We start from the raw sequence: 72,089 nt of genomic DNA on the forward strand, positions 1-72,089 counted from the left end.
ACAATTCAGTCTGAAAACTATTTACATAGCATTTCCATTGTGTTAGGTGTTGTAAATAATCCAGTGATGATTTCAAGTGTCGGGGGAGATGTGTGCCTGTTAAATGCATATACACTATGCCATTTTCTATAAGGGATTTAAGCAACCACTGACTTTGGTATCAGTGGGGTTTGGGAGGGCTGGATCCAATCTCCACAGATACTAAGGGACAGTTAATTTGTTTATCTATTCAATCTTTTTGGCGGGAAGGAGGGTTTACTGGTGATTGAACTCAGGGGCACTCAACCACTGAGCCATAACCTCAGCCCTATTTCATATTTTATTTTAGAGACAGGGTCTCACTGATTTGTTTAGCACCTTGCTATTGCTGAGGCTGGCTTTGAACCCATGATCCTCCTGCCTCAGCCTCCTGAGCTGCTGCCACACCAGGCTTATCCATTCAATCTTGTGGGATATTTGGGTTGTTTCTACCTTTTGGATATTGGAAATTATGCTTACATAAATATTTAAACTTCTGGGTAGACATGTATTTTCATTTCTTTTTGCTATCAACAGAGGAATATAATCACTATAACGCATAGTAGTTATATATCTAACTTTTTGATGAATTACAAAAACTCTTTTCCACAGTGGCTGCATCATTCTTCATCTCAACAAGAATATGTGAGGCCCCCAACCTCTCACATCTTAACTAACACTTGTCATTTCTTATTTTATTTTAAATTATATCTATATCTCACAGTGGATGTGAAGTGCTATATTATGCTTTTATTTGTAATTCCTTAGTGACAAAATGAATATTCTTTCATGTGTTTATTGGATATTTGTATATATATATTTTGGAGAAATATCTGTTTTGTCCTTTGCCTGATTTAAATTGGATTATTTAACTTTTTGTGGTTAAGTTTACCTATACATTCTAGGTTACTAACCTAAATAGATATATGATTTGCAAATAGTTTACCCTATTATATAGATTTTTGTACTTCCATGATAATGTTCTTTGACATGCAAAAGACACTTTTTAAAACAAGAATTACAGTGGATCTACAGATCACTTAAGAGAGTATCAACACCTTAACAACATTAAATTTTTGATCCTTGACAACAGAATATCTTTCCATTTCGAAAGGTCTAAATTTATTTCGGTATATTTTGTGGTTCTCACTGTAATAGTTGTTTATATTTTCATTAAATTTATCCCTAAGGTTTTTTCCTTTTGTATGCTATACTAAATAAGTGTGTTTCAATTTCTTTTGGGGGTTCTCATTGCTGGTGTACAGAAATGTAACTGTTTTTGTATGTTTATATTGTACCAGTTTTGTAAATTGATGTTGAGCAACTTTGCTGAATTCATTTATAACATTCATTACCTCTTGTAGTTTTTGTTGTGAATACATTAGGATTCTCTGTAGAATTTTGTCAACAGCAAACTTACCTCTACATTTTCTTTCTTTCTTTTTTTTTTTTTTTTGATTCTTTTGTTTCTAACATACTCAGTTTGTGTTATACTATCAGGAATGTTTCCTTTAGTTGAGAGAAAGATTTAGTTTTTTTAAATCTAGACAGTCTAAAATACCCAAATTTTTCTAGCAACTTGGATCTTATTTCACAGTGGCTTCATTGGATTTTTTTATGAGTTGAATCCTGCCCAACTCACTCTCAGTTTTAACAGCTGTTCTCAGATGGCTGTGCCTCATTTCTCAATGAATATCCCTTGTTCATCAGGTGGTGGTAGGGAGTAGTCTTCTCAGAGACATCGGAAGCTCAATTTCTTTCTTTTTTTTATTTTTTATTTTTTTATTGATTATTTAAAGCATTACATAGCTCATGATATATCATCTTTCATACATTTGACTCAAAGTGTGTTTTGAACTCCCATTTTCACCCCAAATACAGATTGCAGAATCACATCTGTTACATATTCACATTTTTACATAATGGCATATTAGTGACTGTTGTATTCTGCTACCTTTCCTATCCCCTACTATCCCCCCTCCCCTCCCCTCCCCTCCCATCTTCCCTCTCTACCTCCCCTGCTGTTGTTCAATTCTCTCCCTTTTTTTCCCTCCCCCTTGCCCCTCCCTCATAAGCATTACATAGCTCATGATATATCATCTTTCATACATTTGACTCAAATTGTGTTTTGAACTCCCATTTTTTAAAAATAATTTTTATTTTATTTTTTTACATTATTTCAGCAGGAAGGTCAGTTGGATTTTGTAGATTCAACTTATTGTGAGCTCAATTTCTTTCCCTCTGCTTCCCACAAAACAGATGCTAAACTCTTGTAGATCTTGTCATTATTAACAATTTGTCCTAATTTTCTCATAATTGAAGGCTCGTAGGGAAATGTCACCTAGTTCTGTTGTAAATAAAAGTGCAGAAGATTCCAGGTAGTTTAGTTAATCTACCTGGAATCTTCTGCACCTTCATTCTTAAAACGCCTTCTCCCACTTGACTTCTGGAACAACAATTTCCTGGTTTTACTGTTACCTTATTTGTCAGTATTGTAGTCAACTTTTCTGTTTACTTATCTTTGCCTTGATCTTCAGATGTTGGTAAATCCTCCTATCTTCACAGTCTAAATTTACATATATAATTAAGTGCAACAATTCCTGTGGGTTTAATGCAACGTGCATGTTGATTTATCCCTTTTTTTGGCCCCAGATCTTGCCTTTCCTGCAGGAGTAAGACTCTAACATCTGTCTACTTGAAATAGTCACTTGTGGGTATGATACTTATCTCAAAAGTTAGCACAATTAAGTAGAATTCTTAATTTTACTTTCAAACCTCTACTGTCCTTTTATTTCTCATCTCAGTAAATGACAGTATCATTCAACTGCTTGTTCTTGTTAAAAACATAAAAGTCCCCACCAGCAATGTATGAGTGTACCTTTTTCCCCATATCCCCCCCCAACACTTATTGTTGTTTGTCTTCATAATAGCTGCCATTCTGACTGGAGTGAGATGATATCTTAAAGTTGTTTTTAATTTGCATTTCTCTTATTGCTAGAGATGATGAATATTTTTTCATATACTTGTCAATTGATTGTATATCCTCTTCTGATAAGTGTCTATTCAGGTCCTTGGCCCATTTGTTCAATAGGTTGTTTTTTTGGTGCTTAGAGTTCTTTATATATCTTTGAGATTAGTGCTCTATCTCATGTGTGAGGAGTAAAAATTTGCTCCCAGGATGTAGGCTTTCTGTTCACCTCAGATTGTTTCTTTTGCTGAGAAGAAACTTTTTATTTTGATTCCATCCCATTTATTGATTCTTGGTTTTAGTTCTTATGCTATAGGAGTTTTATTAAGGAAGTTCGGGCCTAATCCAACATGATGAAGATTAGGGCCTACTTTTTCTTCTATTAGAAACAGAGTTTCTGGTTTAATTCCTAGATCCTTGATCCACTTTCAATTGAGTTTTGTGTGTGGTGAGAGATAGGAGTATAATTTCATTTTGTTGCATATGGATTTCCAGTTTTCCTAGCACCATTTGTTGAAGAGAATATCTTTTCTCCAATGCATGTTCTTGACACCTTTGTGTAATATAAGATAATTGTAATTTTGTGGGTTAGTATATGTGTCCTCTATTCTGTACCATTGGTCTACCAGTCTGTTTTGATGCCAATACCATGCTGTTTTTGTTACTATTGCTCTGCAGCCAATATGGAAAGCAGTATGGAGATTCCTTGAAAATCTGGGAATGAAACCACCATTGGACCCAGCTATCCCTCTTCTTGTTCTATATCCAAAGGACTTAAAAACATCATAGTACAGGGACACAGCCACATCTATGTTTATAGCAGCACAATTCACAATAGCTAAACTGTGGAGCCAACCTAAATGCCTTTCAGAGGATGAATGGATTAAAAAATGTGGCATATATACACAATGGAATTTTACTCAGCAATAAAAGAGAATAAAATCATGGCATTTGCAGGTAAATGGATGGCATTAGAGAAGATAATGCTAAGTGAAGTTAGCCAATTCCCCTCCCCCCAAAATACTGAATGTTTTCTCTGACAAAAAGAGGCTGACTCATAGTGAGGTAGAGAGGGGGATCATGGGAGGAATAGATGAATTCTAGATAGGGCAGAGGGGTGAGAAGGAATGGGGGAGGGCAGGAGGTTAGCAAGGATGGTGGAATGTGACAGCCATCATTATCCAAAGTACATATATGAAGACATGAATTGGTGTCAACATACTTTATATACAACCAAAGATATGAAAAATTGTGCTGTATATATGTAATAAGAATTTTAATGCATTCCACTGTCATTTATTTTTTTAAATCAATAAAAAAGAAAATAAATAAAATAAAATATACATATAAAACAAAACAAAACAAAACATAAAAGTCCTAGGTCTTCTCTTTACAGCATTTACTCAATTCCCAACTCCTGTCAGAAAAACCCTGCATATGAAAATTCTTTCAACTTTTAGACTTTTTACAGCGTTTCTCTGTACTTCAGTATAGGTTCTGATTATACATCTCCTAGCTATCTGCAATATGTCTGACTAAACTCCTTTACTCTTTTTTCACCACACTAATGTATTCTTAACACAGCAAAGGATTTTTATAAAAGAATCCATCAAACTGCCACTATCACTTTTTTAAATTGAATTTCTCATCACACTCAAAATCAACATCTCTAGCAATTAGAGAAATGCAAATCAAAACTAGGATTTCATCTCACTCTAGTGAGAATGGCAATTATCAACAATACAAGAAACAATAAATGTTGGCAAGGATGTGGGGGAAAAGGTACGCTCAGACATTGCTTTTAGGACTGAAAATTGTTGCAATCATTATGGAAAGCAGTATGGAGATTCTCCAGAAAACCTGGAATGGAACCACCATTTGACCCAGCTATCCCACTCCTTATTTTATATCCAAAGGACTTTAAATCAGCATATTACAATGATACAGCCACATCAATGTTCATAACAGCTAAATTCAAAATAGTTAAACTATGAAACCAACTTAGATACCCTTCAAAATATGAATTGATAAAGAAATTGGGGTGTACATATACAATGTAATATTACTCAGCTTTAAAGAAGAATGTAATTATGGTATTTGCAGGTAAATGGATGGAGCTAGAGAATATCTTGCTAAGCAAAATAAGCCAATTACAAAAAACCAAAGGCTGAATATTTTCTCTGATATGCAGATGCTAATTCACAATAAGGGAGGTAGGAAAAATAGAGGTACTTTGCATTAGGCAGAGGGAAGTGAAGGGAGGGGAGGGGTATGAGGGTAGGAAGGATAGAAGGATGAATCAGACAGTATTATCCTACATACATATGACTACACAACTGGTGTAATTCTACATCATGTACAACCAGAAAAATGAGAAGTTATACTCCATTTATTATGTGTCAAAATGCATTCTACTGTCATGGATAACTAATTTGAATAAAAAATAAAATAAAAAGACATATTACTTTGCATGCCTTGCAAAATCTTACCCCTATCTCTTGAATGTTCTCACCTCATTTTTTCATTCTAAATATGTTATCCCTTCTATTAAAAAAAAAAATTTTTTTCCTCTTAGAGCATGTCTGCACTTTCTGTTCCATCTGTTTGAAATAATATTTCTCTAGCTTTTTACATGTTGTGCTTATTCATTTCATTCAGTTCTTTTTTAAAAAATTCACCAGAAATCTTGCCAAATCCATCTTAAACAGGACTCACTCTTCCTACCATTCTCTAATCATATTCTCTACTTTCTTGATAGCATGATTCACTTCTTAGAATTAGCATTAGTATTCACTCTTAGTATTCACTGCTATATTTGTTTGATTATTGCTTGACATCCCCACAAGAATATTAGATCCATGAATGCAAATTGTTTTTGTTATTTATTGATATAGTACTGACAGGTAGATTAACATTTGATTCAAAGAAATATTGTGAAAATAACAGCTGAATACATAAACATAACCTCTAGGATTTCAATACCCAAATTATGTCTCAAAGACTAGGGATGTTCAACATATAGGAATTACATAATTCATAACACAGTCGGAACACAAATCGAAGGGCTGGGAATGAGCATCTGCCTAGCATGTGCAAGGCCCTGTGTTTGATGCTTAGAGCCATTAAAAAACACAAAAATTGAACACAATCATTTAGAAAAAAGATAGCTATTTGACTTTGATGTGACATTCTATCACATGACTAGTTCATTTTTCTTAATGCACAATCATAGCCATTTATTATATTATTGTTCTTATAATAACAAATTACTTGTGGAATGATATGCTAGTAGTAGAGTCATATTAAAAATTGATATTTTAAGGTTAATTTGCTAATTTTATCTTGAAATTTTTGAGAAAATATAAGCGTTTTTATATTTTACAAGCTTAATTTTAATAAAGCCTGTGATTTAAATTTAAAAAATTTTTAAACATTACCATTTACTCTATGAAAGATTTACATTGTTTATCATAATCATAAGAGGTGACTCAAATTTTAATGTATATTTTTTCAAGAAAAAAATCATATCTTTCCTGAATGTGAAAAGATTACAGAAAAACTAATAGACCATAAAACAGAAATGAGATTCTCTTTTATGATAAGCAAATGTGCAATCATATTTTATGTAATTTCTTTATATTTTACCTTACTTTGGAGTAAGCATTTGCTGTGCCATATTAAATATTTTCTTTTATTCCACATATACTAGTTATATAAATCTAGGTGGTAATATGGAAAATAAAGCAAACTTCTGAAAAATGTAAATTTATGACTCAAGAATTTTTTCATTAAGAAACAACTAGACAAATATTAAGATATATGAATAACAATAATTATTATAGCATTTTGTACAATTTTAAGAAAAACTGAAAATCTATTTAAATGTCAATCTATAAACAATAATTACAAGTAATATTGACTTTCTTCTTTTAGTTCAAAAATTTTCAGTAGCTCCCTGTTTTTACCCATAGGATATCAGAGTAAATGTTTCTTCTTAATTTTATAGTCCTTGATTAGATATTCCTACTATTCTAAATGATGTAACAAATCATGCAGTTGTAGAACTGAGGACTATTACAAAGATAATTTAGTTCACCTTTTATTTTTCAAATATCAGGCTTCTAACTAATTGTTAGACAACTAATCAATATGATTATAATGGAACTAATCAAATGATAACATACTATATTTAAAAATATATTTATAGATTACAAATTAAATAATGATGCCCTGCTGTCTCTCTCAAAGTTCCCCGTTCAAAGATCATCAATAAACACAGCTGTAGTTAAACAAGTTGCTCATTTATCTTTGCAGTGAGGAAAATTGAACACAATGGGGGACCTCATAGTGCTTTATAAGAAGATAGAAAAAATTATTTATTATAGGAATTAGGTATGTAATAGGCGAATTAAGGGGGGTTTAAAGAAATGGAGTTCTTTCCTGAATAAGATGCTGTGATGGTTAATTTATATTTCAGTTTTACTGAGTTAAGGGATGTCCAGATAGCTGGTAAATATTATTTAGGGGTATGCCTATGAGGGAATTTCTAGAAGAAATTAGCATTTAAATCCATGTACTGACTAAAGATCTGCTTTCACCAATGTGGGTGAACATCATCAAATCCATTGAGTTCACCAATAGAACAGAAAGACAAAGGAAGTGGAGTTTACTTTCTGGGATATCCACCTTCTCTTGCTTTTGTATATCAGATTGTCATTGATTCCTGGCTTTGCCAATCAGAAACTGTGTAACTTAAACAAGGTAAACAAACTGTTTTGACTCAGATCTCTTATTTGTAACATGGTTATCAAAAAAAATACATTTACAAGATCTGGATTAGAATAAATAACATAGGAATGTCTGTTAACTCACTTCAGATGTAAGAAACAGAATGCCTAATTCAAATGGGATTTAAAATAGAAATTAACATTTATTTCATATTATATCAGTTTTGATGGCATACAGGCCAACTGAGTGGCCTAATGATGTCAAAACAATCCAAGTGATTTGCATATTTTCATTCTAGCTTTCCTCTGAGTCTTCAGCACTGTTACTCATGGTTGCAAGTTGCTCTGATCACGCCAAGATTCATGCCCTTGATACTTCTGTTCTAAAAATCAGCAAGTAAGGAGGATGGCAACCTTCTTCTACACCTCTGTTTTGGGCAACAAGAAAACCATTTTCTGGAATTTCTATCAGCAGATCTTCTCACTTTGTCTCCTTTTTAACAGGTAATATTGTGTCAGCTAAGAGCTGGGATTCTAGAAGCACATGGGCTGAAATCAAATCTTGGCTCTGCCACTCATTAACTACATGAGTAAGGCAAATTCCTTAGCTTCTCTATGTCTTAGTTTTTCACCTGTAAAAGACACATAATATTATCTACATCAAGAGTTAATATAAGGATTATTTAGTCAGCTTTTTCACTGCTGTGACTAAAAGACCTGACCAGAAAAACTGTAGAGGAGGAAAAGTTTATTTAAGGGCTCAGGCTGTTCCAAAGTTCTCAGTCCATATACAGCCAGCTCCATTCTCCAGGGGCTCCAGGTGAGGCTGAACACTCATGGCAGAAGAGTATGGCAGAGGAAAGCAGCTCACATGATGACCCAGAAGCAGAGAGACTCCACTGTCCAGATACAAAATATATACGCCAAAGTCACACCCCCAATGCCCCACCTGTTCCAGCCACACCTTCACCTGACTGCAGCTACCACTAAATTAATTCCATCAGGTGATTAATTCACTGATTGAGTTCATGCTCTGGTAACCCAATCATTTCTTCTGAATCTTCTTACATTGTCTCACACATGAGCATTTGGGGGACAACTCACATCCAAGCCATAACAAATATTAAGTTACTTTATATATAAATATTAAATCATTGTATGTATGTGTGTGTGTATATATATATATTTGTTCACAAACCACTCACCCATACATATATATGTGTATAACTTAGAAGGATGTTTGGCACAGAATAAATGTATGTAAGTGTTAATTGTAGGCTATTCCATGTTACATGGTCATTGATACTTACCAGGTATGCTATGAATGAATGTATTTGGTCTGTGTAGTCTGCATTTTAGAAGGCAGACTGTACTAGCATAGAAGAAATGGAAATGAAAGACTTTTACATAGCTATCAAAAGTGGGTGCCACTACATAGAGAACATTTTAAAATTTTTTCATTTGTTTTAGTTATACATGATAGTAGAATGTATTTATGCACTTTGATATATCATATATAGATGGGATATAATTTCTCATTTTTCTGAGTGTACATGTTGCAGAATTATATTGGTCATGTAGTCTCACATATATTCATAGAGTAATAATGTCTGTTTCATTCTACTATCTTTCCTATCTCCACACCCCCCCTCATTTCCCATCACTTCCCTCTAATTAATCTAAGGTAACCCTATTTTTCCTTAGTGCCCCCTGCCTTATTGTTAATTAGCATGTGCATATTATAGAAACATTTGGCCTGTGGTTTTGTGGGATTGGCTTATTTCACTTAGCATGATATTCTCCAACTCCAACCATTTACTGGCAAATGCTGTAATTTTACTCTTCTTTAAAGCTGAGTAATATTCCATTAACTTTATATACTACATTTTCTTTATCCCTTTATCTATTGAGGGACATATAGATTGGTTCCATAGTCTAGCTATTGTGAATTGAGCTGCTGCAAACATTGCATATAGAATATTTTGAAGACTCAAAACAAAGTAAGTTCCAAAAAATAATTTCCATTACTTGAAATAATTTTTACTGTTCTTGAATGGCACAATAGTCTGAAATAAATGAGCATTTAATACTTTGATCTTCATATCCCACAATATAATGTGCTCCTTTTGTGTGACCAGCCACATTGCCAAACTGTCTGCAGACTTCATGGGAATAAAGTGACCACAACCATTATGATTTGGACATAAGTTGTTCCTCAAAAGCTCCTGTGTTAATGAAGGCAGGAGGTGAAATGATTAGATTATGATAGCCATAACCTAATTGGTCCATTTTAGTTTGCATGGATTAAATGGGTGCTATCTGTGGCCAGTGGGGCATGGTTGAAGGGGGTGGGTTACTAGGGACATGTCCTGGAAGGGTTCCTTTTCCCTATATTCCCTTCCCCATGCCTCTCTCTCTGTTTCCTGGTTACCATGAATGAACCAACCTCCTTCACCACACGCTTCTGCCATGATATTCTGCCTAAATTGGGTCCAGAGCAATGGAGTTAGCTGATAATTGCAGTCATTAATGACTGAACCTCTGAAACTATTTGCTAAAGTAAACTTTTCCTCCTTCAAATTGTTCTTGCAAAGTATTTTGATAAAAAACTGACCAACACAACAATTTAATGGTAGGAGAGTACATTTCTACACATAAAAGATAAGTGTTTCTGGAAAGAGACTTTATTCCCAGTCTGTGAAGACGTGTTCTAGATTTTATTCCTCTTGCCCTTTGGATGATGCACTGCCACACTTATTCTGGCCTTCTGAAGGCCTCAACATTATAGGAGCAAAAGGCTCCCAGCAACATCCACTGAGGGAAGAACTAGAACAGCTGTCTCTAGCAGTCTCCTTACATGTGTTTGTCTTTGTACTCAATTAAATTTCTGAATTTCAATTTTTCTCACTATTTAGACTATTTGCTCAGCAAATTTTTCATATCAGGCTCAAATGTGAGGGCCTCAGACAATTTTCTTTAGTTCCAGTCTCTGATTAGTTGACTTCAGGTTTAAAAACCAACCAACAAACAAAGTTGCAAACTGTGGTAGAATTATTGGGCATCTAAAGTTATGGATTTCAACTCTATCTGGACCAAAAATTAAATGTGTGATTAGATAAATCAGTTTTTCTCTGTTTATTTTTTTGGGGGGTAGATTGGGGATTACAAGGGATTGAACTCAGGGGCACTCAATCACTGAGCCACATCCTCAGCACTATTTTATATTTTAGAGACAGAGTCTCACTGAGTTACTTAATGCTTTTCTGTTGCTCAGGTTGGCTTTGAACTAGAGATCTTCCTGCCTTAGACTCCTGAGCCACTGGAATTACAGGTGTGTTCCACCAAGCCCGGCTCTCTCTCTTTGTTTGTTTGTAAAATAATGGGGTTGAATCGAATAAGTAGGTTCAAATTATGTAAAATTCTAGTTTCTTGATTATGTTGCATTCAGTTTTATGAGAGCCTGAAAATGACAAAAACTCTCAGCAGAACTGAGTGTATCCTAATTACTGACCAGATAATTTATCTTAAGACATTGGTTTTATATTTTTAAGCATTGAAAACATAATAATTAGAAATGTCTGGGCAGTATGAACAACTAAAAGTAAATGCTGGGATTTCTGAATCATTATAAATTATGTAGACTCTATTTAACTTCATATTAACCAGAAAAAATATATATTTTGGAAGATCCTTTCAGCAGATAGGTCACCCGGGTAACCTTTAGCAATCAATGGCAACCATTATAGACTTGGAACATGACAATTATCTTTAAAAAATCCAGGATCAAAAATTTCTGCCTCAACCCACCTGTCAGAGTGAATTTCATTCTACTATTAAAATCACTTCTCTTGAACTCAAGGATTTCTCTAAAGTATAATATATAAGGAAGTATTTGTTAATTTCTAAAAACTTCATGCCTCATACAAAGTCATGGAAGTAGAGTTTGGAGGTAGAAATAGTTATAAGACACTGAACTCTTAAGGTGAGCTAACTGTAGGAATTAGAAGAATTAGAGTATCTATTGAAAAAAATGGGCATTGTATGGTTGAGGGTCTCGGGTGAAGCATCAGATATAGAAAAGGAGAACAGTGACAGGGAGCAGGTGGTGCTACAGCAAACTTTAGCAACTTTATGATTGTGCTGAGCAAAGGTCTCCTGATACTCCATTGAGACTAGGTGCCAAAACTGGCATCTCCTACAGAAATTATCACTTTTATTGTTATGATGAAAAGTTTTGTTATATTCATTAACACCATTCTCACCTTTCTCCCTTTTCACTATCAGCCAGAAATTAATGTCCTTGATAAATTAATCCTCAGGCTCTGCACCTGTCTCCAATTAGTACAGAATCAATAGGTGAAAAATATGTTTGGAGTCATGCAAACCTTCAGAGACAAGTTGATGTTCTCATTAGCCTGAGTCTTTAGAAGAGTTCTGAGCCATGAGTTTATACTTCCTATAAATTGTCAACAAGACTAAATCCTCTGGCAGTTCAGCTTATTGCCTGGCCCAAGAGATTGTTAGGAAAGTTTAGAAAGAAGTAAAATGTAACCCTGACAAGTTACTATAAACAAGATAGCCTTGAAGGCTCTGATGTAACACAACAGAGCTCAATTAAGAGCAGTAAAAATAAAAGGCTATAGATTTCCAAAAATATTCTTAAATCTTCTCAATAGGCTCTTTAAAAAAGAAAATTTTAGAACTTTTTAAAAAGTGTTGTGAAAATGGCAGTGTTCCCGTATAACTTTGATCCAGTTGTTTCACATGTTACTGTCTTAGATAACTGGAATGCACTTACAAAACTAAGAAATTATCCTTAAGTAATTATAAATAAAAGTAAATATAGAACTTTTATTGGGGGATTTTTGGTGTAAATCTGTACTTCTGATGATATTAACCTTGGTCATATTACTGACATTATAATAGACTTATTTTTCAGTACTAGAGATCAAACCCAGGGCCTTGCATAGGATTTTTATCATAATTTGTATAGGTGAAAAAGGTGAGGCTTAATGAGAAAATCAAGGTTGATCACATAGTTTAGGTGCAGAATCTAAGTCCAAATTTCAAGGACTTTTCAAATTTTACCATATTTGCAGGTATGTTTAAAGATGCAACTCATTTTCTTTTCATTTTTACTTCCCTAATAAGATACCTACATGAATAAAAAGGACTAGAAATGTTGTTTGTCATTGACGTTTATGTTTTTTTTTTCTGAGACCTAGGGGAAAAATGTGGAAAAAAAGATTAGAAAGTTAATAATCAATATCCTGTGCTTTCTCTTGAGCCAGACATGATTTTATAAAGATCCTAGGGAAGTATAAATTTTGAATATTGGGCAACAAAAAAAAATGTTCCATTACTCAGGCACCTGCACATAAGCTGAAAAACAAAATTTAATACAGAAAATTTCTTTAAAACTATTCAAAATTTCTTAGAGAAAATCAGTCATAATCTTGAGGCAATGACTAATGTTAAGACCCCAAATTGAAAAAATTAGAGGTCAGGAGCAGTGGCAAACACATGTAATCCCAGTGGCTCAGGAGAGGACTGTGAGTTTTTTAAGCTAGCCTCAGTAACTTAGTGAGGCCTAAGCAACTCAGTGAGATCCTGTCTCTAAATAAAATACAAAAAAGAGCTGAGGATGTGGCTCAGTGGTTAAGTGCCCTGAGGTTCAATCCCAAGGCACCAAAAAAATGAGAATAAAAATTTTCCTTTCTCATTCCCATCTCTCCCTCATCACTTCTTAGTCTGAGACAATCATGTGCATTTCTTTAGAAATGCATCTCATATTACAGATGCCAAAACAGACAGAAGCATTAAGTTTTAGTGTTCAGCAATGCAGTAGGATACAACAGTTGACAATAAATTATTTATAAGAAAGTAGAAGAGAAAAGATCAGTTTCTAAACTCAAGGTAAGGAGGAGATACAATCATTAATTACCCAGATTTGATCAGTGTTTATTGTACATATGAATTGAAATATCACACAAAAATGTACAATTGTTAAATGTTAATCAAATTTTTTTTTAATGTTTAAGGAGAGGGAAATATTAACTGCCCTAATTTGATCTTTACCTCCTATAAGCATGTATCAAATTATGACATTGTACTCACAGGTATGTACAATCAACATTTTAAAACATGTATCACATATACCAGACTTCAGATTCCACTGGAAAACATTCTAGTCAGTGATATAAAAGTTCTATCCAAAATAAATAAACATTTTACATAGTAAACATAAAATTGCTTTCAATTAATTTTAATCTATTTTTATATTTACTTTATTTATATATTTACTATTAAAAATTATTTTTATCTATTTTTTATTTAGATGAAAATATTTCTGCTGGTAGCTAGAAAAGATGTCCTTAATTGAAATAAGCTATTATATGGGTCCACTATGAGTATACCATCTTACACTATGCCAATTGCTCCCTAGCTTTTCTTTCAACAGATTTATCAATGAGTCATTGAGCTGTGCCATTCTTTATGAGAAAAACTAAAAAGACAGAATAATTCTTCTTCAGATAACCTGATGAACAGAACTTGAAACTACAGAGAATATTATAGAGTCTGGTCAGTTCATTCTCTGAGTCATCAATATTTTTCAAGTTAATATGCCAGAGTGATTGTGATGACTAAGGCTAGAGGTCCCAAGTTCAAATCCTGGCTTCCTAATGTACCACTTGTATAGCCTAGTTAAGTTATTCAATTGTTTTTATTTGTTCTTGTCTGTGTGGTCAAAACAGGGGGTCATTTTCCTTTCTTCATTTGTAAAATGGAGTACAATGGGATAACAATAATAATAATCTTGAGTGCTACAATGAAGATTAAATGAGAAAATATATGTACAGCATATACTGTAAGTAATAATATAAGTAATCATACATCCTCATCTGCCTAGGATGGTCTTAATTATTCCCATTATTCTAGCATAATTATTAATTAATCCCCTTCCACTCTAAAAACCATCTCAGTTTGAATTCAAAGTGACATGGTGATCTTAGATACAAAGCACATAGTAAATGCTCTATAACCATTAAGTATTACCACAGTTTCATTCTACGCATTGAAGATACAGCATAAGCACAATGATAATCCATACCTTCATGGAGTTTCTTTTATGGTTGGGAGAGAAAAATAGTAACCAAAACCTCTTGATAAAATATATATTAGACAGTGATAAGTACTGTGAAGCACAATAGCAACTAAATTCCTGGAAACTGCCTAATAGCTATTATTGAGAATGTGTCAGTAGAATCTTTAAATTTGTCAGAATAGAGAAATATAATAAGCTTTGAATTAGAACACAAATGTTATTCTTAGGACATAACTGTTGAGTTGAAAGGGAAAAAATTAGAAAATGCTCCAAAATTTTGAGAGTATAATCAGTTTAAGGAGATCATAGAGAAAAAGTTTCTTCCACCCTGGCATGATGGTGCACAACTCTAATACCAGTGCATTGGGAAGCTGAGGGGCAGGAAGATTGAAAGTTCAAAGCCAGCCTCAGCAATTTAGTGAGGCCCTAAGTAACTTAGCAAGACCCTGTTTCCAAACAAACCGACAAATTAAAAAAGGGATGGGGGTGTGGCTCAATGGTTAAGTGCCTCTGGGTTCTATCCTTGGTACACACCCCAAATGGGACACATACTACAATGCATAGTCCAGCCATCTCATCCCAATTCTCCTATGGTAGTCTATTAGTTGTACTCCAAAATCTATTCCTTCTTTCTGACTCTTGGCCACCTAGGTAAAGATGCTACTTTCTGATTGCCTTGACCCTTTGAGTGTAGTCATATGATTAGGTACTTGACAATACCTCAGTATAAGTATAAATACAACTTCAACTTTGTGTGCTTACAAGGAGATTACTTGTCCAGTCTTTCCTTTTCTATGGGTTGGACCCTGGACTTGACAATGACTGTGCTTCAACCACACAGACAAGAACAATGCATTAGGTCAGGATTCCTGAATGTGGCTCCCAGAAACCTGAGAAACTGTTTTCTCAAATTTCCCAAGCTAAGCCCATTTTATATGCATAGTAAAAATACTAATTCATTACATAAAATGAATGTGTTGGGCATTGGGCCTTAATTGTCTCCCAGAATATATGAAGAAGGGAAAGCAAAGGGAGCCTGAATCCCCAAATTACCTCATGGAGCAAACCTATCCAGTCAGCCTAAGCCTAGGCATTCCAGACCTGAACTTAGTATTAAAACTTCTAGAGGGGTGCAGTGGCAAATGCCTGTAATCTCAGTAGCTCGGGAGGCAGAGGCAGAAGGATCTTGAGTTCAAAGCCAGTCTCAGCAAAAGCGAGTTGCTAAGCAACTCAGTGAAACCCTTTCTCTAAATAAAATACAAAATATGGTTGGGGGCACTGGGGTTGTGGCACAGCAGTAGAGATCTTGACTAGCGCACGTGAGGCACTCAGCACCACATAAAAATAAATAAATAAGGATTGTGTCCAACTACAATTAAAACAATATTAAAAAAATAGGGCTGGGGATGTGGCTCAGTGGTCAAGTGCCCCTGAGTTCAATCCCCAGTACCAAAAGAAAAAAACAAAACAAATCATAACAAAAAAAAAACCCTTCTACCTGAATAGCCTTCTGTTTATGAGTATTTTTGGTACAGCAATCTATCCTTTATTTTCACTACTTGAGATCCTATATTATTTCTCTTAAAAAATATGTCTTGCTCCATATTCTATGTTATACTTGGGCAGATTATTTAGAAATAAGTGATTTGCGTCTTTATGTAGTTTTAATCAACAATTTATGGATTAAGTGATGGCTGCATATAGACTCTGAACATAACTTGTCTCCTAGTAAATTACAGCAAAGCGGAGGAGAAAGTTGTTTAATCTTCCACAATTACTTCTTTGCCACCACTTCCACATTTACTCCCACTGATAGGCCTTGGTAGAAAAAATGGTTAGGATACCACAGGAAATGGCTGCATGCTTGTAGAAGAATGAAAACACATGGAGAAACTATAGAAAGCATATTAGAGTAACATGGTAGGTATAAGGAAGTGTGATTATCAGGACAGAGAGGAGCCAGAGTAAGAAGAAAAAGAGACAAAGCAGAATAACTCTCAGGAAACAATTAAAAAAATCTGAGAAGCTAGAAAATTGTACTCAACAAGTGAATCTGTTCATGGCAGCCCAAATACTCACTTACAGTGGTTTAAAATCATAAAGTATGCACTTCTTCCTCATACTTCATAACCAACATGGATCTGGAGGGGGTGATATGAAGCTCTGCTCCATAAAATTGTTCAAGGACTTGAGCTGATGGAGGTTCTCTTGATATCACTTTCAACGTGAGGTTACAAATTTCTCTATAGCCAGCTGGGTGGGAGTACTGGAGGTGATCACACTAGCAATTAATTTATCATTTCTTCGGTAAATACCTAGGAGTAGAATCCCTGAGTCATATATATATCTATAATGTTAAATGTGTTCTTTATTTTTAAAGGGACTTCCAAATGGTTCCCTAGAGTGTTTGTACCATTTTACATTCCCAGGAATAATATGTGAGAGTTCCAGTTATCCTATATCTTGCCAATATGTGGTATGGTCATTTTTTTAAAATAAGTGCCAACTTTATTGCTACTTGTATTGTTGATTTTTGCCATTCTGAGTAATGTTCTTTTTTATTATAGAATTTTTAAAATTTTTATTTTATTTTATTTTTTAATTTATTTTTGCATTACAATCATGCATTCTAATAGGAATGTCTCTCTACAATTTGGATTTGCATTTCCCTAATGACTAAGGAGATTCTTTTTATATGCTTCTTTGTACACTTTGGAGAAGTGTGTAGTTCAAGTCTTTAAGTTGCATTGTTAAATTTTCTTATTAAATTCTGAGAGTTCTTTATATAATCTAGATGCAAATTCTTTATCAGGTATGTAATATATAAATATCTTCCATCTGTGTTTGTTTTTGTTTTCTTAATCATATCATTTTAAGAGCAAATTATAACTAAGATACTTCTTTTGTGGCTGATGAAATAAAATCTAAAATTTTAAACAACATTTGGATGGTAGTACTAAGTTTTTTTCCTAACTCTATTGTGACCCTGAACTAGGTGTTGATTAATACCTTAGTAAATGTGTTCTTACTGCCTGGGAACTTTATATGACTTTATTGTTGGGAGATCCTATGATGTGAAGAAGTTGTCAGAAATCTCCTTGCTCAAATCCTAAAGATAGACTTAATAGAAAGACAAGAACTATTTAGAAGAAAAGGAACAATATGAGTAGAGAATGGGATAATCTGAAGAAAAGTTATATTGGGGGAAATGTTCAGATCGCTATTTAAAAGTGGCATGAAACAGTAGCACCCAGATCTTTGTTTCTCCCAGCACTCTCCAATAAAAGATATCATGTCCCCTTGGAGAAAAGGATGATTCTAGGAGTGGAGTGGACATATATAAGGTGAACATGGAGTAGCTTACGTACTAGAAACTAAGAAAATGCTCAGACTCAGTGATGGACATATGTCAAAAGGGCATAGGAGCTATCTGAAAGGACATCCACTATTCAAAGCCAGAACAACTTCAGAAACATTAACCAAAAAACCAAAAAGAATTCCATTGGATTATAACCTAGAGTTATAAAAAAATCTACAAGTATATACTTATGTAAATAAATTATTGAATAAATTATCTGATGTGAGGGAATACACAAATCTCCCATGCAGTAGAATTCCCAATTATTTGTATGGATACTTCACTTTTGAGGAGCTGGAGCATAACTCCTATATATGGAGTTATGCTCCATATATAGCAATTTCCTTCCAGAGAACACAGGATTAATATTTTTGTTGTTGTTGTTAATTAAGAGTGATTTTATAGTAAGGAAACCTGACCAAAAAATCTCACTCAAGTATTCAAAGTTAATATCAACAGTGATGTCATATTGATAGTACCCTAGATAGTTTGCAATGAGAACATCACTTTGTTTTTGTCGTCTTCCTCCCCAAAACCATAAACCAAGTCGAATCTAAAAAAAGCATCAGGCCAGCCCAATTGAGGGGCAGGCTACAAAATACCCAATGCAACAAGTATTCCTTGAAACTATCAAGATCATCAAAAATAAAGTTTGAGAAATTGTCATAACTAAGATTTCTAGAAGGGATGCTAGGATACAAAAGGGATATAAGGCAAAAACTAAGGAAATCTGAATAAAGTAAGGACTTCAGTTAGTAATAACGTCAAAATTTGGCTCAATAATGTTTTAAAATTTGCCATATTAATATATTAATAAGTGAAAAACTGTATATGGGTCATGTGGGAATTTTTTGTATCATATTCACAATTATGATGAACATTAAAAATTATTCCAAAATTTTAAATATTCTTTAGAAGTTATTTACAATGCCTTTTAAACCTCATGAAAAAAGAGGAGGTAGATGAAGTAGCTACTAAAATGCTACCATTCACTATATAATGTACCATCACTATAAACAGTAGACGATTTCAGCTGTCCTACTTATTCCTCGCACTATTAAGAGCACCACAACAAACCTGTTCAATTTATCTTAACCTTGACTTAAAGTCTGATGATTACACAACAAAAAGAAGTCAGTGTAAATTAAAATGGTTCCAAGTAAAGGGTGAAGGTTATGAGGAAAGGAAGCAACATCTGAGCCAGCCAGAGTCTCTTGGTGAAATCTCTGGCAAAAATCAAGAGGCCACATGCATTGGTATAAGTAAAATGCTGTGGGAATGGTGATGATATTTTATTGGATTTTTGGACATTGGTGCTCATTGGACAGTGCAAGGGCAATATAATTAAATTAAGAAAACTTGCAGGTAAAAGCATCACTGAAAGTAGGTATTTATGAATGAAAAATATATGTTTATCGTTGGTCCCACCAGAATTTATTACAGAATAGATGTGATATTTGAATAGAGGACTCTTTCCCCACTCAAACCATTGGGAAAGAGGTATTCAAATCTGCCTTTTAGCCTGTTTTTATTGGGCCTTCTAGGTAAGAACCCTTTGAATTGCTTAGTATATTAATACAGTTAATCTAAAACAATATAGGGTAGGAATGGGGATTTTTGGCTTTAACTATTTAAGAGTTCAGCACAACGTGTAAGAAAAGCTGATGGATCCTGGAGATAAATTGTAAATTATAAGAGACTGAATGAAATTATGCCTCCAATAGCATAATTGTGCCCAATATGCCAGTTCAGTGGCACAAAAATGATGAGTTGTAAGGTTTTAGAGAAATTACATACCCCCGTTTATAGGTTACCCAGAAAAAGCAGAATTTGAATGACGTTTTTAATAAAATAAATCTTTTTAGGAATTTTAAAAATCCATTATTATTATTTAAAAAAAACAATGCTGGCAAGGATATAGAAAAAAAGGAACTTTTGTTCAATGTTGATGGGAATGTAAATCTGTACAGTTAAGAAACTGAAGACACATCACCATATGCTCCAGCTGTCCCATATCTGGGTACATGTGCAAAGAAAAAGAAATCAGCACATCAAAGAAATATCTGCAATACCCATGTTTGTTATGGTACTTTTCACAATACCCAAGATATGAAATCAGCCTAGGTGCCTATCAACAGATGAATGGATAAAGAGAATATGGCAAATACACACAATAGATTATTATGTATACATAAAGAAGAACAAAATCCTGTCATTTACAGCAAAATGGGTAGAATGAAGGTTGTTAAATGAAATAAGACACACACACACACACACACACACACACACACGACCTAAAAATAGAATAGTGATTATGAGAGATTGGGAATGCTGTGGTGAAAAAGTGTGGGAAAAGGGTAGTTGGATCTGATAAGTGCAATACTATACTTATGTATAAAATATCATATGACCTCATTAATATGTACAATTAATACATGTTAATAAAATGTTTTTTAAAGGAAGAAAACATATTATATATTTTAAAAATACATTATAAGGCCCTTCTGGACTTTGGGACCCTCAACTTCAAACAATTTTGGAAGTTTCTGTACCATGCCTTCAAGCCTGAAGTGGCCAGCAAAAGTCCATTACTGCCACCTAATGGTCAACTGTGGGGTTTTGTTAACTCCCAGAAAGTTAAGTATCACAAGGAAATTGCTTCCTTGATAACTAGTTTTTTGTTGACACTGCTTCTTTTTCTGAGGCTGTAAATTATTTAAAAGCCCATAATTTCTTTCTCATGTCATAATTCCAACAAGAAATTAAGTGCACAGAATAATTCCCTCCTGGTGTAGAAAGGATACATCCAGGAATGCTTAAGCATGCACCCATTGCATAAATAATCAGGTGGCCATTATACCATGATCCATACATTACATCCCCTTGAAGAGTTATCTCAATCTAAAGATGAACAGCCCTCTCCTTATTACCAGTTATCATATAATTCCAAAGAACCAGCATGGCTTACAGATGGTAGTTTATAAACTCTGGGAAGCAACAGCCCCAGAGATCAGTTAGTTTGCACAGTGTATATAAAGTGAAAAGTTAAATCTCAGATTTGTAAGTCTACCCAAAATTAAGATGGTGGTCCTTATGACATCAAAAGAAAATATACTTCTAATAATGATGTACATATATTTTTGCTGATTCTTTTTAAGTTTCCTGAAATATCGGCATGCAATATAATCCAAAAATGGGGTCTTACCTGACTGGAATGGGGATAAAATAATTAGTGTAGAACATAACTAGGGAAAACTTTGAGAATTTAGAGGGATAAAATTAAAGTGGGGTATGTTGACTTCCCCTACAAATTCTCAAGAGGACTAGAACCAAAAAAACCCTGTTTTTTTATTATGCAAAATGAGTGGCAAAGAAAGCACTCAACTAATGAAAGTATGGGCAAAAAAAATATGTATACCATTATTGATAGCCAAAGCTCAAAAGTTTACTAAAATTTACTTGAACTAAAAAAATAACCATGCACCACAAACCAAAAGGATTTATGCATCCCATAGACAGCAGGTGAAGTATTTTGGCCCATTATTCACAGTTCTAGATGGATACTGGTCAGTCTTGACTAAATAGTAAAGATAAGTGATCACACTCGATTTGTAATTTCATATCCAGTAGCTAAATAAAATACTGTAAACATATTATTTGGATAGTTTCTATTGCTATGTCATTGAGTTCATTAATATTTTCTTCTGTTGTGTCTAATCTATTGTTAATCTTATGCAGTGCATTTCATCTTCCACATTGCATTTTCATCCTTAGAAATTCATTTTGTATTTTTTCAATCTTCCATGTATCTTCTTTATATGTTTGCACTCATCTTCTTGCATATATGGAATATAGATGCTGTTTTAATGCTGTTGTCTACGAATTTTATATTTAGGTAACATTCCTGAGTCTTCTATTAAATATTTTTTCTTTTCATCATGGTTATATATTTATGTTTCTCTATATGACTAATACAATTTTACTGGATGCCAGACATTTTAAATTATATATTCTTGGATGTTGAATTTTTTGTATTTCTTTAAATAATTGTAACTTTTGTTCTGGGATTCGTTAGGTACTTTGAAAAAGTTTGATCTTTTCCAGGCTCTATTTTAAGTTTCGTTAGAAGAGCGTATCTCTTATTCTAACAAAATAGTTCTATTCTGTAACTACTTTACCCAATGTCCTGTCAACTATTCTTGTCCTATGTGATCTGTGAAAACTAGTTTTTGTAGTATAATGAGAGAAAGGTATTAGGAAAAGGGAAGGAAATTAAACTTCAATTATGCTTGTATCAGAAGCAAGGTAACACAAGGTAACCTATAGCTCTCTTCTCTAATTTTAACCTTGATTGCATGTAAACTGTATTACTTACCTTCATTATTGGTTTTGTATTTCTTACATAGAAATCACTAGCATTCTAATGATCTCATAGGAATCCAGGAAAGAAAGAAAACTAACATTGTTTGTATACCCATTACCAGGCACTTTCTATTTGTATTGTTTATAAATAAAAAGCATAGTTTTGGCATTATTTCGATACCTGACTCTCTTTAATATCTAGACCTTGAAGGCAGGCAGTTCTGTATGTGAATACTCACTGAATCCTGCCTCAGTACAATTTTCCTGGCTTCTGGGTCTCTGTAACAGCCCTTCAGCTGCCAGTTGGGATAGATATTCAGCTTAGAAATAGTATTATTTAATTAATAGCAAATAGAATTATTTATCTATAAAGGAATAATTAATATAAACATAACATGTTAGAACTAGAAGCAATCTGGAGTGGCATATCTCAAACCTTATTTTCTATGTGAAAATTATAACTCCCAGAAAGATGAATTAACTTACCAGTGTTTCACCAGAGGCAATCTGAAATGGAGGAAAACAAAAGTTTACGTGAGTTGAATCTGGAAAATTCCAACTGCCTATGTGATATTAGTCAAATAATTTAAATTCTCTCAGCCTTAACATAAAACTAGTAATATATTCTTAAACTGTCTACTGAAATATGAGCTTTCTTACATCTGTCACCTTCATAGCTGCTATTGTCAAAGTTCAGAAAATTATTTATGTTTCACAGCTTTTCTATATTTACTGTTGCTTTCAACTTAGTTGTTGAAAAAAGAGAAGCATTTATTTTTTTTTCCTACTTTATTTGTTTCCTCTTGTATTTTTAAATTTACTTCCCTTTCTTTCTCTGGACATCTTTCTCCACTAAATTCACATTCTACATCATGGCCTCAAGATGCTGAAAAGGTATGTCATTTTTACATTTAGATTACATGCTCTATCTATGTTGTGTCTTTTAAATAAGCATAATGGTTTTTTTCCACAGACAAACCTATATAAGAGTATTGTCCTGTCTGTGTTTCAATCCCCCTGCCCACTTTTAAGGAATCATTTCCCAGCACCTGGAATGACAGTGCTTTGTGGGAAGCAAAACAATTAGAAGTCTCAAGAAAATGGTGTTTAACAGAAAATGACTACACATTACACATGATTGGTATTTACCTAAAAGTTTTTTATTCTTACAAAAACCACTTTTAAAGTAGAAATGTATTTAGGTTTATTGAAAATCAGTATATAACAGTCCTAACATATTCAGTTCATACTACATCAGAGGAAAAACAAAAAGTTTACCTCTTAACCAAAAAAAAAAAAAACCCAAAAACAAAAAACAAAAACAAAATGAGTTAATATGTACTGAAGCAGGTTTCACTGGAGAAACTATTATTTCCTTTCAAACTATTTGTGTGGCTGACTTTCCTACAACTGCTTGGATTACCTTTGGGGGTCTATTCTAATTGGTACATAAGTATTTTGTGTAAAAGTGAAAGATTGGCTAAATCAGTTGATGCAGGTTTGGAAGGGACAGGTCATGCAATCACCATTCTGATTTAAAGGCTCATGCAGTGAAATGGAGAATATAGGGTTTGGGTTAAAAGACAGGGCCTGCACATCCATGAGGCATTGCAAAGGTATCAAGCATAAACAGAAAGCCTTAGTCTGGGCCAGAAGATCAGTTTTAGACAAACAGAAACAGAACAGTGACAAAGTGGCAGTTATCCTCCTGAAACAAACTTTAGCAACTTTATAACTGTACTTTAGACTTGCCCTCCTCTGAGAATTTAATTTAGCACTTTGCTGAACACAGATGTGGTAGCATCCCACAGGAGTCCATGACTCCCTTTGTTATTGATGAAAACTTAATTATTTTGTTACCTTAGTGCTGTCTCTCCCTTCCAACTTCAGACAAGTATTATAGTCCTTAAGAAGTTTCTGTCCTGTGGTTCTACACCTGCTCCCAATTAAAACAGAGGCAGTGGATAGAAACTATGTTTGGAATACTCCAAATCTCTACAGGGAAACAGCTGCCTCTGGCCAGTAAAAAGTCAAGGAGAGCTGTGAGTAGGAATTCCAGTGTCTTTTCCCAAACTAAATTGTCTAGTCAAGGCCTAAAGTTTCAAATTGCTGCCTAGAGGACAAGCCCGAGTAAAGTTAAAAGGTCATGAAGTACAAGTTAAAGGCTGAAAACTTTCCTTCAATCATCAAGCAAAGCCCTGGACATCGGTGTAAATGGACCATTTAGTAAATTCAGTTCTATGGTGGTCAGTCAGTAGAAAACCAAAGCAAAATTCAGCACAGGGTTTTAGATTATTCACTTTAATCAACGAGTAAACTATGCTAAACAGAAAATTTTTTAGGCTTTCTTTCATTTGAAGCATTCTACAAACATAAATTAATGCAAGCACCAATTCTTTTCCTCTTTGAATAAAAAAAGATGATATGTGAGACAATACATTTTCTTCCAATTTTCCAATTTCTCAAAATATAACTCAAGGGAAAACCTACTCAATAATTAAGCTTGTCAACTAATTACCTAAAACTAGCAAAAAACTCTAGGCAAAATCAGATCCCAAAAGAAACCAGTTTGGCATTATTATTTGACATGCACTATCTGGAATTTCACTGGACTGACATATAATTGGAAAATCAAGGTTGAAATTCTAATGAGTAGCTTACATGTTTACCTTAGTGGCTTAAATGAGGTAGACATGTGTACATTCCAGTAGACATGTGTACATTTCCAATGACCAAATGACTAAAATTACACTCTTAAGAAAACTAAGTTATATGACGAAAAACATTTGAAAGCACTGAAAAATTAAAAACTTCATAAAACATTGATTGATCTCAACATCGTTAATAATAGCTAATATGTATTAAGCCCTTACACAAAAATCAGCAGTTAATCCTATTCCATTCTAATAAATATGCTATAAATACTATCTTAAAGGTGAGAGTACTAAGGCTTAGATCATCTGGATTATAACACATTAACAAATATATAATAGTATTATTTAAGTAAGAAAATAACATTGAAATGTATGTATTTTGAAAACTTCTATTTATAATAAAGATAACATTTTTTGTTCAAGGAATCAATCTATATGATTAAAATCATTTTTACTTTATTGTATTTTTTAATTTTTAAAGGAATACATTCTAATTGCCACAATTAAAAAATATAAAAGTTTATAAAGGCAGGATTAATAAGTATGATAAATAATAATATATACCAGATAATTAATATTATAATACAGTGGTCCACTTTATGCTTTGGATATAACCCTTGCTGCTCTGCCACTGCAATTTATTTTAAAAATGGTCATGTTTCTTTCTCCTCCACTCTCCCTGCCCCTCCCAAATATCTCCCTGTCCTGAATCTCAGGGGAAACAGACTTACCTTTCTTCCCCATCCTAGGCAGAATTATCTGACCCTGAATACACACCCACCATAGGAACTTTGGAGGTGGTACCAGAAGATCTCAGAAGTGACTGTCTCCCAAATTAACAAGTGAATTACAACTCCAGAGAATCCTTTGAATCACCTCTTTAAAGTCCCCTGTTCCTGCTGATGTGCAGAATCAGCCTTTGGGACAGGAGTTCCCTGTATTTTTTCCCTTGCTAGCAAAACAATAGCCCACATTTTTTCTTTTTCTCAAAACTATGTCCTCATTATTGAATTGGCATCAGGGACAAAAAGACTGAGCTTTTGGCAACAAGCCTTCAACATACAGGTAAGAACATATAATTGCCATCACCACAGAGGCTACTCTTCTGCTCTCAGGCACCCCTTCTACCCAATAAATAAATCTGATTTATTGCCATTCTATACAATAGATTAATTTTGCAAGTCTCTGAAATTGATTATCTATATTTATATAGTAGTTTTTGTCTGGTCTCTTTAGCTCAACATAATCGTGATATGTACATCTTTTTTTGTTTTGTAGTTGAAGTTCATTCATTTTAATTAGTGTATAGTATTCTATTTGTGAGTCTGCTACTTTTTGATGGACATTCCAGTTTGATATTATTATAAACCATGCTGCTGCTAGGAACAGCCTAATCCATTACTTTAAGTGAACATCTGTGGACTTTCTTGTTGAACTTGTGCATTGATGTGGAATGGCTATGTCAAAGTTTTTTTTTTTTTTTTTTGTGGGGGGGTGTGTACTGGGGATTGAACTCAGGGGCACTTGACCACTGAGTCACATCCTCAGCCCTATTTTGTATAATATTTAGAGACAGGTCTCACTGAGTTTCTTAGCCCCTCCCTTTTGCTGAGACTGGCTTTCTTTTTCTTTCTTTCTTTTTTTTTTTTTTTTGAGAAAATAATGCCAAGACTTTATTCCCTGCATCCTTGTGTAGAGGCAAGTCTGCACTCTTAGGAAACAACTAGAACTCTGCATTCACATCTACCACGTTCAGCCCAACTAGAGGGAACAGAATGAGGGGAAAACCAGGCACCAGACAGAAGGAAAAGTCACTTCATTTTCTACTGACAGTATTCAAAGGTTGCTTCAAATTAAACAAACACATTTAATCATTCTTGCAGCCAGGCCTCGCTGAGGGAGATCTCTGCCGTCCCACAGTGCAGCAGGGTGACTGGGACTTGCAAGCACAGCGTGCTGAGGGCAAGGCCCACTTTCCTTGTATTTTCATATTCTTTTAAACTCTGTATTTCAGTCTGTGAAGGTCCAAGTAGTTCTTTGAGGGATTAAAGTAGGAATAAAGGGAAGCCAACATCCACCCCTGAGAACGGTGACTCCGTTGCACACGAACGGGGGCTCCCAACAGCTCCCAGTCAGTGCTCTCCTGTCTGAACATAGTCTTCTGTGACCTGGGTCAGGGTGCTCAGGTACTGCCAGCCCAGGGCAGCCAAGAGCAGGACAAAGGACAGGTGCAGCGGGGAGTAGTGGCTTCGGGAGATCAGCTGGCAGTTGGGAAGATTCTGCGTCCTGATGGTGGAGATGATGTGCCTGGTTTTACTGGAGGACGGGTCCGAGCTGGGGATTCTGTGATAAATCTCTTCCATATACTGGTATATTATGGCCTTGACAGCTGGCATGTTGGTGGCATCCATCATCAGGGTCACTGCTTGCCCCTTCCGAATCTTCACCACCCCTTTGAACACCTGCTGATTATTGTAGCAGGCCTCCAAGGTAGCAATGGCCATCACCTGTGGAATAGCACAGAAGTTAAACACACTCTGGTTCCGGAGTCTTGACAGGTAGGTGATGACATCAGGGATGTGGTGCAGGGCATTAGTTATCAGTTCATTCAGGCACTGCACTGCCAAGTCAATGTTTTCTGGCTTAGCAAAATCCCCCAGCTTCTTAACATACCTGCTCCAAACCTCCTGAGGCCAAAACTCTCTTCCTTCTCGCTGGTCTTCCAGATAATCACGAATGATGTTTGTTTTCTGCAGAAATAATCCCATAGAGTTTGCAAGGTTTACGTCTTCACCAACTACAGGGTCTTCAAACTCCGAGGCCGAGAACAGACGAGAAAGGCCAATTCCCACCAGCCCAGCAACATAGTGACAGTACTTGTCCCACTCCCGTTCGGAGGTCACGTTCTTATCCAAAAACTCTGCCATTCCAGTTCCCATTCTCTGGCAGGTGTCAGCAATCACTGTTTGATATTTCTTAGCCAGATTTCTAAACTCCAAGGAGATCGTGGGGAAGTCCTCCAGCACTTGCCGGTCCTTCTCCTTGCTCTCCATGAACCGCCAGTCTGGATCGTAAAGGAAAGTGTGAAAGTTGTGCAGCAGTGGGACCTTTTTTTCCACACTGATGGTCATGTCATCTTCCAGGGTGTCCAGAGCTCGGAGAACCAGATAAAAGATGCATACTGCATGGCGCATTTCCCCATCCAGTGCCTGGATGCAGCTGCGAAACTGCGACTGGTCTGGTTCAGATATTTGTAGCAAGTTTTCAAGCTGCTGCTGAGAGAGTCCTGGTCCATCTTGGGTATCACTTTCCACCTGCCCCCCATCCGGAAGCGCAGCAGGTTGTAGAACTCCTCCGGGTGGCCCAGGCACTTCACGAACTCCATGCTGCGGGATGGCGGCGACGGGCTATCGGGGATCACTGCTCAGGATCTCTCTGAGACTGGCTTTCAACTGGAGATACTCTTGCTTCAGCCTCCAAAGCTGCTGGGATGCACCATCACACCTAGCTCAAAATGTATTCATGTGTTACTGATTTAGCAAAAAAGACCAAAGAGTTTTCCAAAATGACTGTATTGAAACTGTGGAGTTTCTTCCCTTTTCCTGGAGGGTGGGGTCTGCTTAAGTTACAGGGCTCTTCAACTGATTTCTTCTCCATTATCACTGAGTGATGTGTGGCAGCTCTTAATGGTGTTGAAGCAGATTCCAGCTTCTCACTGCCAATTTATTTTTTTCTGACTTCTTGTCTTGCAAATTGTAAAATAAAAATCCACACATGAAGATGAGTGAGTGTAAGAGTAAGATTTATTAAGTGTGAATAGAAACGGAACTCCTCCTGGGTGAGAGATAGGGGTTGTCCCTTGAGATTGGATTTAAAGAAAAGAACCAACAGTAAGCTGCTTTCAAGAGACTCATCTCATAGGAAAAGACATCCACGGACTGAAAGCAAAAGGTTGGGAAAAACATAACCACTCACATGGACTATAGAAACAAGCAGGGGTTTCTATCCTCATATCAAATAAAGTAGATGTCAAGCCAAAATTAATTAAAAGGGATAAAGAAGGACACTACATACTGCTTAAAGGAATCATACATCAACAAGACATAACAATTATATGTGCCCTAAACAATGGAGCATCTACATTCATCAAACAAACTCTTTTCAAATTCAAGAGTCAAATAAACCACAACACAATAATTCTGGGTGACTTTAACATAACTCTTTCACCACTGGATAGATCTTCCAGACAAAAGCTAAAAAAAGAAACTATAGAACTCAATAATACAACAATAACTTAGACTTAACAGACATATATAGAATATTTTATCCATCAATGAGTGAATAGACTTTCTTCTCAGCAGCACATGGATCCTTCTCTAAAATAGAGTATATATTATGCACAAAGAAACTTTTAGCAAATACAAAAAGTAGAGATATTACCCTGCATTCTATCAGATAATAATGGAATAAAATTAGAAATCAATGATAAAATAAAAAATAGAAGCCACTCCAACAGCCAGAGACTAAATAATACGATACTGAATGAATAATGGATTACATAATACATTAAAGAGGAGAATAAAAAAATCTTTTAGGTAAATGAGAACACTAATAAAACATATCAAAATCTCTGGGACACTATGAAGGCAGTACTAAGAAGAAAGTTCATTGTATGGAGTTCTTTCCTTAAAAGAAGAAAAAGTCAACAAACAAATGACCTAGAATTACATCTCAAAGCCCTAGAAAAAGAAGAACAAATCAATACCAAAAGCTGTAGAAGACAGGAAATAATTGAAATGAGAGCTGAAATCAATGAAATTCAAACAAAAGAAACAATTGAAAAAAATTTACAAAACAAAAAGTTGCTTCTTTGAAAAGATAAATAAAATTGATAAACTCTTAGCCATGCTAACAAAGGGAATGAGAGAGAAAACTTAAACAACTAACATCTGTGATAAAAATGAAAATATCATGACAAACACTATAGAAATTCAGGAGATAATTAGAATTGTTTTTGAGAATTTGTACTCCAATAAAATAGAAAAATATCAAAATGATTGACAAATTTCTAGAATCATATTATTTTACCAAACTGAATCAGGATGATATACACAAGTTAAACAAATCAATTTCAAGCAATGCAATGGAAGACACCATCAGAAGCCTACCAACTAAGAAAAGCCCAGGACCAGATTGATATATAGCTGAGTTCTATAAGACCTTCAAAGAATAACTAGTACCAAATTTCCTCAAATTATCCCATGAAATAGAAAAAGAGAGAATACTTCCAAACTCATTCTATGAGGTCAATATCACCTTCATTCCAAAACCAGAGAAAGACATAACAAAGAAAGAAAACTATAGATCAACATCTCTAATTAACATTAATGCAAAAATTTTCAACAAAATTCTTGCAAATCAAATACAAAAACATATTCAAAAGAGTGCACCATAATCAAGTGGGTTCATACCAGGGATGCAAGGTTCGTACAAAATACAGAAATCAATAAATGTAATTCATCATATCAAAAGACTTAAAGATAAGAATCATGCGATCATCTCAATAGCTGCAAAAAAGCATTAAACAAAATACAGTTTCATGTCAAAACACTAGAAAAACTAGGGATATAGGAACATATCTCAACATTGTAAAAGCTCTCTATCCTAAGCCCCAGGCCAACATTATTCTAAATAGAGAAAAAAATGAAAGCATTTTTCTAAAAACTGGAACAAAACACATCTATTTAACATAGTCTTGAAACTCTAGTCAGAGCAATTAGACAAAAGTAGTTATAGGGATATGGATAGAGAAAGAACTCAAGCTATCACTATTTGCCAATGACATGATTCTATACCTTAAGCATCCAAAAAATTTCACCAGAAAACTTCTAAAACTAATAAATGAATTCAGCAAAGTAGCAGGATGTAAAATCAACACCCATAAATCCAATGCATTTCTGTGTATCAGTGACAAATCCTCTGAAAGAGAAATGAGGAAAATTAGGAAATCCCTCTACAATGAAAATTACAGAACACTAAAGAAGGAAACTGAAGAAAAAATTTAGAAGATAGAAAGAGCTCCCATGCTCTTGGATAGGCAAAATTGACATTATCCAAATGACTATACTACCAAAAGCATTATACAGATTTAATGCAATTCCTATTAAAATCCCAATGGAATTCTTCATATAAATACAAAAAGCATAAGATAGCCTATTCAACAAATGGTGCTTGCAAAACTTGAAATCCATATGTAGTAAAATGAAATTAAACCTCTATCTCTTACCTTACACAAAAATCAACTCAAAGTGGATCAAAGGCTTAGGCATTAGAACAGAGACCCTGAGCCTAATAGAAGAAAAAGTAGGCCCAAATGTTCACCATGTTGGCCTAGAATCTGACTTTCTTAACAAGGCTCTTAAAGTTCAAGAAGTAAAATTGAGAATCAAGAAATGAGAGGATTCTAATTAAAAACTTCTCAGAAAAGGAAATAATCAATAATGTGAGGAGATAGCTCCCAGATTGGGAGAAAATCTTTATTACATGAACCTCTGATAAAGCATTACTCTCTAGGATATATAAAGAACTCAAAAAAAAAAAAACAGTAAAAAAATCAATAAATGGTCTAAAGAACTGAAAAGACACTTCACAGAAGAAGAAATACAATTGATCAACAAATATATAAAAAAGTGTTCAACATCTCTAGCAATTAGAAAACTACACTAAGATTTAATCTAACTCCTGTCATAATGGCAATCATCAAGAATACAGGCAACAATAAATGTTGGCGAGGATTTGGGGAAAAAGGTACACTCAGACATTGCTGGTGGGACTGAAAATTGGTGCAACCACTCTGGAAAGGAGTATAGAGATTCAGAAAACTGGGAATGGAGCCACCATTTGACCCAGCTATCCCACTCCTCAGTTTATACCCAAAGGATATAAAATCAGCATACCATAATGACACAGTCACATCAATGCTTATAGCACCTCAATTCACAATAGCTAAACTATGGAACCAACCCAGGTGTCTTTTAATAGATGAATGGATCAAGAAAATGTGATATATATATTTTTTTCAATGAAGTATTACTTCATATATATATATATTTTTTTCAATGAAGTATTACTCAGCTTTAAAGAAGAATGAAATTATGGCATTTGCCAGTAAATGGATGGAGTTGGAGAATATCATACTATGTGACATAAGCCAATCTTACAAAACCAAAGGCCAAGTGTTTTCTCTAATATGCAGATGCTAATTCACAAAAAGGCAGGGGGCACTACAGAAGAATAGTGTTACCTTAGATTAGGTAGAAGGAAGTGAAGGGAGGGGAGGGGAGGGGAGAGTATGTAGGGATAGGAAAGATAGTAGAACAAAATAGACTCTCTCTCTCTCTCTCTTATATATTATATATATATATATGACTGTGTGACCAATATGATTCTGGAACATTTACATTCAGAAAAGTGGGAATTTATATCCCATCTATATACGAAAGTGCATAAATGCATTCTAATTTCATTTATAACTAATTAAAACAAACCAAAAATTAAAAAAAAAACACCTTTACAAATACACCTAGGCATCTGAGTACCCCATGACCTAGACAAACTGACATATATGGTTAAATATCATACTCTATTTATACTCATGTCTATGTATATAGACATATATAGTTAAATATCATACTCTATTTATACTCATGTCTACTAATATGTAGACTCTCTTTGCTTTTGACATAGTTACCATTTATATTCTTCATAGAAATAGAAAAAGCAGTAATAAAATTCTGAGAAGTGTCTCTTAATTTCTCTTTGAATTTCTCCAATATATTCTGAGAATATTTTTTTTTTCAAAATTTAAATTAAAGCCTTACACAGTGGTGTACACTTGTAATCCCAGATATTCTGGTGGTTGAGACAGGACAATTGCTTGAGTATAGGTTGATTGAGGCAACCTGGGAAACATGGTGAGATGCTGTCTTCAAAAAAAAATTAAGTCAGATTTTGTTACCCTCATTTTAAAATGCATGAACTTCTCCCCCAATTCCACTGTGACAAAAAATAAAACAGTTCTTGCAAGCACCTCAAATTGCCACATTATCTAATCAGAACTTAATCTCCTCTCTGCACCTTCCTTCATTCTACTCCTTTACTGTAGCATCTTTATTACTATTCACATTCTGCTCTGCTTACTTTTGTTTGGTAGGACGAGTTGTTATTTACTCTCTTATAATTCCACAGTTCCCAACAGAGTTAGGGGAATAATTTCTCCACGGATTTTCTCTCAATGATTTCAAGAACCATTAGTACTCTTACCAAACCAATAATTAAAATTGCAAATTGACATTAATCCAGGATTTTAATTCTACTATCCTTGAATATTTATTAGATGGCATTTTAATATAAAGGAGAACTCTTTACCTTTTCCTCCCTTTTCTATACACTAAGTAATATTATGAACTTATGGACTCTATTTTTATTGATTTAATAGTTTGTAATTTATTATTGGGGTTTTTTTTTGTGCTTAAATTTCCCCAACTAGTGACAGTACTACTCCTTTTGACAAGTTCCTCTGACAAATGTCTTTAAGACTTTGAACAATGACTTGCTTTCTGACTATCTCTCTTTCTTTTTATTTTATTCATTCATTTGGTTAGTTAGTTAGTTTCATTGGCTTTATTTTTTAAATACCTGACAGCAGAATGCATTACAATTCTTATTACACATATAGAGTACAGTTTTTCATATCTTTATATATAGAGTATGTTCATGCCAATTCATGCCTTTATATATTTACTTCTCTCTCTCTCTCTCTCTCTCTCTCTCTCTCTCTCTCTCTCTCTCTCTCTCTCCCTCTCTCTTTCTCTCTCTCTCTTTCACAAATACACACACAGAAAACACACACACACACACACACACACACACACACACACACGTGGACCTAGTTCACTTTGTGCCTTCCCTCTCCCAGAACCAGAATCAGTCATTTCCTCACAAGTACCTTAGAGAGAAATGGTGCATAAGAACCATTGTCTTGGGACTATGAATCCTCTTGCCATTCATTTATGGTATATTTTGCAAACATTTCTCTCTAATTTTCTTATTTGTCTTTTCTCAATGCTTACAATTTTGGATTCTTTAAAAATATATACTATGTAGTATATGGATTTCCAGTTATAATTAGTCATAGTTAAGAACTTAGACTTGGGTTATATTAAAGTTCATCTCTATTTTCTTCTTGTATCTTATGGTTTTATTCTTGACATTAACATATCTTATTTATTTAAAATTGTTTTGCTGTTTGCCATATGAATTAAATTTTTTATATTTATTTTTTAGTTATAGTTGGACACAATATCTTTATTTTATTGATTTATATGTGATGCTGAGGATTGAACCCAGGGCCCCACATGTGCTAGGCAAGTGCTCTACCACTGAGCCAAAACCCCAGCCCCTGGATCAAATTTCACTGTTTTTCCAAATGATAATTTATTTTTTCAGTTTCATTTATTTTAAATTACAGTTTGAGATGGTACTTTCCCTGTACTTGTGTTCATTTAATTTTTGTTTTATTTTTATGTAATATCATAGTAGTTTTCATGTTTCCTGAGAAATAGTTGACAAGTAAGAATTGTATAAATTCAAGGTACATGATGTAATGTTTTGGTACACATATAAAACCTGAAGTGATTACCACAGTAAATCCACAATTAATTACCATCATCAAATAGATTGTGTTTTGGGGTGTAATGAAAATATAAAGGAGACACAGAGACAAGATGCAGAGCCAGAAAAAAAAAAAAATGTAAGAATGGCAGAATAGCCAAGATGCCAGCTTTGTTTATATCAATAGGTTACATTAGGTTACTGGCATCAGTAATACATTATTGTTCATTGTGTCATTAGGCAGGTTACAGAGTTAGCAACATTATGCAGCTTATTCCTCAGTTACATACTATAGTTGCAATGTGTAACCTTAGGAGTTTTATGTAGCTCTCAAGAAAGCCCATTGTTTAAAGTTACTGTTAGCAGGCAGGTCCAGAAGCACCAGGGCTTGATGAAACATTGTATTGTCTAACAAGAGAGTTTCCTTATTCCCAGGAACTGTGTGCCGGAGATCAAGGTCGAGGCTGAAAAGACTGTAGCACACAGGCTCCTCAAGCAGGGCATTGCTATCACATCCAGGCATTCTGTGTCTTTGCACAGAAACATCCTAGTCACCAAGCTTGCCAAAGTCATGAAGCTATCAAAGACCTCAATCCCAAACATAGAAACCTGCATGGGGGCGGGGTGAGAATAGAGATTAACTTTTTGCAAATTTCAACTATACACTACAGTGCATCAAACATAATGACTAGAATATTCTTTGGGTCTCCAAAACTTATTCATCTTATAACTGAAGGGTAGGTAACATTTTACTCAACATCTCCACATTACCACCCATCCTCCACCACCACCTATGATAATCACTCTCCTGCTCTGAGATTTTATGACACCATGCAGCATTGTCTTTGCCACAATGTTTTAAAGACAGAAGCTTTGCAATGTACTTTAATATCTGGAAGAACTATTTTATATTCATGTCAGGTTTTCAGGATGTTCATAGGTACCTTGAGCAGTAAATAAATCATTGCTTTGAACTATGTAATCAAGGACAGCTAGAAGCCTCTTCTTGGAATCTTTTGGTGAGGGACCTCACAAGAAACACCCATCTGCAAGGTGACTACCTGTTGATAGGGATAATTCCAGTGCTCAACATGGAGAAGCCTTGAATTCAAATAGCAGCTTCCCAAAGAGATGGGCTGAAACTGATAAGCCTACACCAAGCTTTTTTTTTTCCTCAGATTCATCCTGTTTACTCAAGAAGTCCTTTCATAGTGAATTCCTTTGATGTTTAAAACCTATAGAATAAACATGCAGACTCTTGGTTTTGTTAGAACCAGACTCCACCAGAACTGATTTGCCCAATGAGTCCTGCTTCCACTTATAAATAAATCTTTATTTCCATAATTTCTAATTTTCCCAATATGACCCACTGCATGTGCTCAGAAGAACTGTTCAATTAAGGTGCAGGTATGCTGTCAGACATATGTATTATAGTGTGCCTTCTGCAAAATGAACTTTGCAATCAATTTGTTTTCTTATAAAGGAAAAACATTTATGCTATCTATATATGTTGGGATTATTCTCAATTTCTCTGTTAACTTGGAGAGACTTGATATCCACCAGCAAGGAATATTTTTCTGTTAATGGTGACTTCCAGGAATGTGTTAATTTTTTTTCATACTCTTTTTTTTCATAAATCCTCTCAAATTCCCCCCCCAATTGTATTTTATTGGTGCTATTATAAATGGAATATTTTATTCCACTGTATCTTCTAATTTGTTACCATGTTTTTACACATTGATTTTGGTTATTAATTTTCTACTTATTGTCTTCAAAATTTTCCATATGGTTTGTACTAGTTTTACCACTGATTCACTTGGATTTTCCAGATATATTATGTAACCTGCCAATAAATGTAGTTAAGTATCTTCTCTATTGTAAGGGTCTGGTGAAGAAAGAGACCACCAAGAGACTGACTTATGCAAATGCAGAAGGGGATTTATTTATTGGGGATCCGGTCCAGCGTGCTGGGGCTCCTGGCCCACTCAAGAAGTGAGAGCAGCCAAGAGCCCAGAGCAGAGATTAAGCAGTGCTTAAGTACACTTTTTGGGGAGGGCGGGGGCTTTGCATACATCAGAACAAATCAGCATGAGGCAAGGGAAAATTGAACAACAACTCTCATACATGATTAGCACATTCATTGGCGGGAACAGGTCGGGCAGGGGTGATTGGTCACTCCTAAGCGGGGTACACATTCAAACTGATTGGTTCAGGCCCTGTATACCTACGTGACAAGCTGCACAGGGCCCTAGGCTAAATGGCCAGTAGGGTGTTGTCTTAACTATCTCAGGAATTTCAGGTTCTGGGTGTAGCAGAGGAACTTAACAATACCTGGTCTTTCACTTTTTAATTCAGGCTTTGCAGCTTAGAAGCAACTTTACAATGCCTGGTCCTTTACATTTTAACTCAGGCTTTGCAGCTTAGAAACTTTACCCTTTCACTATCAATTGTTGTTTCTAGGTATTTTCCTTTATTAAAAATTGAATTGGCTTCTACTTATAACACAGTGTGAAATAGTAATAAAAATAGCATTCTTGCCTTGCTATGAACTTTTTAGTGTTTCCCAATAATGTTAGATGTTGATTTTAGGAATGACCAAGTCATATTTTACTGGATGCATTAATTAGGAATAGATCTAGAATTTTGTCAAGGGACTTGAACTGAAGTCATTTATGGAGATAATCACATAATTATTCCCTCCAATAAAAAACTCATAGTATAATATAAGAGACATTGAGGATAGAATAATACTGTCAATTGTTGCACGTCAAAATATAGGAGAAGCTAATAAAATGAAAAATTGAAGAAACTATGTTAGGGAGTTTTCCTGATTAGGAAAAGTGAATTTCCATGTCTAGGAGGACTATGAAATCCTAGTCATGACAAAAGAAAACCCCACATTAACATCATTGTCAAATTGCAGAATTTCAAAGAAAAAGAGTAGTAAAAATAGCAATATCGTCCATAATCATGTTGTTGTAAATAAAACAAAACAAAACAAAAATGTTTTTGTAATCTTAATGTGACAAAATCGAAAGTCTGACAATAACCAAGTATTGGTAAAGAAGTGAATTGTTGAAAACTTTTACAGAGAATGAAAGTTAAGTTATTACAAATATAATTTAGAAATCAATTTAGTATCTTGTGACAAAAAGGTATCCTTTTGATACCGCTGTTGACCGGTGACGAGTTCTTGCTTCCCCGATGTTGAAGAATAACACCAAAGAAGGACGCCGAGGCAAGGCCAGAGTAGAAATTAGAAGTTTATTAAAGGACAGCAGAAAAGAATTCTCCCGGAGGAAGAAGGGGACCCAAGAGGTGGAATCCGTGGAAGGGCTGTTGTTTCCCCTTTTTATAGGTTTGGTGATGGAATATAGGTTGGAGGGCCAAAAGGGCAGGAAGGACTTTTGGGATGGGCTTATCACTTCTCTGGGATGGGCTATCTCCAAATCTGTTGGGGGCTGTTCATTAATACTTCTTTGAGGTGGACTTTGGCCTAGGGCCTTTTGGGACTTCATTAACATTCCATGAATTGTCCTGTGTTTTCCCTGAGTCATTCCCAGCATGGCCTCCATTTTAGATTTCACTGCATATTAGACCTGATTTACCTAACTACACTGACTACCTAACTTTAAATCTGGCTTCACTTTGACACACAAAAATATGTCTAGAAATTGTACTTCTAGAGAATTTATGCACATGCTCATCATCAGTAGATTTACATGAAAATAGAAAAAACATTGATTGAAATATAATAACAATGAAAATACCTGCCATGGGGATAATTCAGTACATATTGATGTATTCTTACACAGTGAGATACAATATGCAGCAGTGAAAAGAACAAAATACCACTACATTATATATAAAAATCTTTAAAATAGATGTAGGAAATAGAACAAATCACAGCATACTTACAGTAAAATATACTTATATCAATTGAAGAACAGGCAAAACTACACATTGTTTTACTTGGGGATAAAACACATTTTAAAACAGAGAAGAAAAATAGTAACACAATATTTAGGATGAGTCTTCACTTTGGAAAACTACAGGTAGCAGAATATGCTTGGAAAAGGGTATACAGGGGACTTCAAATGTATTGGTATTTCTCATGCAATGCTGTCAAACAACAGTTTTTATTCAATGAAAATTATCTAAATAATAGTTGGATATGATTGATATTTTCATTTGCAATAGGTAATAATAACAAATTGTTTTAGTCAGCTTTTGTGCAGCTGCAGCTAAAACTTGAATATCATCCAGTTTATTCATATCAAAACATAATTCTGTAACAGTGTTTCCTTCACCTTCTGAATATAGCCCTCATTGTTCTAAAGTTTATTTTTAAACGTTTTTTTTTCTCTTTTCTACTCTCTACCCCTCCCTAACAAGATTAGAGTGTTACCTTTTCTTCCCCTAATTAATTGTCTTTGAACACACCCATTACAGGAAGGAGATGCCTGCTGAGGATCTGGGAAGTGAATATCTCCCAAATTAACAAGTGAATCCTAGCAAATGTGGAATGTAACTCTTGAAGAGTTTCTTTACAACTCCCTGTCCCTCAAAAAAGGTTGTGACTCAAAAGAGTCACAACCTTTGGGACAGGAGTCCCCTGTGTGTTTCTCCTTTGCTAGCAAAGCAATAAACCTTTTTTTTCCTTTTTCTCAACATTCTGTCCTCATTATTAAATTGGCATTGATTGGCATTGGACACAGGGACCGAGCTTTCAGATACAACACAACATAACATATATTCCCTTTTCTACTAATTTTATGACCAAATGGAAGAATCTCAATTCAATATGATTACAGTGGTAAAATAGGTTCTAATTTTAATTAAAATCTGTTTATTAGGGGAATATGAAAGACAGGCCATAAATGACAATTGAGATAGGCCAAAATATTTTCAATTTAATGTTTCTTAGTCTTAGCGTTGTACAGATTTTAATATTATGTTCAAAGAAATCCTCTCAATCTACAGAACTTTTAAAGATATATACTCCTATTCCAAAAATCCACTTACCTGATATGGAAATTTCTGAACATGTGTTATTTCCAAAGATTGTATTATTTAGTTTATGACTGTCATACTTCAGCAGTGCCCCTTCCCTCTATAGCTCACTGCACTGCAACCTGAGCTTCAGAAACCAAGACTGAAGAGATTTCTATGTTCCCCTTCCCATAATGAGTGATATAGATTTGTAGAATGCATTTCTTTGCCAGAAAACAAACAAATAACAACAAGAATAAAACCCTGAAACACTACATGTTCCAGGAAGAATTATTCAATTGTTCTATACCTCTTTCTAATTATAGCTGTCATATTAAATCTCATTTCTTGAACTGCTTCTATATCTTAATATGTTAACAGGTAGAAAAGCTAATAAGTTGTAAATAATATCAGATGTTGATAAAAGAAGAGGTAAAAGAAAACATCTGAAAGTTCTGAGTTTGTAGAAATAACATGCTCCCATGAAGAATAGTTCTCCTCATCAGTACTTCAGATCTCTCTCCTGATGTGTTAGAGGATAATGTGTCAGTGATAAAGCACCATTTTTCCTTCAAGTGTTCTTTCAGTTGAGGGCCTAGCCTAAATGTTGACCCATGACAGTTCACCTAAGCATATGGAAGAGTACAAAACACTATTTAGATAGTCCAAAACTCAAATCCCATATAGTTTTGTTTTTTATTAGAAGAATAATAAAACATATCACTAACTTTCTAATACCAGAACATACAACTACCTAGACTTTATTTTTTTTTTTTATAACTTGACAATTACTATTTAATCACATGTCCCTTTCATCATTGTGGTTACCAAGTTTCAATGAAAAGAATCTCTTTTTTTTTTTTCAGATAGACAAATGTTTAAATTCCATTTAAAGATGACAGCTTAAGTAAGACACACAAAAAGAAAGCATATAGTTGAGCACCCATGTTTTCAAATAAATCATTTTATTTAATTCTGACATTAATAATTTGTTAGACCTGCTATTGCTGTTTAAAGATGAGAAAACCAACTAAAAAAAAAAGTTTAAGATACATGCTGAACATCATAGTCAGCCATCAGGGGGTTGGAGTTTAAACATTTGTCTATCTGAAAAAAAAAAAAAGAGATTCTTTTCATTGAAACTTGGTAACCACAATGATGAGAGGGACATGTGATTAAATAGTAATTGTCAAGTTATAATGACATGAATTCACTTCATGCACACTTTAGAAACTTTATTTCCACACTATAGCTCACTTTGTATCAATCATGTCATCTGAAAATTAATTTCTTTGTCTTTGGGAATAAATTGTTCAAAATTTTTTTCCTTGAAATGTTATCTGCTCTCAGTAAAATCACATAGCACTTGGGAAGAAATATACAACACAACAAGCCAGCACTGAAAGCCACAATTGAAAAAGTTTCCAAAGCCACCATGTTTTTGCTCTTGGTGCTCAAACCCACACACTACAGAAGACCAGCATGCTGAATGTGATCAGTTTTGCCTCATTGAAACTATCTGGTAGTTTCCTGACCAGAAAAGCAATAATCAAGCTGAGAAGTGACAGAAAACCCAAGTAACCAAGAACACAGTAGAAGGCAACCATGGATCCCTCATTACACTGGAGGATGATTTGGCCAAATTCTGACTGTGCATCCATGTCAGGGAGATGGGGAGAAGTTCCCAACCAGATTGTGCAGATGCAAACTTGAATGAAGGAGCCACTGAAGACTATGGTATTGGAGAATCGGGTCACCATCCACATTTGAAATTTTCTCCATGGGGTGACAGTTTTGAAGGCCACAAACACAATGAAGTCTTTGCCAAAATAGCATAAATGGCTACAGAAAATACAACTCCAAAGAATGTTTCATTCTGTTAATTAAGCTTTCTTTTAATTTTAGAAGAATATTTAGTTATTTTCTTCACATAACTTGTTTAAATTCAAAGATCTGTAATGGTAAACACTTGGAAGAAATTTCATGACAAATACAGTGAAAGTGTCATCTATTAAGTCTTCACTTCATACAGGATGAAGGACACTTGGGTATGACCCATTTTAAATAAGAAAACAAAATACTGTTTTTGCTAGGTTTATATACCACAAAAATTTTACTAAAATAGTGAAAAAAATATTGAACATTTGTATGCTGCTGAGTTTTTTTTTCAGTCTGCAATTTATCCTATACCACCAGTACCCATATCACTAATAGAGAGGCAATATAAATGTGATATCTATCCCCTTAGTGATAGGAACCAGTTGTTTTTAGGAAGAACACATTCTTTATGATCTTCATAGAAAAAGTGGTGGGAAAACAATGAGGCTTTTTTCTTCATTTTGGCATAGTGGACTGTGTATATAGGTATTTTACAATAAGGAATAAGGACTCCTAAGTATATGTAGGTTTCTTTTACTTTCTTTTTTGAATTTTAAAATACTTAACACATTTCTCTTTCTCAGTAAATTTGATTAGATATTTATGGCTTCAAGAAAAAAAAATAGAGTGTTCACATTTCATTCTTTCAGTGATCCAAAAAGTATAGAGCTCTGTATTGAAAATACTGGATTTGCAAATAAACTGCTGAGTTATAGTACTTTAACTGAGATCAGGAGATGAAAACTTTTGTGACTTTCTTTAGATATATTTTTAAAAAGAATAAATGAAAAGGTATATAAAATATAATATTATAGCTTAATTATATTTCTTAGCAAACTTATTTATTCAATGACTTTTTTGCATGAAAGAAATAGGTAAAGTTAAATAATTTGTGAATAAAAATAAAAATTTTGTCTAAGTAGAACATTCTATTCTGTTTAGATTACCTATGATCAATTTGACCATAGCCTCAGGGACAAGGCCCTGTTCCAGTCTCTTTACCAGTTTCCCATGAACCCTACAGCTTTGTATCAGGGAATTGTTCAACTAATGCTGCATTTTGGTTGGATCTGGGTTGTAGTTCTAGATGACATCAGGGGAGAAATGTTCCTCAGGGACATGACACAAGAAATGACCAACAATGGCCTCTGTGTTGCATTTGCCAAAAATATCCCAGAGATTCTTGTTAAGGATACTATTAAGGAGCAACTTTTAATGGAAAGATTTACATTTTCAAATGTCAATTTTGTATTTGACGACAGACACATATTTTCTTCTTAGATTTGTTCTGAAGATACATTGTAATATTGCATCTAGAAATATCTGAGTAACAACTTCTAACTGGGATATTACTATATTACCCTTTGGACAAAGTCGAAGCTATGTGTATTTTGGTGGAGCATTATCATTTTCAGAACACACTGATGAGGTTCCTGGTTTTCAAGATTTTCTCAGAAATGTTCACCTGTAATATTTCCCCATGACATTTTTATCCAGGATGTGTGGTCTATAATATTTGAATGTCCATATTTGGATCAACAGGGAATCAGGATATTGAGTAAATGTGAATAAAATGGTACCCTGGAAACTTGAGCTTTGCATGTTTGGGATATGAATACCTCACCCCAGAATTACAATGTCTATGGTGCTGTGCATGTCATTGCCAAGGCTCTTTAGGAAGAACTGCCACTCAGGCTGGAGGAAGAATCACTTGATAAAGGTGAAAGTGTGACTTTTCATCCATGGCAGGTACAACAGCTTATTCTAGTATTTTCCTAGGGCGCTGGGTCATAAATTGTCTTTTCTATTTTTTGATTCATTATGTTTTCATAATTATATGTTAAATGAGGATGCTTTTGAAAACATTTATTTTTGTGATACTGGGATTGAGTCCAGAGATGGTTTATTGCTGAGCTACATCCCCAGCCATTTTTTATTTTGTATGGTGATAGGGTCCTCTCTGATTTGCCAAGACTGACTGCAAACTTGTGAGCCTACTGGCCTCACCTCCAAATTTCTAGATTCAGGTATATATCACAGTGCCCAAGTCTAAAAGAATTTTGTAAAATCATAATACATTTAAGAGCATCCCTTATGCCCTCCTTGATAATTTAATATTTCCCTTATGAAACAAAACATAATATATTATAAACAAATAATAATATTTATGAGATTCTAAGCATGCTCCAAGAATATTATTCATACCCTTTAGAGATTAGACAACTTTTCCCATTTCTTTTTTGTTATTTTGTGAGAAAATTAGAATATTTAACTCAAAGGATTTTAACAAGCATAAATATGGATCACTGATGGGACTTTTAGGTACATGTGACCCAAATGACTTATTTTACAGATTTTTGTTTTGTTTTGTTCTGTTAAATGAATCCTTAAAATATCAATTGCTTCTTTAAAAATGAAACTGGACTGAATAGTGTAGCATTATCTCAATTAACATTATTCATATTGTATTTATGCTATTTCCATTAAATCCATTTCTCTCTCAATATCTGGTCCTTTTTACTAAGCTATGAAAAATAGAATCAAGTCATGTCCAAAACATATTCACTACATGTTATATAATTATTTTCTTCATGATAGTTTGACATGAGATTTATCAATATAAATCTTAAATTGCTTCTGAATTATTTTCATGAAGGAATTTCAATCCCTTTATTATGTCAATTAATAGACTAATAAAAATAGTACCATTTATTGAAGAGTATTTTTCATTTTTGTGTACATTCTAATTTATTCAAATAGCTCGTGTCTTACCTCTTTTCTGCTTTAAGAATTAATAGTGCATTTCAAACTTTCCTCATTTATATCTAAGCATATAGCATCTTCATTCTAGTTGATCTGTCAATAAATTGTCAATGAGTTATTTTCCTAGAGATAACTAATTTCAAAAAGTTGAAATTCTCACATATTCTCCTGGAGATAATCCATACCTGGGCAAAAATGGGCAAGCATGGATAGATACCCATTTATTTTGCATTTAAGAAGAAATAGTAGCCTACTTTGTACTATATTATAAACATTATCACATAGCAGTACATAAAGAGATTTTCCATTTTCTTCATTGTGGTATGGTATTTTTCACCATAGGTAGGGATGGTGATTTATTTAAGCTATCATTCATTTATTTGCCAATTAGTCAACTTCTGTTTGTGTGTTAATTTGTCATTTGGATATCTGCTTTTTGAATTGGTAACCATCTTTTGTTCAGCAACTGCATCAAACTTATTTATAGAAGTTTTGAACATAGACCTTTAAATATATGTATTGAGACTGTTTCTCCTCTGTGAATTGACTTGTATTTTCTATTTTGAGTTACAAGAGTTCCTAACTTCAACCTAGACTAATTTGTTATTTGTTTTTTTTATAGTTTATGGTTTTGTTATTTTGAGAAGTCTGATTACATCAAAGTAGTGAAAAGTATTTTCTAGCTTTGTTCTAAACATTTTATTCCTTTATATTTCATATTTAAATAAGTGATATAGTTGAAATTTATGTCTGTGTGTGATATAAGATAGGGGAATTAAGATAATTTTTCTACTATGGTAATTCAACTGATTCAGCACAATTTGTGGGAAAACATATACTCTCTCAAATGGGTTGTGTTTTTATCTTTTAAAGGAGGTGTTTGCATACATATTTCTATTTCTGAAATCTTTATTTTGCTCCATTAGTCAGTTTCCTGTCCTGAAGAAATTTTGTACTGTCTTATGAATTTTGTAATAGATCTTTATGTTTTGTTTTCATTTTTTGTGGCTGATTTCAAAAATGAAATTGAGCCAGGTGCAGTGGTGCATGCCTGTAATCCCAGCAGCTTGGGAGGCTGAGAAAAGAGTTTAAAGCCAGCCTCAGCAAAAGCAAGGTTCTAAGTAACTCAGTGACACCTCATCTCTAAATGAAATTCAAAATAAGGCTCAGGATGTGGCTCAGTGGTTCAATGTCCCTGGGTTCAACTCTTGGTACCCCAAATATTAAAAAAGATAAAATTAATATTTTTGTTTTTATCTTGTACTTTATAATTTGTAGATGTTTGTAGATGTTATATGTACATAATCATATTCAAAAACAAAAATGTTTATTTACTTATATCTAGTCTTAGGATTTTATTTCTCTTTTGCCTTAATTAACCAGCTAAGAATTTTGGTAAAAGTTTAAGAGAAGAGGCAATAGCTGAAAAACATTCTGTTCACACCCTTAAGCAAAAAAAAGAAAATTGAGATTTTTCCCCATTGGATGATTTTAAAAAATTTCTTGATATTCTCTGCTTGATAAGGAATATTCCTTATACTCCAAATTTTTGAAGAATTTTAAAATATATTTGTTCAAGTTTGACAAAAGGTCAGTACATCTATTGAGATAATCATATATTTAATTTTATTTTTATTAACACAATAAAGTGCATTGATTGACTGATCTAAATAATGTTCACCCATTCTTGCATTCCTGGAATGAAGTACATTTTATCATGACATTAACTTTCTTTTATGTTAGATTCAAATTACATGGATGTTTAATGAAAATTATTCTGCATTTTTTTTCCTTTTTTCCAGTTTTATTGGAAAATAGTGAACAGATGAAGATTGTGTATATTTGTGCTGTACAATATAATATTTTAACATATGGATAACATTGTGAAATTATTACCACAGCTAATTAGCATATCCATCACTTCACCCAGTTACTTCTCTCTCTCTCTCTCTCTCTCTCTCTCTCTCTCTCTCTCTCTCTCTCTCTCTTTCTTTGTGTTGGGGTGAAAATACTTAAAATTTACTCTTATAAAATTTCAAGCATATAATATGTAATTATTTACTCTGGTTGGGGGAAGTGTTGTATGATCCGATGATTAAGTCTTTCTTTCTTTGTATCTGAGCCCCAGTTGTGACCTTCATAAGTGCTTCTCATATGTTTTTCACTTCCTGTCTCCTTTGAGTGAGAGAGAAAGGACAGAAGAAATTTGAATTGGATTGGTATTTCCCTTCCTCCAGGTTGATCATTCAGGTACCAGTACCCTCCAGCTCTCCCCTTGTTTTCGCCCTTCATAGAAAACTCACAGTTAAGTTGTTTATACTGCCATTCCTATTTGTTTCTTCACTTTTCTCTTATACCTTCTCTATCAGGTATGCTGACCACACTCCATATTTGAAAAATAAAGTCACTAATTACCTCATTTCTAAATCAATTAACAAATTATTAGAACTTATTTTATTTAATCAACTCCTTATGTAAAACATTTGATCACATTCTTTTCCTTGAAACATGGTTCTTAATTATTTTCCATAATTCTCTTTCCATAATTAATTTCTAGGTTGTAACCCACATTATCAATCTACTTTATTGAATCTTCCACACTCCTCAAACTCAGAATATGAGAGGATGTCATGGCAAACACTAGAATCTTTACACTATTTTAACAAAAAAAAAAAAAAAAAAACATGTTTTAAGTGATCTCCCAAACTAGTATGTCCATCATAGAATTTAAATCAAAGCCTAGATCCCTATATTCACGTGCTTCCCAGACAAGCAAACTTCAGGTTTTAACAGACATTTTCAAAACAATAAGTTTTCAACATAGATATTCATTAAATGATTGTCACCCACCTGGATGGATGAATAAATGCCTTAAACATTTTTGAAAAATGAAACAAAAAATAAGAAAGCATAAAATAGATGAACAACTACTTTAGGGAAGAAAGCAAAAAGTCTTAAGAAAACAATATTTAATAGATGCATAAAATAAACAATTTTAATAGATGAAATAAGATAATAAGATTATCTTTTTTAAGCATGAAGGTGAGTACATTATGCTAATGAAACTAGTATATTTTTGTTTATTTTTTCCATAATTTACTGAACAACATTTAAATTATTAATTAGACACATATATACTTTAATGTGACAAAAAGACTTTCATTCTTTAATACAGTTTGAAAGATTAAATTTGTTTCTAAGGAAGGAATAGGATTAAAATCAATGAGAAAAAAAAATAGAATTACCTTACCACCATCACACAACAAAGGTAAGATTAAAAGTATGTAAAACAAGAAATAAAATAAACTCATAAGCATAAGGAATGAAAATTAAAACCGGGAAAAATACATAATTCCTAGGATGTTAACAGATAAGTACACTGGGATTCTCATGCATTATAGCAGGTAAACTGGGGTGTGTGTGTGTGTGTTGAATGACAATTTCTAATTCTGTCACAACCTTTAGAGTTGTATACATTTGACTCTGAGTACGTGGCAGGCATGAGTACATTTGACTCTGAACTATTACTGTTAGAAAACCATTTAAAGAAAGTTATCACTATTCAATGTAATATGTAAAACAGTGGATGTGTAACCGATGCGATGCTGCAATCTGTATACGGGGTAAAAATGGGAGTTCATAACCCACTTGAATCAAAGTGTGAAATATGATATGTCAAGAACTATGTAATGTTTTGAACAACCAATAATAAAAATTAAAGAAAAAAAATAATGTGATTAAAAAAAAGATTTTAAAAACTGTTATAGGAATTGAAATAATCATTTTAATAGTGGTAAATTAGAAATAATCTAAAGATCTCAACATAGTAAATCAGTTAAATAACTTTTGTAGAATGAAATGTTAGGGTGCAATTTGAACTGATATTAAACAAAAGTAATTGATCATAAGTGAAATATATTCAAAGTATTAGTACAATGAAAAAAAAATTTTAAAAAGCATGTGAATAGAAGTGTTATGAACCCAATATATTTATGATGTTTTAAATTCCATAGGAAAAAAGTTGTTATGATAAGGGAAAATATTTTATTTTCTCTAGCTGTTAAGATTTATTATTATTTTATATATAAATATGAATGTTTATATATTTGTGTATACTTTTATACATTTTGATGATTTCAAAGTAAATTTTATTATACAAACACAATTTTGCTTTATGAAGACATATTTTAGAGAAAAAATGAATAACGAGTACCTTGTTAAGAAGTCTCATACCTTTTCTGTAAGCATAAATTAAATTTTTGTTATTTATTTCTATATTTAACCCCCAAAGCCAGAATTGTTTATTTACCTGGAGGACATTGTAAAGAAATATGGTATATTAAGAACTATGTAATGTTTTGAACAACCAACAATAAAATATTATAAAAAAAAAAAAAAAAAAAAAGAATGAGTACTTGGAAACTCTGAGTTGATATCCCTGTTGAAACACCTCCTACCACAGCCACCAGCTTGTTTCTCTTCTCAGACCTACAGTCTTAATTATGGACTGGAGGACTCTTTCCTGAAAGTAAAGACTTAGAAATCTCTATGGCCTTTTTCTCAATAAAGTCAACATTGTAGAGATGGAATCCCAGAGACATATTGAACAACATATTCAGGCCCTTGTTGATTTTCTGTACAGCAAAAACCATGGCCAGCAGGCACTGATAATGCTTAGTAAGATCCCTAGAAATAAAAGGTGAAAAGACAATCTCATAGATTTTGTTTTCTAAAAAAGATGAGTTATAAAAGAATGCACATGATAACCCCCAAAATAAATAAGATATCTTATTTTGAAAACATTCAGAAATTTGGTGCCTCAAAAAAAATCAGACTGACAGTCTAATGATTTACAGTCAAATTTATAATATTGACTATTTGAGGCATTGTAAGACTGATAAAATGTCAGGGAATGAAATAAATAGAAAATGGAAGCCATGGGGCTAGGGTTGTGGCTCAGAGGAAGATTGCTTGCCCAGCATGAGCAAGGCCCTGGGCTAGATCCTCAGCACCACATACAAATAAATAAATGAAAAATAAAGGTATTGTGTTCAACTACAACTAAAAAACTAAATATTAAAAAAAGAAAATGGCAGGCATTACATGAGAATTTAGTTACCCTACCTTGGATATCATGTTGTGATTCAGAAAATAGTATTTTGCTAGATTAAATAGGGGAAAACACCACAGTAGTGTCAAATAAATCAATTCAATTATATCAAGGCATATAAGTTGAAAGTTCTCAATATCATATCCTGCACCTTTATAGAAAGAAAAATGATTCTCCCCTAGAGAGAATTTATACACTTAGGAAAATGGATACACTTAAACATAAACATAATCAGACATATGGAATTTATCTGTAAAGTCAAATTTACTTCTGGTGTCACCAGCCATCACTCTCAGGGAAAAGAGTCCACCAATAATGAAATCCCCATCTTCACAGTAGCCAGGAGAAGCAGGTAAATATAGTGATAGAATAGAATTTTGTTCCTGTGATAAAAAGAGGACAGCACCCAGCAGAGGAAAAACAAAAGATAATTTCATATCAACATTGATAACATGAAAATATTAATAAAGTTTTTAAAACTCAGAAATAAAATCTGTTCAGAATTTTGTCAAGAAGTAATTGAGGCTGAGAGTATTTGAATACATTGTGATGAAAACACGCCTCTCTAATTAATGTGTGACAAATTTATAAAGGAAGTCAATTAATTTGTCTTGGCTTAAAGCAAAATGGTAATGTGTAAACATTCTTTTGTTTTCCAGGAGTATGTTCGAATTACACCTGCTTAGCCTCAATTCACATCCCTTTCATTGAATTAGTGCAAGTATCTAAGGGGTCACAAATGTCTTAACTTTGCAGCTGGTGTCCTGATTCTCAGAACAAAACCATTTGATTAAAACCAACTTTAAGCCATAAAAAAACATGCAAGAATTTTATTAACTTGGTGGGTTCAGGGTAACTAGAAATAACAGGTGTAAAACAAACAATACACTGGAATATTGTTGCCATTAGTTATGAAGTTTTGTCAAAATGATGTCTTCATTATTATCAAACATTTAAATATTTAATGGGCTACCAAGTAACATGTATCAGGAAAGGGGGTATCAAAGGTATAGTATAGTCAAGTAAAGATGCTTCACTTGACATTTGGTTATTTAACACTGGCATAAACTCAGAGGAAGGAGGAATTATTCAGTACATATTTCTACAAAAACAAGACAAAGCATTTTCTTTAGACAATATCATTTTGAATTATTTCACAGAGGCACTTATTTAAGTGATCGATTTTTAACTTTTAAATTGTACTTACTGCATACAATAGAGTGCTTTGCTATGTCTACACCATGGATTGATCAACTTTTCAACTCTCACTATAGCATTTTCTCAAGCAGGGAAATTATTTCAAAATTATTTAATTCATAGAGAAGGAATAGAGAGAATGTTAACAGCTAAGAAATGTCTATGATTTGTATTTGTAACCATAAACTCAAATGTATAGGAAATAATGACAGTGATTGTATTTCAAATAAAATTAAATCCATTTTCAAATCTCATCCACTGGCTAGCAGGAAACCTCATTTTATGTATATCAGAAAAAGGGTAATAACCCTGCAGAATTACATACATATTTCATTGTTTAGAATATTAAGAAGAGCCCACCTCATCCTTTTTTTTATCTTGGCTTTTGCCAATCATCATCCAAACTAGAAGCTTGCTGATCTCTGAAGGATGGCTCTGCTGATTGTGATTCAAGTTCAAGTAGAAGCATCTGTTGATGCTGACATTTCCAGAACCAAAACTCCACCTTTTCCAAGTTCACTCCCAAGTTGCCAGAGCTACATGTGAAAGTGTGGACAAGTGATAACACACTCAGCAATTTGTCAATGCAGAAAGAGTATCTACAATGTTCTCAAGTGTATTCATGTTCTTGACACTTCTCAGAAATTTGATATCTTTTGGCTATGGGAGTAAAATGTGTATAGTCATATATGTAAATTTAGTAAAAAAAACTATCAATGGTGAAAAATTAGTTCATAGGTGCTCCTGAAATAATTTCAAAATTGCTTGATGATCTCAAATGATCCTTCTTATAGTTTAAATGTATACTTCTAATTCTGCCACCAAATCATCTTTCCGATCACATTAGTAGTCCACCTTGTAATAAAAATTTCAGTCCTTTGTATGTCCCCATAGAGATAAAAAAAATTAATATTTTCACTGTTTAATCACAGTAAACTTACAGAAAAACACTCACTGTATTCTATGTGTGTATTTATTTTGCTTCCATTGAGGATATTTTAATTCTTTAAGTGTTACAGTAGTCTCCTTCATGCTTTGAATATATAACTCTTGCTGCTCTGCTGCTGCCACATATTTTTTAAATGGACAAGTTTCTTTCTCTTCCTTTCCTTCTTCACTTCACTTCACTTCACTTCACTTCACTTCTCTAATATCTCTCCATCCCAATCTTCCCCTCCTTAATCTCAAGGGAAACAGGAATACTTTTCTTCCCCATCCTAGGCAGAGTTTATCTGTCCTTGAGATCCTACCTATCTATCACATGAACAGGAATGAGTAATTCAGACATTGGGGATGGCACCAGAAGATCTAAGAAATGACCATCTCCCAAATTAACAAGTGAATTACAACAGAGAACACATGGGATTTAGCCTTTGAATCATCTCTTTAAAAACCCCTTGCCCCCAACCTAAAGGGCAGAATCACAGACTCTGGAACAGGAGTCCTATGTGTTTCTATTTTGTTAGGAGAAGTTTATTAGTTTTACTTTTTCTCAAAACTGTGTTCTTATAATTGGATTGACATCAGAGCAAGGGCCTAGCTTTTGGTAGTATAATGATAGATTGTACAATTTATAATAGAGATGAATATTCCTAAGATTACACTAATTTGTATGGAGTAACTATAAATAGTATATAGATTATAACATGATATTTTTGTCCTCTTAAGATCTATATTTTATTTTAAATACTGTAGAAGCAGAGATGAATGGGGTAATTACTTCCTAATATACTATATAGAAACAAACATTGTGTGATCTCAACTAGGCAATTCACATAACCCACCACTAGATAATTTCTCTTTTTATTAGTCAAAAGCTCTTTGCTAATAATACAAATATAAAATAATGTTTGTGCTTGGAACAACCACAAAAGGAAATCTTCCAATAAAATTGAGAAACATGCTCCCTCCTTCAATGTCCCTGAAGGTCCCTCAAATTTTTTCCAGTGGATTGGGCAGTAAAAGTCCCTGGGTAGTATTTTCAGTTCTTCTGCTGATTTTGTGTACATATATGACATATACATATGTCATATACATATATGAGAATTGTTGTTATATTGATGGAAAACTATATCAAACTAACATAATGGAGAAGTATTACATCCTAATAGCTGTTAGGGACCGGCGAAACGTCGGAGGAAGAGACCACAAGAGACTGCCTCATGCAACAGCAGGAGGGTTTTATTTGGGGACCAGCATGCTGGGGCTCAGAGCTCACTTTAGCAAAGAGAGATAGAGCCCTGAGAACAGCTTAAGCAGAGCTTATATACTTTCCTTGGAGAGGGCAGGGAGAGAAGTTACATTTTGTAGTTTGGCAGTTGGGGACAGCTCATTCTGGGAACAAGATTAGCAAACAGTTCACAGTTGGGGACAGCACATCCTGGGAACAAGATTAGCAAACAGTGTTTTGTTAAGCATATAGAAAAACGGAGTGACAAGTACCTATTTTATTAACCTTTCATTCCCCACTTCTTCTTCTGGCTACTTTTAATCATAAAAGTGATCATTGGGGGGTGTCACGTTTTATGTCTGCTAGTGGGGTATATTGTTGTCTGATTACCATTAGTTTGATTTGTCCAATTTGGGCTTGGAGAAAGGAAACTACACGGTTGAGCAAACAGGGTCCTAGAGTTAGCAACAATATAAGAATTATTAAAGGACCAGTCAGGGCTGATAAAAGCATAGTTAACCAGGGGTACTGTGTGAACCAAGACTCATACCACCCTTTTTGGGCCTCTCTCTCTCTCTGACGCTCTTCAAGGCATCTTCTTAGTTTACTCATAGATTTTTTACAACTCCAGTATGGTCGGCATAAAAACAACATTCTTCCCTCAATGCAGCACAAAGGCCCTCTTCTCTCATGAAGAGGAGGTCCAACCCTCGCCTGTTCTGTGAAACAACTTCAGAGAGAGAGGTTAAAGATTCCTGCAAAGCTGTGATGGAGGTTTCTAATATCTTTAAGTTTTGGTCCATTGCTGTTTCTAATTGGGTCATTTGTTGTGTCCCACGGACCAGGGAAGTGGTCCCTGTGCCCACCCCTGCAACAATTCCCATTCCTAATAAGATGGCTAAAGTGAGGGATACAGGTTCCCGGCGGAACCGGGTTGTATGTCCCCTTATTTGATCTTTAAATGAACTTGCGTCATGATAGAGCACTCTGGGAAACATCTGCACTATTATACAATTAATCACATCTGTTGACCATTTTATGAAAACATAAATAATGTTTAAGTATATAGAATTATACTGTTGTAGGGACGGACAAGGCACCTAAGATAGCACTGAAGACAGGGAAACAGTTCTATTTGGTTGCAACCGGATTCAGAGGGCATTGCTTCTGTTGTAATCAATTAATCCCCTGAACCCCAAGTTTAGGTAGTTTCAGAATTTTGTACTCAACATGTAAGGGAAGGGGCTCAGAAGTTCACAGTCTGCAGAAGTTCACAAAAAGCAGTTTTTGTTTCTATTTTTTTTCTCTGTTCTGGGCAAGTTAACTTTTCAAGGACACCTGGGAGGGGGAGAATTTTTTCTTTACTTTTTTTCCTGCCAGCTGTTACAATGGAGCCCAGTTGATAACTTTTTTATCTTAGAAATGTAGCCATCTCTGTGAAGCCCCAGCTCAAGGTCAGAGGCCTTGTTCACATATTTTGTGAAAAACTAGTAAGGGGGTGTCTAGCTTAGGAGTGCTGATTTTTCCAGCCAGTGGCCAAGTAGAACAGGGCAACATGAAAAGAGGAAGTTTATCTATACTGAACTCTTTTATAGGGACTCTTTTGCTGAAAGTCCTATAGTCAGCCATGGTGAAGACTTCTGGAGAAGGTCAGTTAAGACTTTTCTGTGGGGTTGGTATAGAGGGGGAGGACGGGGAAGGCAGTGCTGAGAGCAGCTCCGTGGATTTGAGAATGAGGAAGGATAGATGTAAAAGAATAATGGGAAAGGGGTTTGGGATTTTCCTAGCAATAAAAACTTGAGTGGTAGAACAGGTAGAGTAGAGGGGAAGACTGGAGTGAGTATCCCAAAAAGCCTGTGAGGGACTTTAAATTTTTAGTAACCTGTTTTCAGTGATGACAAAGCAACTTTAAAGGCCATTTTCATTACATCTTGGATAGGGGTCTGAGGGCTCTCCTCAGCTGGTTTGAGCTTTGGGTTAGCTGGTAAGAGGACTTGGTGGGACCCGGTGTGGGCAATGACAGGAGAAGAGAGGAGTGAATGGGTGGAGAGATACCTCAGTACCTGTTACTTCAGCAAAGGGGCAATGGTCTGAGAACCAGTGGAGGTTTGGGTTCCATCAGGTAGCCCCTGTATGTTTACATCCTTATGACTTACAGAAGAAGTCGATTTTTCCCCCACACAGCCATGACTGTTTGTGGCTTTGATAGTCCGCTGGGCAAACATAGTAATCTAGGTTAGCCAACCTACATCTGGCTCGCGTTTCGCTACATCCATAATGTTTGTTTCTATTATCTGTGGTATGGAAGGGATTTAATGGAATTTTAGTGGGATCCTCTTCATCAGGGATACCCAATAGGAAGGACCTATAGCCAGCTGACAAATATCTGGGTGGAGAGATGGCCACCAGGTCCCTAAGGGGGCTGTATGTGAGACAGATCATACTTTTTGTCCAGTAGGATTTGTGATTAGCCATCGCTGCTGTACGGGCTGATGAGAGTTAGGACTACTGGTGGTCAAGGGGAGAGTCCATAGCCTTATCCACACAGCAAATACGCAATTTGAGAGGGTTACCAGTCTTTTCCAATTTCCAGCCAGAGTCTGGACAGGGCGCAGGCTTGAGATGAGAGGCATGGATCCAGGAAGTGATTCCGTTTACCTTTACCGCTGTAGGTGTTATAAGTAGCACCTGGTATGGTCCTTTCCAGCGGGGTTCTAGGGATGACACCTGATGTTGTCTTACGTAGATGAAGTTTCCCACTTGATATCAGTGTGGAGTTCCTTCGTCCCCAGGTTGGTAGGCAGTGGCCAGCTGTTTCCACAGGTATCACTGAGTTTTTTTTTAAAAGCTTTAAGTGTGTCAAGCAAGGGGGTGTGGAAGGAATTGTTAGGTCTTAGAATTGGGGTTAGGTCCCTTACCTAACCCCAATGGAGGGGCACCATAGAGAATTTCATAGGGGGTGAGGTTACACAAAGAAACAGAGGGAGTATTTCTTGTATGAAACAGTGCATAAGGCAGGAGCATAGTCAAATCTTTTATGCCGGTCTCTAAGCTTAATTTCGTTAAGGTCTCTTTAATGGTTCTATTTATTCTTTCTACCTGTCCTGAGCTCTGGGGACTATAAGCACAATGTAATTTCCAATTAATCCCCAGGGTCCTGGTTAACCCCTGACTTACCTGGGCCACGAACGCCGGTCCATTATCAGACCCTATTACCTTAGGCAGGCCGAATCTTGGAAAAATATCTTCCAGGATCTTCCTGACCACCATTTGCGCCGTTTCTTTTTTTGTGGGGAAGGCTTCAATCCATCCTGAAAATGTATCTACAAAGATTAGGAGATATTTAAGTCCATACCTTGATGGCTTAATTTCAGTAAAGTCCACTTCCCAAAATTGTCCTGGTCTGGTTCCTCGAAGGCGCCTTCCTACAGGAAGCTTGGAAGGTTAAGCATTAACCAATCGATAGACCCGACAGGCTTTTGTTACCAGTTCAGCTATTTCCTTTCGCTGTGAGCCAGTTAGTGGAAAACTCTGTTCTTGATCCTTCAGGAATGCCTGCAATTTCTTTGAACCAAGGTGAGTGAGTTGATGTACATTTTTTTTTAAGAGAGAGAGAGAGAGAGAGAGAGAGAGAGAGAGAATTTTTAATATTTATTTTTAGTTCTCGGTGGACACAACATCTTTGTTGGTATGTGGTGCTGAGGATCGAACCCGGGCCGCACGCATGCGAGGCGAGCGCGCTACCGCTTGAGCCACATCCCCAGCCCAGATGTACATTTTTAATGTAGTGTAAGGCTTTCTGAAATTGCAGGCTGGGCTCAGTAAAGTCGAGGAGTTCACTGTCTGTGTCCTTATGTTCCCCCGGTGTGGAAAGTGTTAACATGGTTACTCTGTTTAGGGCTGCCAATTTAGCCTCTTCATTTGCCCTCTTGTTAGATGGGGGTGGTATCTGCACAATGGTTTGTTTTCTGGGCTCAGTGAACCATCGTTTACCGCCTCTAAGGGAATAGTCCAGGAAGACTACTTCTTGCTGGCAAATTTGGGCCTTTTTAGCAGAAGCTCTATACCTGAGTTGAGAAAGCTCGGATAATAGTGCTTGGGTCCCAGACTCACAGTTTTCCTTGGTATCGGCTGCCAGTAGCAGGTCATCCACATATTAGAGTAGGGTGACTTCGGGGTGCATGGTTCTGAAGTTGTTGAGATCTCTGTGAAGGGCTTCATCAAAGAGAGTGGGGGAGTTTTTGAACCCCTGTGGGAGTCTGGTCCAAGTTAGTTGACCAGACGTTCCGGTTTCTGGGTTTACCCATTTGAAAGCAAACAGCAACTGACTATCTTTGTGCAGAGGCAAGCAAAAGAAAGCATCTTTTAAGTCCAGAACAGTATACCATTTTCGCTCAGGGTTCAGGGTGCTAAGCAGATTGTACGGATTAGGTACTGTGGGGTGAATGTCCTGCACTCTGTTGTTGGTCTCTCTTAGGTCTTGAATGGGGCGATAGTCCCCGGTTCCTGGCTTTTTTACTGGTAGCAGGGGAGTGTTCCAGGCCGATTGACAGGGCCTTAGGACCCCTAAGGCCAGATATTTCTGAATATGGGGCCTTATCCTATCTTTAGTTTTTTTTTGCTCAGAGGATATTGTTTAATATTAATTGGGGAGGCTGAGGTTTTTAACTCCACTGTTATTGGAGGTTGTTTTACGGCTAGGCCTAACCCAGCAGTTTCTGCCCAGGCATCTGGGTAATCTGTTATCCATTTCTGGGATAGCTTGCCTGTTTGATCAGTCTTGGGGGGTGTGAAGAGTTAATGTTCATCTTTTACTGATATAGTTAAAGCCATGACTATAGGAATTTTTACTGAAGGATTTAGAAATTTCATTTGGGGGCCTTCAGGGTTAAAAGTTATTCTGGCCCGGAGTTTGGTGAGCAGATCTCTGCCCATCAATGGGGCCGGGCATTCTGGGATCACTAGGAAGGAGTGATGGACTTTTCCTTTCCCCAGGTCCATGGTCCTCTTAGTTGTCCAAGCCCGATATTTACTGCCGTTAGCCCCTTGAACTAGAGACCTTTTAGTTGATAGAGGACCCAATGGGGCCTTAAGGGCTGAGTATACTGCCCCTGTATCCACTTCAAAGTTTACTGGGGTCACCTCCACTTCAAAAGTTACCCTGAGCTCAGGGAGGGGATCTGAGTCCCGACTTTCCTAGTCATCCTCCAGAGTTAGAATGGCTGGCTGGCGTGGCTGTTTCTTTCTAGGGCACTCTTTGGACCAGTGTCCTTTTTCTCTACAGTAGGCACATTGATCTGAGGCCAGAGGTGGCTTTTGGTGTGGGCCCAGGTATCCCTTTCTGTCTCCCTGTCTCTTAACTTCTGGCCTATTTGTTGTTGTAACCAGGACCTTAGTCAATGCCTCAGTCTGTCTTTTGCTTCTTTCATCCTCCCTTTGCTCCCTTTCTTTCTCCCTCCTTTGTTCCTTCTCTTCCTCAGTTTCTCTCTTATAGTATACCTTCTCGGCTTCTCTGACTAAATCTCTCAAAGTCATATCTTGTAATCCATCTAAGCGTTGTAATTTTTTTTTTTTTAATATCCAGGGAAGCTTGCCCAATAATGTCCATTGTAACAGATGCCTTTTGATCCTCTGCCTGAGGATCAAAAGGAGTATATCTCCTATATGCCTCCATAATTCTCTCCAGAAACATAGAGGGAGATTCATTAGGCCCTTGAATAATATCTCTTACCTTGGCCAAATTAGTTGGCCGTCTAGCGGCTGCTCAGAGACCTGCTATTAGAGCCCGGTGATAAGTGGACAGATGCTCCATACCTTCAAAGATGTTGGGGTCCCAGTTGGGTCGGTTCAAGGGGAAGTTGTGTCGGTCGCCCATCTGGTCTGAGGATATTTTTTTCTAGCTTCCAGGAGGATTCTCTCTCATTCCTCTGTCATGAAGAGAGTCCCTAGGAGTTGTTGGCAGTCATCCCAAGTAGGCTGGTGTGAAAACGTCGGTGGGTTCTTTGAGTTCTTTTAGCTGGGCCAGTTTCTTCTGGGGAGGAGGGGCTCTGTGTGCCATGGGGGAGTCATCTGGAGGGTACTGGGCTGGCTCAGCTTCCTCCAATGGTGGAGAGGCTGAGTCAGCATCAGGGGAATCACTTAGAGGGTGTTGGGGGTTGGGGGATGAGGGTAGGGGATAAGGAGGGGGAGGAGAGCCCAGTAGAGTCAAATCTTGAGATTTAGGGAGAACAGAGGGTGGAGGAGGAGGAGGAGCAGAGGGTTTGAGAGACAGAATCATGGGGGAAGGAGTAGGAGCAGGGGCAGGGACAAGGAAAAGCTTCACCCATGGAGGAGGAGATTTGCAGAGGTCCTGCCAAGTTAAGATATATGGCTGTTGATCTGGATGGCTATGTGGTCCTGACTGAAAGACAAAGACAATATCTCTGATTTTTCAAATTAGTGGGAAGTAGAAAGATCCTTCTGGGGGCCATCCGACTCCAAAGGTGGCCCATTCTGAGGCACAGAGAGTCTGCCAGGTCCGGCGTTTTACTGAAAAAGAAAGATTCTGAGCCCTTATGCAGACTTCAGTCCAGTGATCAAGGGTCAGGGACAGAGGCATGAAATGGCTTTGTCCCATAATGAAAGTTACTTGAACAAAGACAGGGACGATATAAACATGACACAAACACGGACACACAGTAAACAGTAAACGTGTAACACAAGTTCAGAGGCAGAGATTAAAAACAGACAGTGAATTCAACCTGAGAGAAAGAATTGTTGCCGGCAAAACCAGACGGGTTGGCAGCAGAATGTACCAGATGAGGGCACCTCCGTCCCTCCCAGATGAGGGCACCTCCATCCCTCCCAGAGTCTCTCAAAGCATCCCTTGGAAGACGTGGCCTGTGGCTTCTGGACACATCTGTCCACCACCGCCAGGGGGAGCTTACGCTCTCCGCTAGCAACCACACTCTGCCAACCCAAACCGAAAAACCAGAAGGCTCTGAGAGCTCACGCTCTTCGCTGAGCCAAAAACGAGACTCTGAGCGATCGCAAAGGAAAAACAAGAAGGAGAAAAAGGAGGAGAAGAAGAAGAAGGAAAGGCGTCTTACTTACCCCTAAGGAGTCTGTTGGGGTCTCCCTGTCCGGCAATGCGCACTTCCCGGCCAATGCACCAAATGTTAGGGACCGGCGAAACGTCGGAGGAAGAGACCACAAGAGACTGCCTCATGCAACAGCAGGAGGGTTTTATTTGGGGACCAGCATGCTGGGGCTCAGAGCTCACTTTAGCAAAGAGAGACAGAGCCCTGAGAACAGCTTAAGCAGAGCTTATATACTTTCCTTGGAGAGGGCAGGGAGAGAAGTTACATTTTGTAGTTTGGCAGTTGGGGACAGCTCATTCTGGAAACAAGATTAGCAAACAGTTCACAGATGGGGACAGCACATCCTGGGAACAAGATTAGCAAACAGTGTTTTGTTAAGCATATAGAAAAACGGAGTGACAAGTACCTATTTTATTAACCTTTCAATAGCTAATTGAAATTGCTTCTCTTGACATTCAAATCAATTTCTCATAATATAGGAACTACAATTCCCAAGTATATCAGAGCAATAGAATTAAAATATGCACTATTATTTGAGGCCTCTGTAGCTGTGTGATGTCACAATTTGAGTGGAATTTCAAAGTAGTCATATTATATGAGGTTGTTGAAATGAGGTAGACCTATGAAATAACCTACTACTTAACACTTCCATGAAAGTGTAAGGGGACAGATAGATGGGAATAGTGGGAACACAAGGTTAAGAGAATAGTTCTATAAAATGAGCCCACTGTGCTAACCCTCACTAACACATATGCATTATTTGCCTACAGCAATCTGCTTGCAGAGCAAGCTGACTTAAGCACCAGCGAAGGTCAGTGAGTGAGTATATGCAATGAATTTTTTTCCTAATTTTTTTTAAATTGTATTTGTTCTAAATCATTATATGTGACAGCATAATGCATTTCAATTCATTGTACACATATGGGGCACAATTCTTCATTTCTCTGTACACAATGTAGAGTCATACTATTAGTGCAAGCATACATGCATCTTTCCTACCCCCATGCCCCTTCCCCTTCCTTCATTCCCCTATGCCCAATCTAAAGTTCCTCCATTCTTCCCATGGCCCCCATCCCATAAATGGATCAGTATCCACATACCAGAGAAAACATTTGTCCTTGGGTTTTTTGGGAATGGCTTATTTCATGTAGCATGATATTCTCAAACTCCATCCATTTACCTGCAAATGCCTTAGTTTTATTTTCTTTTAATGCTGAGCTATATTCCATTTTGTATATTTGTATTTTTAATTCTGTTATCTTTATTCTGGCTTCCTTAGATTTTTTTTAAGGATAAAAACAAAACAGCATCTATTGTTTTATTTAATTGATTATATTTCTGGGGCCATGTTAGCTTTTAAAACTATATTAAATGAGTTGAATTATTTTGAAAATTTAAGTGCTACATTATATAACTTTGTCACTTTAATTCATTCAATTTTTAAACCTTAAAAATTAAGGATTTCATAGAATTTGGTGAAAGGAAAGTGACCACAACACTCAGAGCGACTAAGAGATCTTTATTGCAGCAGTGCAAAAGAGGAGGAGAGAGAGAGAGAGAGAGAGAGAGAGAGAGAGGAAAAAAGAGCAAGGAAGAGCAAAAGCAAGAAAAGAGAGAGCGAGAGCGAGAGAGAGAGAGAGAGAGAGAGAGAGAGAGAGAGAGAGAGAGAGCGCAAGAGCGCAAGAGCAAGAGCAAGAGAGAGGGGCCGGCAGGAGGGAGTTTTTTAGTGAAAATCTAATGGAATCTCTGGGTCTGCAAGCAGCTTTGTTGGTGTACAATGATTGGATCACACCATAGTTGCTAAGGGTGTCATCTTCTGCCTTCAGGCAGATGTGGCAGGGGTCAGATGTGGGTTTCTGTTGCACCAGATCTGTGGGGGTCGAGTGTTCAGCCTTGAGTTGTGTCGAGTATTCAGACTTGACACAAACAGGTGATAAAGGACCAGACAGAGGGGGGTTTGAGTTCGTGGGTTATCCTGCAGCTAACATTCGTTCAGCCTGCTCTTCAGACAACATGTTCAGCCTGTCCTACACCTAACATTTGGGATCTGGGGAGGTTAGTACAACTTTCATTTGCAGATCAAGATTTATAGGTCAAGAGAAGTTAAACAATTTATACAAAATTAAGCAGTTTATTAGTGGCACAGTCAGAAGTGGAAAATCCACACCTGGTTTTCTGTCTGTTGTACTTCCTATAACACAACTGCATCTCCTTTTAAGGTGTCATTTATGTCCAAATGACATCAGCATTTCACCATTTTTTATATTATATACATTCTTTCTCTCTTTCCCTCTTTGCAGTGTTTGTACTTGGAACACCTACAAAAGGAAATCTTCCAATAAAATTGAGAAACAGGCTCCCTCCTTCAATGTCCCTGAAGGTCCCACAAATTTTTTTCCAGTGGATTGGGCAGTAAAAGTCCCTGGGTTTTATTTTAAGTTCTTCTGCTGATTTGGTGTACAACTTTGGGGATATTTGCCCCTTGGGCCCTCCTAATGTGTTGAATTCTACATAGAGACAGACTCTTTGAGAGAGCCTTATCTAAGATAATCAAAAGGAGATGCGCAGAATCATTTAGGACATGGTATTTGGGGAAGTACACTTATTTTTGATACAGAAACTTGATTCTCATGCCTCTCATGCTAGTTAGGAGTACATTCCTAAACCTCTCTTACTAAGCCCTAAGCCTAGGATTTGGGGCACTTTAGACTTTTTTTTAAACTGTTTTGGTGAAATTGGAAAAGGAAGTGCTCATAAAAAAGGCCTACATCTGTTATGCAACTTTTCTCTACTCGGTGGGATATGGCCATGGCCAATCTCTGAGATAAAGTCCTGCTAAAGCCTCATGAATGGTCTAAGGTCATGGGAATTTGCTTGTCTCCAGGAAAACTGAGTTGAGAGCTGTGGTCCTGAGCCATTTTTAGTATGTCATTAGAAGGAGTAGCCTGCTTCATCTCTCCAGAAGAAGTTTGAGCAGCTTTCCTGATTAAGTGAAACATGTTTTTATTTTTTTTATCTTAGTAAGTACCTGCTTGGCTGCAAGTACCTGAAACCAAGTTGATTCTGCTCAAGCAAGAAAGACAAATCTACACTCAGGATGTGGCCTATGTAATATAGCTCGGGGAAGACACAAGGCTAGCCCAAGAAGATGTAGATGAGTGCCTAGAAAATCCCTGGGAGGGAACCCAAAAGGGATTTTCTTCACCTCTGGCTACTTTGCTATAAGAATCAGAAAGAATAGGCTTCAGGCTCTCCAGCATATAAGTTCATGCAGAGGTCCTAAGGTTACAGGCAACATACAGATCCCCTTTCTCTGTTTTGATTTCAAATTTCCTGGGAAGAGAGTCCTATGTGAGTCTGGTGCCCATCCACTAAAGCTTACAATAAATTGAGGGGAAGTGAAGTTAAATGCACATGAGTTTTTCTATGACTCTATTCTCAGCAAAGAATAACTCTGCAAAGGGGCATAGCACACATACCCATACCCTCACATATTCTCATATAGTCTAAGCCACACTCCTAAAGGTTTTAAGTGATTATGGCATACTTTGTTTTCAGGGTGATGCTCAGTGGTAGGATTCTCAGACAACCCATAAATAAAATTCACTGATTCATTCAAGAGAAGAGAGAATAGGGGAAAGCAGGAAGAAATCTATCATTTAAATGAATTATTTCTTTAACTCAGTCAGAAAACAGATACTTTGAAATAGCTGATGTAAGTCTTATGAAGGACCAAGTGACCTGCTCAAACTATGAAAATAACCATTTCTAATTAGAAAATAAATAGATAAAACAAGAAAACTTCCCATTGGGTTGGACACTCATTATGTCACTTTACAAAATTACAGAAATGATTGTAAATGAACTTTTGTTTTAAAATCAAGGGACTTAAATACACAAGGAAAAGAGAGTGGGGAAGAAGAGGAGAAGTAAACAAAGTTTGGAAGCTGGAAAGCAGAAGACTGTGGGCATGGCCACACACCTGGATGAAGCTGAAGGCCAAGTACCTCTGGTGTGCCAGTGACAGGAGCAACCTGAGGACCCTTAAGAATGGGAATCACCATGCCTTGCTGAAGGGAGGGATGAGGGTAATAGTGAGATCAGGGCCCCATCTCTACATATGAAAGCCTCATTTTTTCTGGTCCTTTATGCCAAACCCAGCAATTCTTTATCCACCCTAAACCTTATGTTCAGTCCAACAGCAAACTCTGTTGGCTCAATTTCAAAACCATCTTCAAAGTCTGCCTATTTCTATAACCTCCATTATGGCCAATGGAGACCCAAACTGCCATTACCTCTCACTGGGATCTGTCCACTTCCTCTTCTCTCATTTCTATTGTCAATCAAGCTTTTGTTCCCACTTCGCTGCAGAACTTACCCAATATTGACCTCCACATTGTCAAGTCCAGTGGTTAGTCTCTTTATTTGAAACATTCCTCTCTTCTGTTTTTCAGAGTTCTACAATCTTTTCCTTTTTTTTTGTGCCAGGGACTGAACCAAGGGGTGCTTATGAACAGAACATTTAAAAACATTTTATCTAGTGAATGGGTCTTGCTAAGTTGCTGAAGCTGGTTTTGAACTTGTAATCCTCCTTCTTCAGTTCCCTGAGCCACTGCAATTACAGACAAGCACCACTGTGCCCAGATTCCCTCTTTTTTTCTTTTTTTCCATTGACATCAAATGCTTCTAAGCTTCCTTTGCTGGTTCCCCATCAACTTGATAGCATCTATTATTCAGAGTGCTCCACACCTCAGTCATCAATTGTGTCTTCTCTACTTATTCTCTAATTGATTATATCCAAACAAATAGTTTTAAGCATAAACTAAGAACTCTAAAATGTATATCTCCAACTTGGACATCTCCCCAGACTCTACAACTCTAAAATGTGTATCCCCATCTTGGGCATCTCCCTAGACTCTCCAAATATCTAACTGTTTATTTAATATTTACTTGTATATCTCATGGATATCTCAAACTTAATATGACTAAAGCAGAATTCCTCATTTCCACCCCATTCCTAACATGCTCTTCCCTAATTTTTGCCCAACTGGCTGCCACAGGGATTCCTTTTAAAAGCAAGTCATATTAGACATCACCTCTCTGTTCAAAACCCTTTGATGGCTATATCATATTTGACATAAAAGAGCTAGTGAATGATATAAATGGCTTTCTGCCAGTCTGCTCCCCCAACTCTGACATCATCTCCAGTCATTTTGGTCCTTGTCACTGCTTTGCAGCTTCATTGTCCTTAAATATTCAGGCATATTTCCACCTTAGAGTCTTTGACCTCACAGTCTCCTGTGCCTAGAAGGTGCTTCTTTGAGAGACCTGCAAGGAATTTTTCCAACTTTAAGGGACTCCTATTGGCAAATATGAGGCAATTTGTACACCACAAAGAATTATAGTTGATTTCAGGATTGTAATAAGTGAAAATCTATGCCTCTATTAGAACTTTCAAGAAAATAAAGGAAAAATAAAGAGGGAAATAAAAAGCCTATTTACTATCATTGGAGATTATTATTAGACAAAACTTTTCTGTATAAAATAGCAATTAAATAGAAAGCATGAAACATTTGCCCTGATTTCTAAGGAGAAATTATAATATAATAAATATACCCCTGTGCATAAGGAAAGTTTCCTTAAAGAAGAATGCTAGCTAATAAACAGAAGGGATGATGGAATTAGGAAAAACATTCTTTGCAACCAAATATAATGGTTATCTCAATCCAGGATCATCAATAGAGGCTGAAGACTAAAGAGAATAGTGACTTGGTAAAAAAATTTCCACACCACAGCTTACACAAGTGGAAATGCAGTTTTACACCTAATATATTTGACTGCCATTACCCAGCCAAATAACCCAACTTCGTTATCACTAGACACAGTAGAATTTGTATTTCCCAGAATGGTGGAAATTGAAGTATACATCAGTATTATGAAATATTCTTGCCAATGTTGAATAGGAAATGAGGAAGTGACAGTGTCAACCTGATTCCAAAATTTGAGAAGTGATAACATTGTCCAAAGGACATACTTGCCCCATTAGCAATGATAGTTAAAGAACAAAATTAAAATATTATTTTTGATTTCATTTTATGTGTTGTAATATTTTTCAATTAGTTACCAAGTTGTTAAGTCAAAAATACTGTTTGATCCTATTTATATAAAATGTTAGGTATTTCTTTTGGCCTAGGGTTGATGGAAGGGAAAAGACAATAAGGATTCCATGAACACAAAAAGTTTGGAAATCTCTGCCAGAGGGCCATCATTGTTTTAGAATTAAACATATTAGATTATATTCACTTCTTTGACCTAAAGTCATCAAAATGATGCTCTGAATCACTGTTCCTTTCTCTAATCTTTATTTCTGATGATTTTGACATGTATGGCAATGATCCTTTCCTACTCTGTCCTTCATAGCCTTGAATTTTTCCCTTTCAATGTCTTGTCCTTCCTCCAGTAACAGCCACAAATTCCCTCTGCAATCTTGCTATTTCCACATTCTCTAATTCTTGGCTCCTAAAATCCTTTGAAACATCTCCCACCACCCACTGACACCATCTTTTTACCAATCCCAACCCACCTTTGACATGTGCTCTTCTCTCCTCTGTTTAGGTTCCATGATCAATCATTATTACCTTTCCTTTCAATGCCTTCAATTTCCTTTCCCTTTTTTCCTATCATTATAGTTGCTTTTCAAACCCCTACCTTAGTCAAATCTACCTCCTTTTCTCTTCTGGGTTACACCTGAGCACCTGGACAATTACAAGACCCCCATATCACTTCTCAATCCCATTCTCCCTATAACAGCTAGAGTGAATTTCTAATGTCACCTTGTTGCTTGAAACTTTATTGGCTCCTTGCCCTTAGGAAAGTCAAAACAAATTAGCCCTTCATGCTCTGACCTCAATTTACCTCTACAACTTCCTTTATTAGCATTCACCCCTCCCTAAAGCCCATGTCACACTGTGTGATTCCCGAAATATTCTCTGTCTTCTCTCCCTTCTCTGACTTTCTCTAACTGGACTAGTCTCTCAGACATTACTGTGATCTCACTTTTCCAGAAAGCCCCCCTGATACATTTTCTACATGCTCCATAGATTACCCTTAGGTGATAGACTTGAACTTGTACTCCAGGTGACTCTTTACCTCATTTGACTTCCTCACAACATTGAAATATTTTTGACGACAGAAAATGTGTATTGTCTACTGGCACAAAAGTTCTGGCACAGTGAGTAGCATATGGATTGTACACCATACCTAGTTGTGGCATCATGCTGAATTTTGTGAATAGTATCTTTTAAATATATACACCTCTGCATGTCTGAAAGTATTTAGTCTTGGCAAACCAATTCTGGTTCCAACTCCCTAAGTGTCCATGGGCTTGAGCTCATTTTCCCTTGTTATTTCATCTTTCAGCATAATGTGCGGTATGCTTTATAACAATCATCATGATGACATGAGTTACTGTGACCACATCACCCCAGGAACTTGAGTAGTACAAACTTTTTAAAAATGGTTCCATGCTCTTATTCTCTTTTTTGATATTTTAGATACTAGCTGTGGATGTTTCCAAGGTAAGTTAACTGTCAGATATCGAGGTGAAAGGGTATCAGAAGTCAAATCCTTGTCCAGAGCTGTCCCATTAAGGATCACTGGTCTTTATTTCCATATGCCCCTTGAGATGTCAGTAGTGAATTTTAATGAAGTTCAGAAAAGAGGGAAAAAGGGGAAGTTCCCTAAAGCACTCCCCTAAGTGGGGGTCCACTTTGGTCATCTCATTTCTTTTCTTAAAAATTAGGCCTTCTTGCCTTAGATGGGAAAGATAGTCCTTTTGACAATAACTAGAAATAGATAAATGAATGAATACATGAATCAGCCACGTGACCAGCACGCTGGCTTCATACAAGAGGTTTGTAGCATAGAAGTTAACTAGTGAGATCAAAATAAACACACAAGACTCAATTACCTTTTTTTTTTTGACCAGGTCTGAGATGGCCCTCCCTCTGGCTCCTGCCTCGAACCACCCGGTGGGGCAGCAAGGCTTACTCAGGACTAGCAGGAGAGAGAGAGAGACAGCACGCCAGAGGATGGCATTTTATTGGGGAACAAGAAATTCAGGGGAAAATTCCATCCAATGAAGGTCGAGGGGGACAGCATTCCAAGGTCAGGGTCAGTGATTGGTCTCAGGGTCAATGGTCAGTCACACCCCCACACGGACAGACTCTCGCACCTGGAGAGGGTGGGGATTAGTTCCAAAACAGTTTGGCCAGAATGCCTCACACCCAATCAGGGAGGTGCCCAATCACGTGCGAGAATGGCTTCCCATACATGAACGTAGGTGACTAGACAAAAGTTGAAATAAAAGGTTCTTCAGACATCATGAGATGGCAAAAGACAGAATATTTTGGAGCAGACAAAAAATAAAACCTAAGGAAAATTGTTCATACCAAGGGCTCTAGTATTTGTATACATCTAAACATATCTTATTTCTGTACTCTTCATATTCATTTTTTTTTTTTAATCTAGAGAGTAAGGTGGTTTCTTCCCTCTTTACTAGTAGAATCTTCTTACTAATTTGTCCTGGAGTGCAGATTATACCCTTCTATATTTTACAAGGGTACTACCAGGGTCGGTTAGTTCAACATTTATTTCTTGCTGGAGAAAAATAATTATTTAATGGAAAATTGTTTCCTGTGTAACCCAGGTGCTGCATGTGAGAAGAAATAGCTGTTGGAGGTTTATACATATACAGATGCAATGCGGGACTGCACTCAAAAACCCGGGAATGGTTAATGGGCCCTCCTGGTACTGGCATGATCTCTTAACCCGAGTAGTGCCTTGTGCATTCCCTCTAACCCATGTGGCCAAGGATTCTCCAAGCTCACTAATATGGGCAAGTGTCTGTTCATATGTGGCCCTTTTCCCACTAGATGTCACTGCAAATCAAATACTATTCCTGTACTTTTCTTTTTTACATTTTTTTTGTTTTCATTTTATTTTTCTATTTACTAGTGGAGTTGAGTATTTTCTTGTATTTTTTTTTTGCTTGTTACTTGAAATTTCATTTTTTGACTTTCCAATGCATTACCTTTTCCATTTTACCTGAGTTTCCCATTTCTATTATTGATTAGCAATGTTTTCTGAAAATTCGAATATTCTAGACATTAATCTCATTCGCTTTTGACACGGAGTATCTACTCTCAATTTATCACTAATAAGACCTAATATTACTATTCAGCTTTTTATCAGTGTCCTTGATGGAGCAATAATTACACATTTTCACATAGTCACAGTCATCATTTTTTGTTTTATAACTCTTGCTTTACAAAATCGACTTCAATGAGCTATCATTTACATACAGCAAAATACACCTTTAAAGTATAGAGTTCAAAGATTTTTAAAAAATCTTTCATCCTTCAATTTTGCTTTTTTATTGATTTAAAAATGACAGCGGAATGCATTACAATTCTTATTATACATATATACCACAATTTTTCATATCTCTGTATATAAATTATGTTGACATCAATTCATGTCTTCATTCATGTACTTTGGATAATGATGTTTATCACATTCCACCACCTAGCTAATCCCCTTCCCCTCCTTTTCCTTCCTACACCTCTTCCCTATCTTGAATTCATCTATTCCTCCCATGCTCCCCCTCCCTACCTCACTATGAGTCAGCATCCTTATATCAGAGAAAACATTTGGCATTTGTTTTTTAGAGGATTGGCTAAGTTCACTTAGCATTATCTTCTCCTAGGCCATCTATGTACCTGCAAATGCCATGACTTTATTTTCTTTTATTGCTTTGTAAAATTCCATTGTGTATATATGCCATACTTTTTTTTTTATCCATTCATCCACTGAAGGGCATCTAGGTTGTACCCTCATACCGTATTAGCGTTTTAACTGTGTCAATGTCTGCACTTGTGTCCTCTGCCTCCATGGCATGGCTTGCGCACCTCTGCTATATCAGAACAGCAAGCCCACCAGGTTTCCGCTACCTGAGAGGGCGGGGCAGGGTAGCAGAGTGATGCAGCAGCTGCCCCCCCCCCCCCCCAGGCTGCCTGACAGGAGACCAGTGGCAGCGCCACCCTGCGCCACACCAGACACGCAGGTCATTTGGGGCTGGGAGCGCGCCCACCGTGCTCTCCACCTGATAGTGAACTTCGGGCAGAGCCGGTTGGTGGGGGCGGCACTAGTGCGCACGAGAGTGCTGGAGGGGGAGGGACGCAGACGCCACAGCTTGCGGGAGTCCCGTAGACAGTACTGTGGGGGACCCTGGACCTCCACTAGTCGGTCCCCTGCTCCCACGGCCGGCAAGGGCACTTGGCAGGGGCGCTGAAATCTGCGAGTCCAGAGCAGTTGGCCAGGCTTTGGCATGGTGGTCTGGGGCAACGCGGAAGGTGAGCGATTCCATAGCTGTTGGTTGGGTGGGGAAGGGTGCAACGGACACGAATCGCCCTGAGACTCACTGGGAGCGGGGGCGGGGGGGGGGGACAGCGGCGCGGTGGCTGCCGGGGCCGCCCCTGCCGCCTGCCTGTGGTGCGCGTGGTGGCGGGTGCTCAGGCTCGCCGCCTATGACAGTGCTCTAGGGTCATGGGCTACCCGAAGTGCAGCACCGGCCCCTTGGCGGGCAGCCAGCTGTAATGCGTGACCTCCCCTTTACCCTCACTCATGGCCCTTCCCTCTGTTCTAGCCTTGAACGCCGCCCGCCATTCCGCACTGTAACCTACTTAGTCAGGTGCGGGGCCCCTTGGCTGGCCATTAAGTCCCGGCATTCATTGGTGTGCATGTTCGGGGGTCCACCCCGCAAGCGCTGGCAGAATGTTGGCGGGTCCAGGGTTCTCCACCTGGCCTCCTGTCCACCGCTTGTCCCCGCATATCCCGCACCCCCGCAATCCTTTTGTGAGAATCTCAAGGCAATTTTTATCACTCGTGTTTATTTGTTACTTATCTGCCCCCTAAATATGAAGTGAAGCACACTTTCCCCCAACTATCCTTAAAAGTGTCCCTTTCACATGTGCACACACTGTTGAAATGACTCAGCCCCTTGTGGATGGAAAGTGGCATTTCTGTGTGTTTCACTGCTCTTCCTACATATTCCCAGTTTGAAAAGCAATAATCTTAACTTAGCATAGCTCCTTAATTGAGCCCCCTCTTGTTTAATCAAAAAGTGAAACTGATATAGGTCCAACTCTTATCTTTGTCTCCACATCCTCTCAGGTCATGTACTAGTAGAGATGGTATGTAGATGAAAATAGTGTAGAATGGCATGCCATAAAAAGCGCTTGGAACCGTAAACTATTAGGACTTCCTGTAACAATTCTTAATTCTGTGTATCTGCCTGGCCTCTCTGACTCATGTAATCTCCAACAACAACACATTTGCTCCCTTGATGGGGTAAAACATACCATGGCCTTGGTTCTTGCTGTGGAGTACCCAGTAACTTATCCTTTGTTGTTGTTGTTGTTGTTGTTGTTTTTAAGAGCAAATTATATTCTGTGATTTTATTTATTTATATATGACAGTAGAATGCATTATAATTGTTATTAAACATAGAGCACAGTTTTTCATATTTTTGGTTGTATACATACTATTATTCACACCAATTCGTGTCTTCATATATGTACTTTGGATAATAATGATCATCACATTCCACTATCATTCATAACCCCATAATCCCTTCCCTTTCCCTCCAACAGCTCCACCCTCTCTAGAGTTTGTCTATTTCTCCCACGCTCCCTCTCTCTATCCGACTTTGAATCAGCCTCCTTATATCAAAGAAAACATTCCGCATTTGGTTTTGGGAGATTAACTAATTTTACTTAGCATTATCTTCTCCAACGCCATCTGTTTACCTGCAAATGCCATGATTTTATTATTGCTGAGTAATATTCCATTGTGTATATATGCCACATTGTTTTATCCATTCATTTATTGAAGGGGCTTCTATGTTGGTTCCACAGATTAGCTTTGTGAATTGTGTTGCTATAAACATGTATGTAGCTGTGTCCCTGTAGTATGCTG

General features: G+C 36.2%; 1 protein-coding gene and 1 pseudogene across 2 annotated transcripts; both read right to left on the bottom strand.

Moving 5' to 3' along the window:
• Positions 1–26,849: 26,849 nt before the first annotated feature.
• Positions 26,850–28,599, bottom strand: LOC308657590 (squalene synthase-like). The gene is given in 2 exon segments (XM_081309387.1): positions 26,850–28,409; positions 28,412–28,599. Coding segments are annotated over 2 exon segments (1,251 nt in total). The 5' UTR covers positions 28,578–28,599; the 3' UTR covers positions 26,850–27,324.
• A 12,529-nt stretch (positions 28,600–41,128) lies between these two features.
• Positions 41,129–56,244, bottom strand: LOC308658155 (annotated as a pseudogene). Its single transcript has 4 exons — positions 56,152–56,244; positions 55,548–55,822; positions 48,913–49,183; positions 41,129–41,732 (listed from the first exon to the last, which is right to left on the bottom strand). The product of its transcript is annotated as an uncharacterized misc_RNA (transcript).
• Between the last annotated feature and the right edge of the window lie 15,845 nt (positions 56,245–72,089).

This window comes from Spermophilus citellus (assembly GCF_964194105.1).
Source record: "Spermophilus citellus genome assembly, chromosome: 10".
NCBI classification, from domain to species: domain Eukaryota; kingdom Metazoa; phylum Chordata; class Mammalia; order Rodentia; family Sciuridae; genus Spermophilus; species Spermophilus citellus.